Below are 72,089 nucleotides of genomic sequence, written 5' to 3' on the forward strand. Positions count from 1 at the left end.
ACAGACTATCAGATAATGCCAATGTGTATATAGGCAGAGAAATAACCTACCTCAATTAAGTTCTCAGCATTCATTCTCCTCCAGATCTGATGTGATATTTCTCAGGAGTCAGGCAGTTGGAAGCTATGTAGTATCTAGGAGAGGGGTACTGGCACCATATTCTGCAGCTCCACTTTTATTTGTCAGAGAACCCTGACTGGTAACCTCTTTAAATGCCCAGAGGCCCATTTCACAGAGCTCAAGTGGAGGGAATGGCCCTAGTTGAGTCTTTTGGATGATGATCCAGCCATAGAGGAAATACCTTGGTCACCCAATTCTCTATAGTTCCAGAGGGTGCTGTGTTTCTACCTGTTGCATCCTAACTCCTGGTTTATTTCAGACTTCCCTACCGTGAGCTCCTTCTGAGCTGTAAATCACTTGCAACTACTGAGTAGGCGCTCAGTAAAAACTCATGACATACTGGTCATATCTGTCAGTTCGCCGCACACAGGCTCGACTGCATGGCCAGTGATCACATGGAAGGCCTCCTCCCACCAGCTGACTGGATGGGTACTTAGCCTGAAAAGGTGACTTGTGAGGCTTGTCTTAAAAGGATGTTCAGGACCAAATGGGTTTCTTTCATGGAATTTTAGAATTAGGACAAAGACACTTGGGTGTTAGATGATGAAAGTTCACTAGATATGAGAGTTGATGCTGACATCTTGGGTCATGTGCGAATTTAGTTGTAAGCAAAAGAATCCAACCACCAGTGAGGGGATGGACAAAGCAGTAACAGAACCCATGTGGTGGTGGTAGCAGTGGCGAGGGGTGGGAGATGAAGACAGAGGGAGAGAGCAGGCACACGTGCTTGGCTGCTGGTGGTTCCCAGGTGCCACAAGGCCTGGCTGTACTGCACTTTAAGTTACCAAAAAATCCTTATATATTACTGAAACTTCAGTTCTGCCTGAGAACGGACACTGAAATGAAGGGCTTGGGCTTAACAGGATATGGTAACCAGGGTCCTCCCTCCCAGACCCTTATACTCCCAGAACTCCTCCCAGTTGGTTGGATTCTTCTGCTTACGATTAAATTTGCATATGACCCAAGATGTCAGCATCAGCTGTGCTTTCATCTTCTAACACCCAGATGCCTCTGTCCTAATTCTAACATTCCATGAAAGAAACCCAATCGGTCCAGATTATTATTGTTTCACAAATAAACAGCACCCTTCCCCTCATTCCAAGTTTGGAGGCTGGAGGAGGATGGGGCAAATAATTGACACTGAGATTCTCCACTCTTCTGCCCCCACCTCCTTCCACACACACACTTCTCAACTCAGCATGAAGATCCTGGGTCTCCTTGCCTATATTCAAATACAAACCATTGGAGTTAGAACAGGAAAGGGAGAATAAAACATCAAACTAGCCATATCCTCGGGAACTTAAGATTTTTAATAACCTCTCTCTTCTATAGGATCTCCTCCTTTCTCTTCAGATTTTTTTTCTTTATTTTTTTCTTGTTCCCCACATGATCTCAAGAGAGAGAACTAGAGGGGAAGAAAGGAGGTAGACAAAAGAAATGGGTAGAAAACAGATGGAAAAGATAAAGACAGCAGCAAAATAAAGCTCAAAAGGCAGGCACAGGACAAGAGAGAAAGGGAAAAATGAAAGATTTTGAAGCCTAGGATGGAGGCAATGACTCAAAATTGGCAAAATATTAACTCTGAGAGGTCACATAGCCCAGAGACTGGATGCTGAAGGTTCAAACAGTTAAGAGTTCACAGGAACTTCCTCCATTGCCACCCACAAACATCTTCTGTACCCATCGTTTGTGGATGCCCGTCTCTCCCAGTGGAAAGTTTCCCTCCTCCTGTTGAGAGAGATCCCTACAGCCTCCACCTGTGTTCCAGACCGTATTTTCCCACTTTGAGCTGCATGTCCCCTCCTTTCTGTACCTTCACTCTTCCACACCTCTTTTTTCAGTTTTGAACATGCTCAATCCTACCTTAAATCATACAAACACTTCCTGGCAGATTGTTGGCTGGCTAAATCAACACCATTCTCAACCCCCCTTTTTTTGTGCCTGCCTCCTCTATAGAGGCTGGAAAGGTTAAATACTTCTTTCCACAGCCTTCCTTGTGCTAGGAGGTGGCCATGCAATACAGCTGTGGTCAATGAGCTGTAAGCAGGAGTCTACTGAGTGGCCTCGGGGAAAAACTTTCCTCATCAAAGGCACTGATGTTGCTGGTGCTCCCCTCCTCCTCCCTCCTGCCTTGAATGAAGACACTTTACTTGATGCTATGGCCATCATGATGTAACCATGATGGAAACCCCATTAAACTTAAGACACTGAATTGTTTTATCTGTGAACAAGTGACAGCCACCTCCAGATTTGTTATGTGAGAAAAATAAATCTCTACTTTCTTACACCATCATGGACTGGGCTTTCCATTGTTTGCAGCCCACAGCTCTTCTGATATGCTCCAAGCCCCAGCCTCCCTCTAGTTGTCTTTCTGAGTCTCTCCCACCTCAGTAAAGCTGCTAAGTTCTTTTTAACACTTAACCACTCTTCAACCAACTCAAACAGAGGTTTTAAGCCATCTGTCTTAAATTGATAGCCCAAACAAAAGGACATAGTTCTACTTTTTGTTTTTTTGAGACAGAGTCTTGCTCTGTTGCCCAGGCTGGAGTGTAGTGGCGCAATCTCAGTTCACTGCGAGCTCCACCTCCCGGGTTTACGCCATTCTCCTGCTTCAGCCTCCCAAGTAGCTGGGACGACAGGTGTATGCCACCATGCCCAGCTAATTTTTTTGCATTTTTAGTAGAGATGGGGTTTCAGCATGTTAGCCAGGATGGTCTTGATCTCCTGGCCTCGTTATCTGCCTGCCTTGGCCTCTCAAAGTGCTGGGATTACAGGCGTTGAGCCACTGCAATTGGCCGACATAGTTCTATTTTTATCTTACTTTGCCCTCCATAGCATTTTACAGTATTAACTCTTCCTAACCCTGTGTAAAAAACTATCTTTTTACCTTTGTGGCATCAACTTCTGATTTTTGTTTTTCTTTTTGCTGCTTTTCCACTTAGCGTCTACTGCTTCTTTTTTTTACCACCTACCCCATCAATGACAGTCCTGCAAGTGTCTCCTTTATCACTTTCTGCTGGCTATCAGGACCCTTCCCTCAGATGTCCCACAGACTCATGGAAATGTACCCAAAGTGAACTCATCATTGCCTCACAAAATTGGGCAACTATAGGTGTTTTTAATTATGGCAACCTTATCTACTAAAGTAAGAACTCCAAGTCATCCTAGACTCTTCCTTCTCATTCAAGCAGCACATTTAGTCAGTTACTAAATTTCCTAAATTCTGCTTTGTAATTGCTTGTATTCTTCCTCTCCTCTCCTATCATACTGACACTTTTTTAGTTTAACCCTTATAAACCAAAGAATATATCTTACTCATTTTGATTTTCTAATCATGTCTAACATATATTTAGGACTTGGTAAATGTGTGAAATAAACAAAGCTATCTTAACTACCGTAATAACTATAGATCTATAAAATCTCCCTATATTGTTTTGAGTATGTTTTTGAGTTGCAACGTTATTTTTGTTTTGAAACAAAGTTCTTATTCTGTTGCCTAGGCTGGAGTGCAGAGACAATGTCTCACTATGTTGCCCAGGCTGGTCTTGAGCTCCTGAAATCAAACAATCATCCTGCCTCAGCCTCCCCAAGTGCAAGGATTACAGGCATGAGCCACTTTGTCCAGTCTCAACATTTTGTTAATAGGTCAGATGGCTATGTCTGTTAGTGTTCAGCCCCTCTATCTTTTCTTTTCCACTTTGATAGCCAGAATATGACACAAAGATTTGTATGTGATTCCTTTGTACTTAGAGGACTATGTTATTTTCTAAATGATCATTTAATGACAGTTTAAGAACTATTAACTGAGAACTCAAAACAGCATGCTATTGCATTAAGATTTGCATACTTATTCCATTAATTTATGGAAACCAGACTGTAGTTAGGGGACAAAGTAACAATGCAAGGGAAGATTAGGGGCATGGAAGGGTACTAGGAATTGGTAAAGGTAAATAATTTTGATCAAAAACATCCAAGGAAACCAGACTGTGGAACAAGAGCATCTAGACAGCATACAGACAGCATAAGATTGTAAAAGAACAAAGATTTCCCAGCATTCATTATATTTATAGGGTTGTAACATTTTAGAGCTAACAGAGATCCTACAAGATTTCTAACTCCAAAATCATTCATTTACCAAATAAAGAACCATAACCTGGTGGAAGTAGGTGACTTGTCCAAGGCAGTGGCAGATTAGGACTACATACCAGGTCTCTGGGCTGTCCAGTTAAACATGCTCACATTTTTCTCTCCAGTATGAAGTCTCTGATGGCCAAAGGAGAATGTGCAGTATGATATAATAGAACTTATCTTCAGCATGAGTCGTCATTGTTTATATTAGCTACTTAAACCTTCTGATATAAACTAAGTTATAATTTCTGAATCAAGATTTCTCTACTTTTAGATGACTTCTCTGCAGTGGTATTATCTGATATACTTCAACTGGAAAATTCCCACAATCATCACGTTTATTAGGTTTCTACATTGTATGTCTTATATGATTATTACTGAAGAGTTAAACATGATGTAGGGGCCAGTGGAAACATTCCTCATGTATGAGTTCTTTGATGTCGAGTCAGGTTTGTACTCCGGCTGAAGGCTTTTCCGCATTCATTACACTGATAGGGTTTCTCTCCTGTATGAGTTCTCTGATGCACTGTAAGGGATGAATTCTTAATGAAGGCTTTTCCACACTGATCACATTCGTAGGGTTTCTCACCAGTATGAATTCTTTGATGTTCAATAAGGTAAGCACTCTGGCTGAATGCCTTTCCACATTCATTGCACTCATAAGGTTTCTCTCCAGTGTGAATAACCTGATGCACGGTAAGGGATGATCGTCCAGTGAAATGTTTTCCACATACCACACACTCATAAGGTTTCTCTCCAGTGTGAATTCTCCGATGTTGAGCTAGAGATGAATTCTTACTGAAAGCTTTTCCACACTGATTACATTCAAAAGGTTTTACTCCAGAATGAAGCCTCTGATGTTCTATAAGATACGTACTTTGGCTAAAGGATTTCCCGCATTTGTTACATTTGTAGGGTTTTTCTCCAGTGTGATTTCGCTGATGTAGGGTAAGAGTTGAGCTCTTACTAAAGGCTTTTCCACACTGACTACACTCATAGGGTTTTTCTCCAGTATGGCTTCTCTGATGGACAATAAGATGCATGCTTTGACTGAAGGCTTTTCCACATTCATTACATTCATAGGGTTTTTCTCCTGTATGAGTTCTCTGATGGACTGTCAAATTCATGCTTTGGGTAAAAGCTTTCCCACATTCATTACATTTGTAGGGTTTCTCTCCAGTATGAATCCTTTCATGTTGAATAAGAGAGGAATTCTTATGGAAGGCTTTGCCACACTCTTTACACTGATAAGGTTTCTCTCCAGTGTGAGTTCGTTGATGGACAGTAAGATTCATGCTCTGACTAAAGGCTTTCCCACATTCATTACATTTATAGGGTTTCTCTCCAGTATGAATTCTTTGATGTACATTAAGGGAGGAGCGTTCAATGAAGTGTTTCCCACATACATTACACTTAAAGGGTTTCTCCCCAGTATGAATCCTCTGGTGCTTAAGAAGGGATGAGCTCTGGCTGAAGGTTTTGCTGCACTGATTACATTCATAGATCTTCTTTCCTACAAACATTCTTTGAGTTTTAACTAACTCAGAATTTTGCGTGGCATCTTCTCCATGTGAATTACAGTTATGGGGCCTTTTTACCATAGGAATGCTTTGTTGTGTATCAAGGATTGAATCCTGACTGGAACATCTTTCAAATTCATTACCTCCACATACTCTCCTCTCCGTGAAGGTTTCCTTACGGGTAACTGCCACTTGGCTCAGATGACTATCCTGTTGTCCCTCTAACCAGTTATTAGGTTCCCAGGTTTCCCCTACAGTAGAATGCCAGACACCTTCCCTTTCCATTAGTACCCCATGGCATAAATCTTCAGTAATACTGGGCTTCAGAGTTGGCGCTTTGGTTTCAAGTCGTCTCCCAGTCTGAAAAAAAAAAAAAAAATTCAAACGCACATTGGTTTCTGTGCTGGGAGACTGGAAACTGCATAAGGTGGGAATGAGAGAATTAAACTAGCTCTCAAACTAAAATAACTGTTGAGCATGTTTGAGAGCTTTCAAAGATGCACCTAAAATTAGGTAGAGAAATAGGGAGAGAGAGAAAGAACACCGAACTGGTCCAAAGATAACAGGGGAACTGAAAGCAGGGGATGGCAGATATACTGGGTAAGCAGAGAAAAGAGTGAGCCCTTTCAGGAGGGAGGCACAGTGAAGGCACTGGCCACTGGAGTAGGTGCTACATAAAGAAGATGGAATGAAGGAAACAGATGCAGAAGAGCTGGGCTTGGGAAAGGCAGATCAGGAGACCCTGCACACTGTACCTGGTATTCCTAGCAGCAGTTTCTTTCCTCCTACAAGGCCACCTAGGAATCCTACACCAAATTAATCTTCCTAAAATGTCACAGTGTGACATAGTGTAAAGATTGCTGACCCAAAGTCAAACTTGGATTCAAACCCTGGCTCTTAACACCATCTTAACTAGTTACTTGTCTCACTGGATCTGAGGGTCACAGATATAAAATGAGGATTAAGAAATATGGTCAAGGCTGGGCGTGGTGGCTCACAGCTGTAATCTCAGCACTTTGAGAGGCCAAGGCAGGCGGATCACTTGAGGTCAGAAGTTCAAGACCCGCCTGGCCAAAATGGTGGAATCCCATGTCTACTAAAAATACAAAAATTAGCTGGGCATGGTGGCAGGTGCCTGTAGTCTTAGCTTCTTATGAGGCTGAGATGGGAGGGTTGCTTGAACCCAGGAGGTAGAGTTTGCAGTGAGCTGAGGTAGTACCACCGCACTCCAGCCTGGGTGACAGAGTGAGACTCTGTCTCAAAAAAAAAAAAAAAAGGAAAAAGAAAGAAAGAAATCTGATACAGGAAGTAAATAAAATATGATAGGAAGTAAATAACAATCTATGTGGTATAGTTTGAATGTGTGTCCCCACCCACATTTCATATTGAAATGTAATCCCCGGTGTTGGAGGCGGGGCCTTATGGGAGGTGATTGGATCATGAGAGTGGTTTCTTATGAAAGGTTCAGCACCATCCCCCTTGATACTGTCCTCTCTATCATGAATGAGTTCTTGTGAGATCTGGTTATTTACAAGAATGTAGCACCTCCCTCCTCACTCTTGCTCTTGCTTTTGCCATTTGATGTGCCTGCTTCCCCTCACCTACTGCCATGATTGTAAGCCTCCTGAGGCCTCCCCAAAAGCAGATGCTGGCACTATGCTTCTTGTACAGGAACTGTGAGCCAATTAAGCCTTTTTTTCTTATAAATTACCCAGTCTGAGGTATTTCTTCATAACAATGTGAGAATTGACTAATACAGAAAATTGGTACTGGGAAGTGGAGAATTTCTATAAAGATACCTGAAAATGTGGAGGTGACTTTGGAATAATTGGGTAACAGACAAAGGTTGGAAGGGTTTGGAAGACCCAGAAGAAGACAGGAAGATAAGGGAGAGTTTGGAACATCTTAGAAACTGGTTAAATGGTTGTGACCAAAATGCTGATAGTGATATGGACAGCGAAGTCTTGGTTAAGGTCTCAGATGGAAATGAGGAACTTACTGGGAATTAGAGGAAAGGTCACTTTTGCTGTGCCTTAGCAAAGAACTCGGCTGCACTGTGCCCCTTCCCTAGGGATCTGTGGAACTTTGAACTTGAGAGTGGTGATTTAGGGTATCTGGTGGACGAAATTTCTAAGCAGCAAAGCACACAAGAGGTGGGTTGGCTGCTAACAATCTATGCTCAGATGTGAGAACAAAGAAATGACTTAAAACTGGAACTGATATTTAAAAGGGAATAAGTGGAAAATTTGCAGCCCGGCCATGTGGTAGAAAAGAAAAGCCCATTTTCAGGGAAGGAATTCAAGCAGGCTGCAGAAATTTACATGAGTAAAAAGGACCCCAGCACTAATAAGCCAAGACAATGGGGAAAAGACCTCAAAGGCATTTCAGAGAACTTCACAGCAGCCCCTCCCACCAGAGGCCTAGGATGACTGAATGGTTTCCTGGGCCAGGCCCAGGGCCCAGTGCCCAGCACAGCCTTGGGACACTGCTCCCTGAATCCCAGCCACTCCAGATTCACCCATGGCTGAAAGGGGCCAGGTTACAGCTCAGGCTGCTGCTTCAGAGGGTACAAGCTGTAAGCCTTGGCAGCTTTGATATGGTATTAAAGCCTGTGGGTATACACAGTTCAACAGTTAAGGCTTGGGAACCTCTATCTAGATTTCAGAGGATGTATAGAAAAGCCTAGGTGTCCAGGTAGAAGCCTGCTGCAGGGGCAGAGGCCACACAGAGAACCGATACTAGGGCAATGCAGAGAAGAAATGTGGCATTGGAGCCCACGTAGAATCTCCACTGGGGCACTGCCTAGTAGACCTGTGAGAAGAGGACTACACACTTACAAGTGTATAGCACCTCCCCTGCCACTCTCTCTTGCTCCTGATTTTATTCATTTGATGTGCCTGCTCCCGTTTGCCCTCCACTATGATTATACTAAGCCTCCTGAGGCTTCCCTAGAAGCAGATACTGGCACTAATGCTTCCTATACAGCCTGCAGAACCATAAGCCAATTAAACTTTTCTTATAAATTACCCAGTCTCAGCTGGGCGTGGTGGCTCATGGCTATAATCCCTGCACTTTGGGAGGCTGAGGTGGGTAGATCACCTGAGGTCAGGAGTTCAAGACCAGACTGGCCGACATAGCACAACTCCATCTCTATTAAAAAAAGAAAATACAAAAAAAAAAAAAAAAATTAGCCGGGTGTGATGGTGTGCACCTGTAATCCCAGCTACTGAGGAGGCTGAGGCAGGAGAATCACTTGAACCCAGGAGGTGGAGGTTGCAGCGAGCCAAAATTGCGCCATCGCACTCCAGCCTGGGTGACAAGAGCGAAACTACATCTCAAATAAGTAAATAAACAAACAAATAAATAAATAAATGAATAAATTACCCAGTCTCAGGTGTTTCTTTATAGCAATGTGAGGACAGACTAATACAGTAGGTGAACTACCCTTTGGGAATATACTCCTCTGGAACATAAAGTACCAGGACATACGTGAAACTTAAAGGGAGGATGACACAATCTAGAGGTTTCTTCCCCTTAAACTTTAAGCAGGCTGTAACTTATTCACAGAGGTAAGACAGTCCTAAAGGATCCTACTACTTCCTAAATATCCATTCCTTAGAGATGAGAACTTGTGGTAGGGACAGGCAAGGGCATCTGCTGTACTGTTTGAGAGGAGGCTGGAAAAGGACCTTGTAGCTACTCAGACTAACATTTTCTTGGATCCTATTTCTTATCCCAGACAAAATAAGGGGTAGAGGGCTGGAACTGCAACCTGAGAATCAGCTTTTTGACTGCTGATCAAAGTCAACAGAGAGAGATCAACATTGAACAAACAAACCTAAAGGCCTATGGGCACAAGCTTTCCTGTGAAGCAAGAAATATGCATTAACCAGGCCTCTTTCTTCCAACCTGATCTGCTTACATGAAAAGAGAGAAAAAGTGGGAAGTCAAGCAGGCTCTACCTCCAAAACACATACCACCAAGTGACCCCAAACAGAGGACCTGTCAAACTCAGTATGAAAATACCAGCAGGTGGCCGGGCACGGTGGCTCACGCCTGGAATCCCAGCACTTTGGGAGGCCGAGGTGGGCAGATCACGAGGTCAGGAGATTGAGACCATCCTGGCTAACACAGTGAAACCCCGTCTCTACTAAAAATACAAAAAATTAGCCAGGCGTGGTGGCACACGCCTACAGTCCCAGCTACTAGGAGGCTGAGGCAGGAGAATGGTGTGAACCTGGGAGGCGGAGCTTGCAGTGAGTCGAGATGGTGCCACTGCATTCTAGCCTGGGTGACAGAGCAAGATCCTGTCTCAAAATTAAAAATAAAAGCTAAAAAAATAGAAACTACCTACTGGGAGAAAATATTTGCAACATATGACCCACAAAAAACTAGAATGGAGACTTGGAAAATAACGCTTATGAAACACCAAGCCCACTAGAAAAATGGGCAAAAGACTTGAATAAGCACTTAAGAAAAGGAAACCTCAATGGTCTGCAAACGTAACCAAAGATGCCCAATCTCAACAGTAACCAAGGGAAAGCCGATTAAAGCTGCAACAAGATACCATTACCACATCCGCCCAAGTAACAAAACCTAAAAATTCAAACTGACAGCTTCAGATTTTGGAAAGATGCAGTAATGGGAACTTCCACATACTCCTGGTGGAAATGCAATCTGATTCATTTGAAAAATAGTTTAGTACAACCTAGAGCAAGCACATTGGCTGATTTAGCAAGTCTACTACTAGGTACATATACTTAGGTAACTCTACCTTGCAACAGTATGAGAATTCATGATTCTTCACATAGCATTGTGTACAACAGCAAAAATTGGAAACAACACAAATGCCTGTCATCAAAAAATACGTAACAAGATTGTCAGGTGTTTATACAATGTAATAACTGACAACAGCGAACATTAATAAACTAAAGCTACAAATATCAATATGAATGAATAAGCAAAGGCACATTTTATATATATATGTATATATATATGTATATGTGTGTGCGGGTATATATATAAGATTCAATTTAAAGTTTTAAAACAGACCAAAACCAAATATATTGTTTAGAGATTCAATGATAAATGGCAATACTATAAGGAGAGGAAAAGGAAGTATCACAAAAGTCAGAATAATGGTTATATTTTGGATAGAGAGAGGTAAAAGGATGTGAATGAGGAGATGCACACCAAGCATTTCCATGGCACTAGCAATGTTCTGTTTCTTCACCTGGGCTCTGGTAACTGGATATCCGCTTTATTATTATTACTATTTGTTATTATTGTTGTTGTTATTATTATTATTATTTTGAGATGGAGTTTCGCTCTTGTCACCCAGGCTGGAGTGCAATGGCTCTATCTTGGCTCACTGCAACCTCCGCCTCCTGGGTTCAGGTGATTCTCCTGCCTCAGCCTCCCAAGTAGCTGGGACTACAGGTACTACAGGCATGCACCACCATGCCTAATTTTGTCTTTTTAGTAGAGATGGGGTTTCACCATGTTGGCCAGGCTGATCTTGAACTCCTGACCTCAGGTGATCTGCCCACCTTGGCCTCCCAAAGTGCTGAGATTACAGGTGCGAGCCCCTGTGCCTGGCCTGCTTTCTTTTTTCTTCATTTGTCTTTATTGTTATTAACTAAAAAGAGAAGCAGAGAAACAGAAGGGTACAGTGGTTACGATAACAATAAGATGAAACTTTGGACTTTTGAGTTGAACTCAAAATGAACTCTGGAGCTCTACCACTATTAGCTGTGTGACTTTGGGCAGGTTTTTTTTTTTTTTTTAAGACAGAGTTTTGCTCTGTTGCCCAGACTGGAGTGCAGTTGCATGATCTTGGCTCACCACAAGCTCTGCTTCCCGGGTTCACGCCCTTCTCCTGCCTCAGCCTCCCGAGTAGCTGGGACTATAGGCACCCGCCACCATGCCGGCTAATTTTTTGTATTTTTAGTAGAGACGGGGTTTCACCATAGTAGCCAAGATGGTCTTGAGCTCCTGACCTCGTGATCCACCCACCTTGGCCTCCCAAAGTGCTGGGATTACAGGTGCAAGCCACCACCTTGGGCAGGTTTCTTAACCTGTGCTCTACTGTCCAAATCTGTTAAATGGTACCTATCTTATAGTGCTGATATAAGAACAAAAGTTAGTTAATATTTATAAAGGGCTTAGAAGAGTATGTAGGTTTTTGTTGAACAGTACAGATTTTACACATTCTTCTGTGTATTTCAAAAATCAAATTAGAAAAAGAGCAAAGTATTTGCTATTCTGGAAAATATTAATCATTTTAAGTTCAAATATATTTTTGTACTGCAGAAAACTTAATAGTAAGATTCAGTATACCTTCATGGAATTTAGACTTAAAAGTTCTGAGGAGTTGATGCTTATGAAAAAAAAAAAAAAAAAGGTTAACTACAAATTTTTTAAAAAGTGGCAGAAGAGATTTTCTCAGGAACACAGGATGCCAAAAGACAATGGGGCCATGCCTGCAAGAACTGAGGGCAGACTGACGTGACTCAAGAACTCCACATGGTCAGCACTCCATACATGTGCAGAGAAATGCAAAACACAGTCTTAATTATGAAAGATTCAGTAATAACGGTACTCCTAAACCATTTTTGCTATTATTTAGATATTCAATTTGAACAAAAAATAAACATGAGTGAGGAAGTTAGTTTAAGTATATAAAAACTGGCAGTGAAATGCTGAATCCACTTCAAGGATGAACCTTGAAGACATTATGCTAAGTGAAATAAACCAGTCACATAAAGACAAATAGTGCATGATTCCACTTATGTGAGGTATCCAGAGTAGTCAAATTCATAGAGGAGGAAAGCAGAGGTTACCAGGGGCTGGAGGAAGTGGGGAATGGGATGCTACTGCTTAAAGAGTATAGAGTTTTCATTAGGAAAGATGAAAAAGTTCTGGAGATGGATGGTGGTGCTGGTTCCACAACAATGTGAATGTATTTAAATGCCTCCAAAAAATTATACACTAAAAATGGCTAAAATGGCAAATTTTATGTTACGTATGTGGTACACACACACACAAACACAAAACATTACAATAAAAAAAAAAAGACACCTAAAGAATTACATTTCAACTATTTGGGAAATCCTTATGTCTGAAAATTAAGTAGTGAATTTGTAAATTCTGACACGTCAAAGAAGAAATCACAATGGAATGAGGTAATATTTTGTGTGTTATAGCCAAAGCAATGCTTAGAGGAAATTTTATAGCTTTAAATGTTTTTACAGTAGATAAGAACGGCCCATAATCTGTGACCTTTGTTTCCACCTTAAGAAGTTAGACAAAGAAGATCAAATTAAAACCAAAGTGGCGGATCCTCTTCCTGATAAGGTGGAGTAGGCCTGTTCCACCATGTCTCTTTCACTGATAAACCTGAACAGAAAGCATGAAGCAATTATTTGAGGGCCCTGAAAAGTCAACAGTAGCAGGTGAACTGGGGAGGAAGACCAAAATCCATAGTACCACTGAACCAGTGGTGAGCTTACCTTTTTTACCTCAGCTGTCTTCCGTATTAAACTTATACAGCAATCTGAAAACAGGCACTGAGGCGGGAAAAGGCAGAGGAGGTTCTCCAGGAAAAGCTCTAGGGCCAGTTCATGGAGCAGGAAAAGGACTTCTAATGTTTAGAGAGAGCAGGGGGAATTGCCTATTTTCTTCCCTTTCTTCGTTCTGTTGCACCCCAGCACCTAAGCAATCCTCTGGTGGCTGCCTCAACAGTAGTGCCGCTGCGAGCTGACAGGAGCCCAAAACCATGAGGAGAGGGTCCTTCTTCCCCAAGCAAGGGAGCTGTGGTCCCAAGAAGGGTAGTGAGAAGCCCCACTTCACCTTCTCTTTCTTTGTCCTCCTGCCACTTGGCTCTGCATAAGGACAGTCACTGTCAGTCACAGCAAAGTAGGGCAACTACAGGCCCCTGCATTGTAGTCAGAAGAGTAAAAAGGAGAGCCACAGGGAACCTGAAACTACTGCGGACATAGACAGGGAAGAATTTGGGAAAATCACCCTGGAAGTTATTTAAGAACTCCTGGGCTCACCTGTGAGATACGTATGCATGAATCTGACCCCCTAAGCAGCATACATGGACTTTGAGAATAAGAGGGTCTGCTGCTTAAATTCCATATTGGCCACAGAGTGACACACATGTGAGCAAGATTCAAGCAACAATGTGAAGTCTCTGACAACTAAACTGACATAGAAACCACAACCCACAGAAAGCTGTTTGGACTTGGTAGTCTGAGCTCAACCAGGTTGACTGCCTGCTAAAACAGAAATATCAACATTTTCTTTTGGATTTCAATAAGTCATAGAGTTTTATAACATTACATTCTAAATGCCCATGATGCCTTTTGAAGTCACTGAGAATATAAAGACCCAGGAACATTTCAACTTACATGGGTAAAGATAACCAACAGACATCAAGTGAGATGATACCATGATCTTACAAGGACTTGAAAGCAGCTGCCTTACTTGTTCCAACAAGTAGAGTGAACACACTCTAAAGAAATGGAAATAATATCTCAGCAAAGAAAATGAGCATATAAAAAAGAACTAAGTGGAAATTCTGGAAGTGAAAAATACACAGGTTTTTTTTTTTTGAGACAAAGTCTCACTCTGTTGCCCAAGCTGCTGGAGTGCATTGGTGCGATCTCAGCTCACAGCAACCTCCACCTCCCAGGTTCAAGCGATTCTCCTGCCTCAGCCTCCCGAGTAGCTGGGACTACAGGTGTGCACCACCATGCCCAGCTAAGTTTTGTATTTTTAGTAAAGACGGTGTTTCACTAGGTTGGTCAAGCTGGTCTTGATATCCCAACCTCGTGACCCACCAGCCTCAGCCTCCCAAAGTGCTGGGATTACAGGCGTGAGCCACTGCGCCTGGCCCTACAGTATTTTTAATATATAAACATTTATTTATTGATATGGAAAATAGAAATCTTGCTAAATAGGTTCAACAGCAGAAGGGTGAAAACAGGAAAGAATTAACTTGAAGACAGATTAAAAGAAATTATTCAATCTGAACAACCCAGAAAAGATCGAGAAAAAATAAAGATGAAGCACACCTCAGGGATAGATGGGGCAACAACAAAAGATCTAATATTTGTCTCACTGGAGTCCCACAGAAGGAGAAAATGTTTGGTGCTGAAAAAGTATTTGAAGAAATCATGGCTAAAAACTTATATTTGACAAAAGACTTCAACCTATAGGTACAGGGTCAACCCAAAGACATCCATGCCCAAATGCATCAAAATCAATTTTTTTTTTTTTTTTTTGAGATAAGAGTCCACTCTGTCGCCCAGGCTGAAGTGCAGTGGTACAACCTTGGCTCACCACAACCTTCACCTCCTGGGTTCAAGGGATTCCCGTGCTTCAGCCTCCTAAGTAGCTGGGACTACAGGTATACACTACCACACCCAAGTAGTTTTGTATTTTTCGCAAAGGGTTTCGCCGTGTTTTGCCCAGGCTGGTCTCAAACTCCTGGCCTCAAGTGATCCGCCTGCCTTCACCTCCCAAAGTGCTGAGATTACAGGCGTGAACTACCATGCCCAGCCATAAATTCTAAAAATGGAAGTACAAAACAATCTTGAAAGCAACCAAGGAAAATTGATACACTACTTGGTGGTGGGGCAAAAATATGAAAAGCTGAATTTCTCATCAGAAACCATGCCAGAAGGAAGTGGACTAATTATTTCAAAGTGCTGAAAGAAAATAACCACAAACCTAGAGTTCTATATTAGCAAAAATCTTTCAGGAATGAAGGTGAAATAGAGACATTCTCATATGGAAGAAAACTAAGAGAATTTGTCACCAGCAGACCCACCCTGTTAAGTCATTGTAATATCAGAGCCAGAACTCTTAGTGTTTTTAAACAATGCTGGTTGCTTAGATATCAAGAGTATAACTAGGATGAAGAAGGATTTATCCAGAAAATAAAGAATGGTTCACTGTTCAGAATCTATTACTATCATATTAATAGGTCATAGGTCATATGATCAACCTGACAGATGCTTCAGAAGTATTCAATTGGTATCCTTCATCCATTCCTGATTCAAAAACAAAAATATAAGCATTGCACCAAGAATAAAAATAAAACCCTAGAAGAATTCTCTCTAGTAACAGAACCAAGGAAAAGGTGCTTACTATTACTACTACTATTTAATGTTATTCCAAAAGTGTGACCAATATGGCAACTGAGATGGGAGAAAACTTTAATTTTTCCCAAATTATATAACTGTCTACCTACAAAATGAAAATCATTAGGGCGGCTTTACTCAGCACTGATGGAGTGGTGTGGGCTTGGTTAGGGCGGCTTTACTCAGAAGTGATGGGAGTATTGTGGGCTTGGAACCTGAGCATTATAGGTCAGAAACTGTAGCTCTTCCAGGATTAAACAGTGTTTCAGATCCTTGACATTTTACTATCTCATTGATAAAGCACATAGCATTATGCTTGGATGTAATAAGGATCCAGTGATTATTAGCTGTTATTACCATTATTAATATTTTACATTAAGCAACATACAGTTCTCTCTGCCTTTCCTTTTTGCCTAAACAAGACTTTTGAGTAATAATACTGGAAATACTCAATACTCCCTTAATGGCTTGGAATGTTTTTTCTGCCTTCCCTCATTAACTTATAGGATTTATATAACTTTGATACTCATCAAGACACGAACAAGCGTCTCCAGACCAAGGTGTCTGGTCTGTCACAGACCCCTTAGTACATATGGCTGGCACAAGCCATAGCAGAGGCTGGGAGCTTGCACAGTATTGGTGTGTGGGATGGGACTGGGCAGCAAGCAGGTCCCATGCTTCCTGAAAAGGGCAAGTTGATTTATTTCTTTTCTCCTTTTATATTTCTTCCATCCTCTGGGTAACAGTTAAGCTACTCGTAACACCCAACTAGACTATTTCTATACCCATCTGTCTGGATTTTCTATTTAAACTCTTGCTACCCTACAATGCATTCTCTCCATATAGCAGTCAAACTGATTTTTTGAACATGATAAATCGTTCATTCAATAAATACTTATCAAGCCAGGTACTGTTCTAGGTGCTCAGGATATAGCAATAAACAGAAAAAATGTCTGCCCTTATGAAACATATTTTAGCAAGAGAAAGGAAGACAATAAGAAAATCCTTAGTATTTTAAGTGGTATACCTTATAGAAAAACAATAAAAGCATTTAAATGGATATAGGGAACATGATGGGTGAGAGGAAAGGTCTGCAATTTTAAACTGGGTCATAAGGAAAGGCCTCACTGAAAAGGTGACATTTAGACCAAGACTTCGGGGGACTAAGAGAGGAAGTCATAGGACTATGTAAGGGAGAGCTTCCCAGACAGGGTAACAGCCAGTGCTAAGGCCCTGGGGCAGCAATGGGCCTGTCTTATTTAAGGAAGACCTTTTTGAATACTTCTACACTCATTATAGTATTTTAGATCAGTTTTCCTAGTAATGGAAGCAAAGATATGTGTATGTATTAAACATCAGTGAGGCTCATGTGAGCATGCAGGTAGAGACTCTAACTATATAAATTCTCTGTGTGTGTTTCTATACATATATACACATATATTTACATGGACACACATACATATACACAGAGAAGTAGTTACCCAGTACATCTCTGAAATGTTGCCCGGGCTGGAGTGCAGTGGTGTGATCTCGGCTTACCGCAACCTCCGCCTCCTGGGTTCAAGTGATTCTTGTGCCTCAGCCTCCCAAGTAGCCGGAATTATAGATGCGTGCTACCATGCCTGGCAAATTTTTGTATTTTTAGCAGAGACGGGGTTTTACCATGTTAGCCAGACAGGTCTCGAACTCTTGACCTCAAGAGATCTGCCCGCCTCAGCCTCCTGAAGTGCTGGGATTACAGGTATGAGCCACCACATCTGGCTGAATTTTTTTTTTTTTTTTTTGAGACGGAGTCTCACTCTGTCACCATGCTAGAGTGCAACGGCACGATCTGGGCTCACTGCAACCTCCACCTCCTGGGTTCAAGCAATTCTCCTGCCTCAGCCTCCCGAGTAGCTGGGACTACAAGTGCACAACACCATGCCCGGCTAATTTTTTGTATTTCAGTAAAGGTGGGGTTTCACCATGTTGGTCAGGATGGTCTTGATCTTCTGACCTCATGATTCGCCCATCTAGGCCTCCCAAAGTGCCGAAATTACAGGTGTGAGCCACCACACCTGCCCACATTTTTCAAAATCATGTGCGAAACAGACAGCAGGCTCCCATGTTTAGGGATGGTTAGGGTGGCTTCCTGGAGAGCTAAAAAGATTCTAGAATCCCCAACTGTATTTTTACACATAATCTTTGATAGTAGGTTTCTAATACTTTATGCATGTTCTTAATTTTTGTTTCATTCATAACCGAACATCATTACATGATTTAGATCTAATTACCACTAATGAGAGGCTAAAAGTCACTGCTTTCCACATTACTAATAATTTCTATCTTTTCTCAACATTAGCTAGTTTACAATGATAATAATGGCACCAGGGACAGCACTTCTGGATTTCCAGTTTCTATTCATCTTTTGTAAAACAGGAGCAAAAATCTAACAGAGCTTTCAACTGTAAAAAACTTTAGTACAAAAAGAAGAAATTATGCTGAAAAGAAAATTAGGCCAGGATACAGAAGTTTCTAGTTTTACTAAATATAGTAGGAAATAAGAATTCACAGCAGGGCAAGGGAAGAAAGCAAGAATTACCATTAAACTCAAAGTAAAAAACCAACAAAACAAAAGATATGTGTTCAAATTCTGACATGCTATTTCACCTTTCAGAGCCAATTTCTTCCACCATAAGAGGAGTAACAGTACTTACCCACAGACGTTTTGTGTCAAGCGAGTGAGACGCTGGCTGTGGAAGAGCTGGGCACGGCACTCAGTCAATACTTTCTCCTCTTGACTTGGACAGGATGAGAAGACTAAATGGCAGATTAATCTGGCAGCAATATCCAAGAAAATCTGGAAAGAACAAGATCTGGAGTTTGCGAATTATTGCGTTCTACGGGCTCCTTTCCATTCAACTTTTGCCTCTCTTTAGTTTCTCCCACTGCGGTAGACACCCCTCTGCTCTTTTAGATACACTCAAGTCTTTTCCTTGTTAAACCACAGGCTTCTGCTGAGTTCTTATTCTTTCTTCCTTTTCCTTTGAAGCTGACCTTGTTGAAATGACAGTCTGTACTTAAAAGTCTTCACTTGCTTGCTTCTCCTTCACTTTTCTGCCCACAGCATATTTCTCTCAGCACTAAATGGGCTCTTCCCTGGGTCACTCCCTCATCACCAAGTCCAACAGGCATTTTCATTCCCTGCTTGGCACTGGCATACTCTGCCTTGGCTCTCCTCTTTCCCTTTGACCCTGTTCTCTCCTCCTCCTTGGACCCCTCACCTTTGCCAGAGCACCCTTAGGCCCCCTCAATATGTTATTGTACTGAGGGTTCCCTCTTTGCTGTTTTGCCCTGCCCACTCATTCACTCATCCCAATAATTACCCAATCTGTATTGATATGAATTTCACAAATTCAAATTTATATTTTCATGAGATTTATGAAAATTCTACTTGATGTCATTCAATATTCACTCAACAAATATTTAACTACTTAGATTTATGAAAATTCTACTTGATGTCATTCAATATTCACTCAACCAATATTTAACTACTTAGTCCGGCAGGCAATGTCGTAGGCAGGGAATATGAAGAAAAACATGTTCAATAACAATTCAGTGAACCTACATATTAGTGGGTATTGCTCTGTTACCCAGGCTGGAGTGCGGTGGCACAATCTCAGCTTAACGCAACCTCCGCCTCCTGGGTTCAAGTGATTCTCGTGCCTCAGCCTCCTGAGTAACTCAGCTGGGATTACAGGTGCAAGCCACCATGCCCGGCTAAAAAGGCAGACATTCAAAATGATGAGTAAAATACAGTGTGACATGCAATAAAAAAAACAAATGGGGCAGGTGCGGTGTGGCTCACGCTGTTGTGGGAAGTCAGTGATCCCGAACAGAGGGACCTGCAGAAGCCATGATAGAAGAACATAAATTGTGACGATTTCATGGACATTTATTAGTTCCCCAGATTAATACTTTTATAATTCCTTACGCCTGTCTTTACTGCAATCTCTAAACATAAATTGTGTGAAGATTTCATGGACATTTATCACTTCCCCAGTCAATACTCTTATCATTTCCTATGCCTGTCTTTATTTTAATCTCTTAATCCCGTCATCTTTGTAAGCTGAGAATGTATGTCAACTCAGGACCCTGTGATGATTGCATTAATTGCACAAATTGTTCGTGAAGCATGTGTGTTTGAACAATATGAAATCTGGGCACCTTGAAAAAAGAACAGGATAACAGCCATGTTCAGGGAACAAGAGAGGTAACCATTAGGTCTGACTGCCTGGGAGCCGGGCAGGACAGAGTCATGTTTCTCTTATTGCCGAAAACAGGTAAGAGAAATATTGCTGAATTCTTTCCCCAGTAAGGAATATTAATAATTAACAGCCCTGGGAAAAGAATGCATTCCCAAGGGGAGGCCTCTAAAATGGCCACTCTCAGAGTGTCTGCCTTATGCAGTTGTAGATAGGGATGAAACATGCCCTAGTCTCCTGCAGCACCCCCAGGCTTGCTAGGATTAGGAAATTCCAGCCTGGCGAATTCTAGTCAGACTGGTTCTCTGCTCTTGAACCCTGTTTCCTGTTAAGATGTTTATCAATGACAATGCGTGCACAGTGGGACATGAAACTTCATCAGCAATTCTAGTTTCATCCTGGCCTTGTGACCTTGCCCTGGCATTTGTCTTGTGATATTTTATTGCCTTTGAAGCATGTGATCTCTGTGACTCATACCCTATTCGTACGCTCCCTCCCCTTTGAAAATCACTAATAAAAACTTGCTGGTTTTGCGGCTCAGGGGGCACCACGGAACCTGCCAACGTGTGATGTCACTCCCGGACACCTGGCTTTAAAATTTTTCACTTTTGTACTCTTTCCCTTTATATCTCAGACCGGCCGATACTTAGGCAAAATAGAAAAGAACCTATGTTGAAATATTGGGGACTGGTTTCCCCGCTATCATGCCTATAATCCTAGCACTTTTGGAGGCCGAAGCAGGCAGACTGCCTGAGCTCAGACTAGTCTGGACGACACAGTGAAACCCTGCTCTACTAAAATGCAAAAAATTAGCCAGGCGTGGCAGTGTGCACCTGTAGTTCCAGCTACTTGGGAGGTTGAGGCAGGAGATTTGCTTGAACCTGGGAGGTGGAGGTTGCAGTGAGCCAAGATTGTGCCACTGCACTCCAGCCTGACTGCATCTTCCAAAAAAAAAAAAAAAGTGAAAAACCTTTAGGTTCTAACCTGGTGGGGAAGCACAAAGAGGGTAAAGAAGTGGGAGATGAAAACACAGTATCAAAACATATGTGTTTGTTTCTGCTGCTTCCAGAAAACCCACCAGAATGACAATAAGCAATGAAAATGGCATAAATAAAATAATCTAGGGAACACGGAAAAAACTGCTGCACATACATACCAGAAAACCAGAAACAAGAAAAACGAAGTATTCTCAAACAGATGAGTGAAGTTAGTGCATGCATTAGAAAGACTGCTATTTAAGAAGAACACTGAGAGAATAAGAAAGTGGCTCACAGAAATTTAAAAAACGATAGTACAAACAGATCTTTTTACAGAAGGACTGAAAGATAAGATTTACAGAAATCTTTGTATCTCTTAGTACTCTCCCCTTCAAACAATGCCACGCAATCTCCTACCTCAGGGCCTTCGCACCTGCTGTTCCCTAGGTCCTCAATGTTGTCCTACCTGGCCCATCACTTTGAGTATTGTTCAAAAGTCACATTAAAGGAGAGGCCCTCCCTGACCAACCTGTAAAACCACACTCCTTTTAACTAATGTAGTTTCCTTATGCTGCTTTATTTTTCCACACCACACCTATCACTGTGTTATATTCATTTCCTCCCTTCCTGCCTCTTTTCCTTTCCCTTCTGTCCCTCCCTCCCTTCCTTCTTCCTTTATTAGTTTATTGTCTCCTCTATGAGCATATACGTTCTTCAAAAACACTTTGCCTGCTGTGCTTATTGCTGTAGTCCCAGTGCTAAGAATAGTACTCAGTAGATACATGAATACATAGGTTATTTACATAAGGATAAATACAAATATCAATAGTAATAAAATCCATAGAAATCTGTAATAAAAAATATACCTTACATTTTATAATAAAGAAATTATCATTCAACACAAAATAGTGTAGTGTAGTAAAGACAAGGATTGTATTCAGAGTGCAGAGGAAGACAGAAGAGGACATAGTGGTTGCTAACATTTACCAAATGCTCAGTATGTTCCAGGCAGTAGGTAAGTGCCATCAATGTAACAACTCATTTACTCCTCATAATCCACCACCTCCCTGCAAGATGACATAAGGGAGCCCTAGAGAAATGAGGCCCATCACGTAATGCGGAGGTGTCATCTGAGAACACATATCCAGTAGCTCTAGTCTCTCCAGAGACCCAACAATCTCTGAAGTGATTTTCCTCCAAGAGACATACTCATGTAACAAGTCTGTGCAGCCTGGTACTTACCTGGAAAGCCACCCTCAGGCAGTTTTGTTTTCATCAGGCTCAGTTCTTCTCGTTCCAGCTGGGAAGTCACATTGGGTTTGGAAAGGTCATTTCCTGCTTGAGAGGAAAGACATTAACTTTGGGTTCTGAACTGAGTCTAAAAACCAATCCTAGCACAGTTCTGATCCTTTCTCCTTCACAGCTTCTGAAACAAGGAAGGTGTGGCTTATGAAGTTCCCCATTTTCCATTCTCTACAGAAAATTTCAATCTTCCACCTTGAAAGACAGGACACCAAGCAAACACCCTAAAACAATGCCTTATGATCAGGGATTTCGAGTCCAAATTCATAAATTTCAGAGGTCACACAGTATTGAGGGGGAAAGGTGTGAAGAGGTGGGTTTTGAGTTATAAGAGGTCCTTACCCGGTGAGAACAGGTTCCTGTAGTTCTCCAGCATCACCTCCCCATACATGGTCATCCTGTGAGCAGAATCTGCTTGAATCCACTCTTCCCAAGAGAAATTTATAGACACATCCTTGAAGGTCACTGACTCCTGAAACTAAAAATTCCTCCTCAATGAGCAATTATGCCAACAAAACCCGCTGAGGGAAGCGAAAAGCCCAGCAGCACTAAAAGGACAGGGCACAAAGATCTGTGTGAGAAAACATGCTGCCCTCCAAATGGAAGAAAATGTCTGCAACGAATCATGAAATAACCAGAGACAGAATATAAAAAGTGTTTTGGGAGGTAAGGACAGGAAAAGTAGGTATAAGTGAGAAAAAGGGAAAGGCACGAAAGGCTGCTCTAGATTCCCGTGGGAGAGGAGGGAGTGGTGCTGTGATAACCTCCTATTCACCCCACTGGTGAAGGAGGGAATCCCTGCCCTAAATGGTACATGATGACCAAACACAGGACACTTGACATGGAACAGATGAGGTCGATAGCAGTTTATCAGCCACGTACAGTCACAGTCCAGCCCTCGTTCTTTTTGTTTCTTTCCTTTCTCTCTTATTTTTTTGAGACTGAGTCTTCTCTGTCACCCAGGCTGGATGGAGTGCAGTGGCACATTCTCGGCTCACTGTAACCTCCCCTTCCTGGTTTCAAGAAATTCTTCTGCCTCAGCCTCTTGAGTAGCTGGGATTACAAACACCCACCACGCCTGGCTAATTTTTGTATTTTTGGTAGAGATGGAGTTTCACCATGTTGGCCAGGCTGGTCTCAAACTCCTGACCTCAAGTGATCTGCCCGCCTCTGCCTCCCAAAGAGCTGGGATTACAGGAGTGAGCCACTGTGTCTGGCCAGATAAATTACTTAAAACTTTTTGTAAAGAAGATAAGAGACTATGGAAATAAGAATAGGTAATAGAAATAAAGCAACAGAAAAGGTTTTCATCATTTAAGGACAGAGAACATTCTGATATGTAAATAAGGGAAAGGGAGAAAGTACAACTGACCCTTGAATACATGGGGGTTAGGGACACCAACCTCCCTCACAGTCTAAAATCCACGTATAACTTTTGACTCCCCCAAAACTTAACTCCTAATAGCCTGCTGTTGACTGGAAGCCTTACTAATAATGTAACAGTTATTTCACGTATACTCATTAAATAGAAGTGGATCATCACAAAGGTCTTTCTCTTCACATACAGAGGGCAGAGGAGGAGGCAGGAAAGGAGAGGTTGGTCTTGCTGTCTTGGGTAGCAAAGGTACAGCAGGTGGCAGGAGAAGCAGGCACACTCAGTGTAACTTTTATTGGAAAAAATCCACATCAACATGGGCCTATGCAGTTCAAACTTGTGTTATTTAAGGGTCAACTGTAGTGGAGAGAGGAGGACTGAATAAGAGAGAGAGGGCAAATCGATTTCCAAGAAATTAGTGTACTTCATATCCAAGACTAGGAACTCCAGAAAAAGTGTCAACACTCAGGCATAGAGTTCACTGTCCTTCCTTCCTTCCTTTCTTATTATTTTCTCCCTAATTTGTATTTAATCAATATTTCAAAGTCACAAAAATATATAAAAAATCACTGACAAGTATTTTCAGTTAAAGTGCAGAATTTTCATTTTATCCATGGAGAAAGGGAACTAAGAAAATCATCAGATGTTCAACAAATGTAAAGAAAGGAGAATAAAGGAAATAAGACCACATAATAAGCATAAATAACCAGAAAAATACTTAACACACGTACAGTGACAAACATCAGTGGTTCACTTTCCCTGTTAAAAGGCAAAAACTTGGCAGATGAAGAGGAGGTGGTGGCAGTGGTAGAAGGAAAGGCAGCAGCGGCGGGGGTAAGGAGCCTGGAAACCCCAGTGGGAATGGTAGGTGGTTTGGACCCACCAGGCCACTGTTGTTTCCAGAAAGGGTTCGACTGGAGGAACCTCTGGAGCAGCTGTTGGTTGGCTCCTCTGACTGATGGCATGTTGAGGTACATGGGCCAGCGGAAGCGAGGGTATCCGATCCAGAGGGGGCCACTCTAAAGGCCAGGCCGCCAGCACCATAAGCCAGTGTGTAACCAAGCTTAAGAATCCCTCATCCACCCTGGGCAGCAAGGATGCAGACCATGACCCCAGCAACGAGTCACACGGTAGGTGGGTGCAGGCCACTGTGAGGAGCAAGTACCACTCTGTGGCAAGCCAAGTGGAGACAGCCTTGTCAACACGACCAAGAAGGCCGAGGCTGCCACTGAGGACTGCCAGCTGCTGATGTCCCGGGAGTCCTCGGGAGATGCTGGGAGGGAGTCCAAGTCCAATGTTGAGGAGTCTTCCTTGCAGGGGTTGGAAGAACTGTTCAGGTGCTACAAGGATGAGTGGGAAGATGCAATTTTGGAGGAAGGCATGGAGCGCTTTTGCAATGACCTATGTGTCAACCCCACAGAATTTCGAGTGCTGCTCTTGGCTTGGAAGTTCCAGGCTGCAACTATGTGCAAATTCACCAGAAAGGAGTTTTTTGACGGCTGCAAAGCATTAAGTGCAGACAGCAGTGACAGAATCTGTGCACAGTTCCCTAGCCTCTTAACAGAAGCCAAACTAGAGGATAAAGTCAAGGATCTCTACCAGTTCACATTTCAGTTTGGCCTGGACTCTGAAGAAGGGCAGTGGTCACTGCATCGGCAAATAACCATTGTCCTGTGGAAACTAGTCTCTACCCAGAACAATTCTCTGGTATTCGACCAATGGCTAAACTTCCTAACAGAGAACCCCTTGAGGATCAAGGCCATCTCCTGGGACAGTTGGAACATGTTCCTTAACTTCACTCAAGTGATTGGCCCTGACCTCAGCAACAACCACAGTGAAGATGAGGCCTGGTCAAGTCTCTTTGACACCCTTGTGAAGTGGGAAATGGAGCAAAGGAAAAGAGAGGAGGAAGGGAGAGGTGCACTCAGCTCAGGGCCCAAGGGCTTGTGTCCTGAGGAGCAGACTTAGTGGCTCTGTCCCAGGCACAGCAGCAAGGATCTGCCCACCGCCCTGTGGCTGAGGAATTGAACCTTTTGGGAAACTACTGAAGATCTGGATATTTTCTACTTTACACCTCTATCAGAGTGATCAGACTCAACCCCAGGCTGTGGGAGCTACGAAGTCCGGCGAAGTCAAAGGAATGAGAAAAGACAAGAGTGAAAGTGGGACCAGGGGGCCAACACTAGTATGGAGGCTGCAAAGGCCCTGAGCTCTGGAAGCTGGCACTATTCACTGGAGATCAAACAAGCAGGTGGTGAGGATGTAGGGGTTGGAAGAAAGTCGTTTATCAAGTACATGATCTTTGAAGCATATGGAACATGTTCTGCTACTTGAGATAATGGGAAACATGTTCTTCTAGTTTAAGATACCTTCAATCTATGAGCTGGGAGTGCTAGAAGCAAGGAGCCAGCAAGTCTAGACACATTCCAGAGGCCACAAGGGGTTTTACGCCAAGCCCTGGATTCCATCCAAGCCACGAGGGCTTTTATGCCCTGGGCTTAGATTATGGTGCTGCAGTGCAGCCTTCCACCCTTTAGCACAGAGCTTGGTGTTCCAAAGGCCACAAGGGGTTTTAGACCCTGGACCCAGGACATGTTCCAAGACTCTTTTACACTGTGTCAGACATGCAAGCCCTGCCTCAGCGTTTTTTCCCAATAGTCAGCTTTTCTCCCAACACACCTTTCTCTGCCTTGTATCTGAAAGGGCTCTGAAATGCTGTATCATGTTTTAGGCACTTTCTTCATTTTTTGGTTATTTTGATTATTTCTTTTTTGGGGGGAATCTCCCAAAGTATTTGAACCTGCCTACATGTTATCTTTTTTTGAAGACTTCAGATAGAGTAAGCCTGCCATTTTTGCACAAATTAGATTTTTTTTTTTTTGGTAGGGGAGGGCATACAGCAGGGAGAGGGGATGGGACCGTTAGGGTGAATTAACATTATAAAATGATACAGTGCCAGATCTCAGTTTTGCATATTGTTTTTCAGGGCAGGTCTGTACTGTGTGTAGTGCTATTTACATGGTTGAAATTAGGTTGTAACAAAATTTTTTTTTTTTTTTGAGATAGAGTCTTGCTCTGTTGCCCAGGCTGGAGTGCAGTGGCGTTATCTTGGCTCACTGCAAGCTCTGCCTCCCGGGTTCATGCCATCCTTCTGCCTCAGCCTCCCGAGTAGCTGGGACTACAGGCGCCCGCCACCACGCCTAGGTAATTTTTTGTATTTTTAGTAGAGATGGGGTGTCACCGTGTTAGTCATGATGGTCTCCATCTCCTGATCTCGTGATCCACCAGCCTCAGCCTCCCAAAGTGCTGGGATTACAGGCGTGAGCCACCACCCCCAGCCAGTAATAATTATTTTTAAATATCTACACAGATTTGAATAGGAGTGTTAACTGTCAGTCCCATTGTATTAATTTCCAGGCGATTTAGAGCTCTTGGAGAGCCAAGGCCAGCCACGAGCATTTGTAGTCTGGTGACAACCCCCTTTTAAGCTAATTTATGCAGAACTCCGATTTCCCTTACTTCTTGCTCATTCCTTCTTTGACTGATTGCATTTCATGTTGACTTTATCCATCAACATGCTGCACCTGTCAGTCAACGGAGCATTTTTTTAAGCACATACTCAAGAACCACTCAAGCACTGAATGCAGAGAAAGCAGTGCTACCTCAGTTTTGCTGGAAGTAGACTTCTTTGATAGTTTTGTTTCTTTGATGAAGTTTCTGTATTTTCATGTTGTAAGTGGAAATACTTTTTTTTGTGTATTTCATTTGCCTTGGAGCCAAAGTTTCTGTTCCTGGTGGTCGGAAACTGTGGTATGGAGCTCTGCTTGAATTTGTATTTATTTATTTTTTTCTTTGAATATCATCAGCTTACTTGTCTGGCAAGGACAGAAGCCTGGGGTTGGCCTGAACTCTGCCAAACACATATCACAGTATATTTAAGAGTTAAATTTGTGCCCTTTCCCTTCTTGCTGTACCCATGTTGTCACTTAACCCCCAGGAGTTACTGATTATCTCTTTGTTAAAGTCAGGCTCATTTGGGGTAATGTGATGACTGTTTAGGTTTACATGACCCTCATCTCCCCTCCCTACCCCCAAATATGTATATATATGTATATACATATATAAAATATGTATATGTTTTAACTGTATAAAATATATATGTACACATATATGTATCTATATTACTTTGTTTCTTTGCCTGCTTATACTGGCCATAAAAGAGGGAGCTGCCTTCAATGTATAAAATATAAGAAGAGTGCCAGGGAACGCCATAATGGAGGCTTTTGGATGTGAATTTGGACCACTTTCACTAAAGAGAACATGAGCTTGCTCAGTCCTTTCCTCACAAGATGGCCCAGTTCCCCAGACTTCTCCACATGCTCGCTCCATAAGGCCAGCTTTGGCCAGACTGCCCCAGGGGCTTGAGGAGCTGACTCTGGTCCTACCTGGTTTCAGTTAGAGGGTCCTCCTGTTATTTTTCCATTTAAAAAGTATGTCCTCAGAAAACTTTACTGGAAGGATGAGTGGCAGGAACTTGTATAGTTCAGCTTCCAACGCTTTGGAACAGATTAAAAAGGGAATCTTTTACATAAAGACTTAAAAAAAAAAAAAGACAGAAACTCAGCTGGGCATGGTGGCTCATGCCTGTAATCCCAGCACTTGGGAAGCTGAGGTGGGCAGATTGCTTGAGGTCGGGAGTTCAAGACCAGCATGGCCAACATAATGAAACCCTGTCTCTACTAAAAATACAAAAAAATTAGGCAGACATGGTGGCACGCACCTGTAGTCCCCAGCTACTTGGGAGGCTGAGACTGGAAAATCGCTTGAACCTGGGAGGCAGAGGTTGCAGTGAGCTGAGATTGTGCCACTGCACTCCAGCCTAGGCGACAGAGCAAGACTCTGTCTCAAAAAAAAAAAAAAAAAAAAGACAAAAACTCTAAATATTGATTTAAAATCCAGCTGTATGGTACCTACAAAAGATACATGTAAAACAGAAACCAAAAATCTTAAAATTTCAAAAGAGGAGGGCAGAGACAGGATATGGCAGACAAATGCAAATATAAATAAAGCAGCGAGAATAACATATAGCAGATAAGGGAGAATATACGTGAAAACAAGAATAAGCCTCTTTTTGGTGAAAGAAGGCATCAAATCAGAAATACAAGATTCCCCTTCCAAAAATACTCCACTTTTTTTCTATAAATTACCTTGTTAGCTGAATACAGTAGGCAAAATAAAAGTCCAAATCCAGGTTGTTATGTGCAGATCTTCCTTGCTTCCCTAAACTCTCACCACCTTAAGTGCTGGCTCTGTGCCCAGCATGCAGAGCTTCTACTGTGAAATGCACTGCAGATCCCTGTGCCAGCTGTGGGCTGGTAAAGTGCCGATTTAGGTAACTACAAAAGGCACCTTGAAAGGTGAACATGGCCGGATGTGGTGGCTCACACCTGTAATACCAGCACTTTGGGAGACCAAGGCAGGTGGTGGATGGCTTGAGTTCAGGAGTTCGAGACCAGCCTGGGTAACATGACAAAAGCCTGTCTCTATAAAAAAGAGAAAAATTAGCTGGGCGTGGCAGCGTGCACCTGTGGTCCCAGCTATTTGAGAGGCTGAGGTGGGAACATGACTTGAGCTCAGGAGGCGGAGGTTGCAGTGGGCTGAGATCACACCACTGTAGTCCAGTCTGGGCAATAGAGCCAGGCCTTGTCTCCAAAAAAAAAGTGAACATGAAACTTAGTAGTACCATACATTTGTCATCAATCCCTTAAGATGTTTTGTTCCTTTCCTCTTTTCTAGTTAGTATGAGTCATTTTCCCCCTAGCACTACATTCAGTACAGGATAACTCATGGTGTTTAAGGAGCTTCGTGGGTTTATCTTACTCATACAGAGGTTTTCCTAAACCTAAAGACAAAGGCCTTTTGATATTGTTATTGTTTGAAAAAACTGCATATCAAATAGAGTAAGGACATTATAAATGATGAAAGTATAATTTATAAAGAAAATATGATAGTGATGAAGCTTTAGGCACCAAAATGTTTTAGGCAGCAAAATGTCTTCAGATACAATACTTAGCAATCCAAATTTTTTTCTTTACAAAATCACAATCATATTTAAACCCCAATTACAACAGCAACTAAAAATGAAACACCTAAGAATACATTTAAGAGAAATATGCAAGACCTTCATGATCGGTCTGTAGAGTGAACAAAGGCCATAATGAAAGATCTGAATAGAATAAAGTATCATCTTTTTTTTTAAACTTAATATGAAGAATAAACATTGTAAAGATGGCAATCTTCCTCAGATTGACTTACACACTTTGAAATTCAAATCAGAACTGCCTAATTTTACTTTTTTACTATTACTGTTGGAACTTGATAATAAAATTTTACTAGAAGGATAAATATTATGAGAACAGTAACGAAACTTTTGAAAAGAAAAATGAGGCGAGTTGCTTTACAAAATAACAAAATGGGCCGGGCGCGGTGGCTCACGCCTGTAATCCCAGCACTTTGGGAGGCTGAGGCAGGCACATCACGAGGTCAGGAGTTCGAGACCAGCCTGGCCAGCATGGTGAAACCCCATCTCTACTAAAATACAAAAACTTAGCCAGTCGTGGTGGCGCATGCCTATAGTCCCAGCTACTCAGGAGGCTGAGGCAAGAGGATTCCTTGAACCCGGCAGGTGGAGGTTGCAGTGAGCCAAGATCGCTCCATTGCACTCCAGCCTGGTGACAGCTCAAAAAAAAAAAAAAAAAAAAAAAGAATTCTGAGACAACAAATAAAATAGTGTGGTATTACAACAGAAATAGAATGGAATAGAATCCAGAAAAACAAACTTATAAATTTTTAAAATAAACTCATATACAAGTAAACTATATATAATATAAACTCTCATATAAATTTCGTATATATGTGACAATTTGGCATATTTTAAAGGTTCCATTTCAAGTCCATGGAGAGTGAGCAGATTATTTCAGTAGATAACATCAGCTCCAGTGCCATCTCCTGAGAGGGGCCACTCCTCTGCTGAGCTAAAACAGCCCCGAGTGACACTCTACCATGTTGTCCTGCTGTCCTCATCACAGCACCTAACACTATCCTCAACAATATTTCCTCTTTATTGTCTGCATCCCCTATGGAAAATACGAGCTCAGAGAAGAAGACTTTGCCTCTCTTATTCACTGCAATATTCCCAGTATCCAGAACACAGCGCACCACATGGCACAGTGGCGCTAAATATGTTTAACGAGTGGATGGATGGATGAAATGCTTCACTACATCATATTAAATGAAGTTAGATCCCTACTTCACCTCACAGACAATACATTCCAAATAGCTCAAGGATGTAAATTTAAAATTATAAAACTAATAGGAAACACTGAAAAATATGTATATTACCTTGGGGTACAGAAATCTTTTCTTTCTTTCTTTCTTTCTTTTTTGAGACGGAGTCTCACTCTATTGCCAGGCTGGAGTGCAGTGGCACAATCTTGGCTCACAACAACTTCCACCTCCTGGGTTCAACTGATTCTCCTGCCTCAGCCTCCCGAGTAGCTGGGATTACAGGTACGTGCCACCACGCCCAGCTAATTTTTGTGTTTTTGTAATTTTGTATTTTTAGTAGAGATGGGGTTTCACCATGCTGGCCAGGATGGTCTCGATCTCAAGTCTTGACCTCATGATTCACCCACCTTGGCCTCCCAGAGTGTTGGGATTACAGGCGTGAGCCACCGCGCCCGGCTCCTTTTCATAGCATGATCCCAAAGCCAAACAAAGAGAAAGGAAATTTAACTGCATAAAACTTCAAAACTTATTTTAACAAAAGATATTATAAACAAATTTAAAAGAAAAATGATGGAGAATATGGGCAACATATAGCAAAGGAATACTATCCACTTTATAGAAAAGACCTCTTTTACATGTAAATAACCCATATTAAAAATGGGCAAAGGGTGTAGAAAGGTATTTTAAAAGGCTGGAATAATGTACATCATAGTTGTTTCTGAGGATTGGAAACCTGGAATTCTCTCTCATAGCCTTTAAATTTTTAAAAAGGGATAGTAAATATGATTAGTCCATATGCCCAATATTTATATTCAAAAAAAGATTAAATTTAAAGGCAAATAAAAGTAATACCTGGACAATTCACACTCACATCACTGGCCAATATGGGAAAGATGAAACTATGGAGAAAGATGAAAAAAGGAAAACGACTCTAATGTTGCACTGATGTGTCCCAAACCTATTACTGAACTTCATAATTGCATTTCATTTACCGATTATAAACACATCTACACTTTTTTACACTTTATTTCTCAACATCTGAGTTACTCATTTCTCATTATCTGCTGTACAGTTCCAAGTGACTGATCAGTAATTCAGAGAAACAGCAACAAAAGTGAAGAAATGCCTGTCATCAGCTGCTATCAAGTGTCTAGACTAATGTCCCTTAAGGCAGACTGGTTAACTATGATATACCCACATAATCAAAGAAAGAAGCCTCCGATGTACTGATATGGACAGGTCTCCAAGATATATTGTGAAATGCAAAATAGCTAAAAATAGAACAGGTGGCCAGGCGCAGTGGCTCACGCCTGTAATCCCAGCACTTTGGGAGGCCAAGGCGGGCAGATCACGAGGTCAGGAGATCGAGACCATCCTGGCTAACACAGTGAAACCCCGTCTCTACTAAAAATACAAAAAATTAGCCGGGCGTGGTGGCAGGCGCCTGTAGTCCCAGCTACTTGGAGGCTGAGGCAGGAGAATGGCGTGAACCTGGGAGGCGGAGCAAGACTCCATCTCAAAAAAAAAAAAAAAAAAAAAAGAACAGGTGCAGACTTCTGAGTAAATATTATCTGTTACCAACTGGATTAAAAATTGGGGAAAATATATATATTCATGGGCTTTTGTAGTCATCTCTGGAAGGCTACCTAAGAAATGAGAATCACTACCTTTTTATGGGGAGAGATAATAGGGAGCTTGGAGACAAGGGTAGGAAGAAGACTTATTTTAAGTGAATGCTTATTTTTGAATTCTGAACACTGTGACTATATCAGCCATTCAAATTTTAATTAATCACAATCTGAATCAGATTAACAGCAAACATCAAACAAACCCACATTGAGGAGCATTCTATGAAATAATTGACCTGTACTCTTCAAAAGTATCCAAGTCATTGAAAATCAATCCTGAACTATTCTAGATGAAAGGAGACCAAGGAGATACGACAGCTAAATACAATGTGTCATCTGGATTGGATTCTGCACCAGATAAAGGACACCTGGAGGACAGGTGGCAAAATCCAAGTAAGGTTTGTAGATTGGCTAATAGTATTGTATTGATGTAAGTTTTCTCATTTTGATAACTGTATTTTTATCATGTATGGTAACAGAAAGCACACACAGACACTTAAGAGTGAAATGGGCATGTCTGTAATTTATTCTCCAATGGTTCAGAAATATATTACATAAACATGTGTGTGTATACAGGAAGAGAAAAATGGCAAAATGTTAATTCAGATGAAGACTATCCAGAAATTGTTTTATTTTTGCAGCATTTGTTGTTGTTGTTTTAGATGGAGTCTCACTCTGTCTCCCAGGCTAGAGTGCAGTGGAGTGATCTCAGCTCACTGCGACCTCTGCCTCCTGGGTTCCAATGATTCTCCCACCTCAGCCTCCTGAATAGCTGGGATTATAGGTGTGTGCCACCACACCTGGCTCATTTTTTTGTATTTTTAGTAGAGACGGGGTTTCACCATGTTGGCCAGGTTGGTCTCAAACTCTTGACCTCAAATGATCGACCTGCCACGGCCTCCCCAAGTGCTGGGATTACAGGTGTGAGCCACCGTGCCCAGCCCTGCAGCAGTTTTTAAAGTCTGAAATTATTTCATAATAAAAGTTAAAAAAAAAAAAAAAAGACACACATACACACACACAAGATACCATTTTCCACCCTTGAAAATAACTAAAATTTAAAAAGCTTATAATACCTAATGTTATGAACTGTGTCCCCCAAAAAAGATATGTTGAAGTCCCAACTTCTAGTACCTTGCAATATGACCTTATCTGAAAATAGGGTTGTCTCAAATTTAACCGTTAAGATTAGGTCACAATAGAGTAGGGTGGGCCCCTATCCTTGTAAGAAAAATGGCTATTTGAAGACATCAACCCATAAGGATAACATCAGGTGACACAGGAGATAGGGACTAGAGTGATGCAGCCATGCACCAAGGAACACCAAAGAGTTCCAGCAAACCACCAGAAGCTAGAAGCTAGGAAGAGGCGAGGAAGGATCCCCCACAAGTTTCAGAGAGCACGGCCCTGGAAATGCCTTTATTTCTGACTTCTGGCCTCCAAAACTGTGAGACAATAAATTTCTATTGTTTCGAGCAACTCAATTTGTGGCACTTTATTACAGCAGCTCTTGGAAACAGATAGACCAAGTATGGAAGAGCATGTGGAGCAACTGGAATTCTCAGATACTGCAGGAGGAAATGTACAATGGTACATATACTTTGGAAAACAGTTTAGCTGTTCGTTACAAAGTCAAATGTACACTTCACCTAGCAATTTCACTCCTAGGTATTTACCCAAGAGAAATGAAAGTATATATCCACAAACAGACTCATACATGAATGTTCAGAGCAGTTTTATTCCTAATAGCTAAAAACAGGAAACAAGTTGAACATGTCTGTCACAAGTGAATGAACAAAAGGTGGTATATTCAACTGTGTGCTACTTAAGACATAAAAAGGAATAAACTATCACTACACACAATATCATGGATAGATCTGACAAACACTACGCTGAGCAAAAAATGCCAGGCACAAAAGCATATACACTGTTTGATTTCATTTACATGAAGTTCTAGAAAGGGCAAGACTATACAGACAGAACTCAAACCAATGACTTCCTGGGGTGGGGGACGTGGACTAGAAGTGGCATGAGGACATTGTCTGGGGGTGATGCAAACATTCTGTACCTTGACTGGGGGTGGCTATGTTGGTGCATAAATTTGTCAAAACTCAATGCTTAAAATGGGTTATTTTATTAAACTGTGCCTCAGAAAAAGCTGATTTAAAAATTAACACTATTTTGACTACACGAATTAAAAGTAAGTTCCTGACAACCAAACCACACCTGTCATCAACCAAAATCTTCTGCATGCTTCCCCTTTCAACCTTTTCCTCTTCCAGAAACTCCCTTTCTGCAATATCCCCATTTTAAAAGTTATTTTGCCTTTTATAACTGAGTGTGATAATACTGAAGAAAGTAGTACAAATGTAAATCACAACAGTTTATACTTGCCTCCACGAAGCTTTCTTTAAACTGGTCTCTAATAAATAAACAAGTGATCCTAATAAATCAACGACCCCTAATATATAATTTTATGAAAAGAGAAAATGCCGTTAAGTCTTCAATATTCCAGACAACAAGGCTAAGTTAGTTTAACCTTTAAAAGAAAGAAGTTAGGGTCAAGTCTTCTGATGCCTTATTTTCTTTTTCAGACAAGCCTAGAATCCTCACCTACTATCCCAGCTCCACGCTTCCCTCCATCTCGTGGACACTACTTTTTCCTAGAAAAGCTTTGATCATGCCAACTCCCTTATCAAAATTCCTCAGACTGACCTCCAACCCCATGGCCACCACCCTGCCAAACACACACACTCCTCCTTCCTGACACTTGGTCCTAAAATTTTAATCCTATTTCTTCTACTCCAGCCAAGCACGCCTCACTATGAGTCACTGTCCCCTTCATTCCACCTCTAGAAGTCTATACACCAGGCTCTTGGCTGGGATGATACTAAGAATGCCTACAACTTGCTGAATAACTTCAACACTCCAGGAACCATGCCAGGCATTTTTTACTTTCATTATTTTATTTGAACGTTCAACAGACCTATGAAGTAGCTATTATTATTAAATGAAATGAGCCATGTGAAATTCTTAACAATTGCATCGGCTGGGCATGGTGGCTCAAGCCTGTTATCCCAGCACTTTGGGAGGCCGAGACGGGCGGATCACGAGGTCAGGAGATCGAGACCATCCCGGCTAAGACAGTGAAACCCCATCTCTACTAAAAACACAAAAAACTAGCCGGGCGAGGTGGCGGGCGCCTGTAGTCCCAGCTACTCGGGAGGCTGACGCAGGAGAATGGCGTAAACCTGGGAGGCGGAGCTTGCAGTGAGCTGAGATCCGGCCACTGCACTCCAGCCTGGGCGACAGAGCAAGACTTCCCTCTCAAAAAACAAACAAACAAACAAACAAACAAAAAACCAATTCCATCTATATGGCAGACACTTAGTTAACACTGTAATTCCTATTACAACCATGAGGAAATAACGTTTCAGGAAAGTCAAGCCTCTTGCCAAGACGCTGTAGCTATGAAATGGTAGAGTCGGGATTTAAACTCTGGACACACCGACTCCATTACAGCAAATCCTCTCCAGTTATCCCTTCCCAGTCCCTGAGATGGGCGAACACTACCTACTACTCCTGGCCACCACCCTGATCCTCCCCTTCACTCAAGCTTGGAATACTGATCATGTGGGTCCCTAATGACACTTGTTCTTATTACCATATTCAGGTGCAATTATGACTGTATCCCATGCAGATGTGCCTTCTTTTATGATCCCTGAGAGCCCATAAGCCCTAAGCACCAGGACCAGCTTGCATGTAATTTTTTTCCCTTTCTGACCCTTGAACAGCACCAAAAGCACAGCAGGCCAGGGTATTCAGCTGAATAAGTGGCAGCTGGGAACAGAGGTCAGGAACACAGAGGGGGCTTTGTGAAAAATATCCAGCATTCTGCCATTTCAATAACCCTGTCCTCAGCAGTGAGGCCCACATGCAGTACAGGAGTAAGGGGGAGGTTTGAGAGAGAAAAATGAGCTCACCCCAGCTCCCAATGGCAGAAGCCAAGCAGCCATTGCTTTCTCCTTCCTTCCTGTGTTTCTTCCTTGGGGAGGGACAAAACCAGAGGAGGTAGAGCTGAGGGAAGGGAAAGAAGCCATGAGAAACAAGACTCCTCCAACAGCAACAAAGAAAATACCTATAAATAAACTAAATAAGATCTGAATAGTAGCTACATAAATAAAATGATTTTCATGTATTAAGTACGCTTCATTATACCTATTTAGCTATATAAACATGAACAACAGAAGAGACATGACACGTTCTTACACAAGATGTCTCAATATACAGGATGTCATTTCTTTAATTCATAAACTTAAAACATTCCCAACCAAGTTATGCCTAAGTAACAGTATTTTAAAGTTAATATGGGCCAAGCGCGGTGGCTCACACCTGTAATCCCAGCACTTTGGGAGGCCAAGGTGGGTGGATCACTAGAGGCCAGGAGTTCGAGACCAGCCTGGCCAACATGGCGAAACCCTGTCTCTACTAAAAATACAGAAATTAGGGAGTGGTGGTGGGCACCTGTAATCCCAACTACTCAGGAGGCTGAGGCAGGAGAATCACTTGAACTGGGGAGGTGGAGGTTGCAGTGTTGAGATCACACCACTGCACTCCAGCCTGGGTGAGAGAGCAAGACTCCATCTCAAAAAAAAAAAAGTTCATTAATTATGGAAAAAATATTTAAGTTGTGCATTACAATAGCTAAGATTTTTTTAAAAAAAGAATACTGATGAGAGACAACTTGCCCACCAGTACTCATAAAGCTACAAGAATTGGAACACAGTATCACTGACTTATTCACCAGATATACTGTCGACCACCTACTGCATACCAGGCACCATTGCATGGGGTACGGGTGGATACAGCTGTCAATAAAACAGATAAACTCTCTGCCATAGCCAAACAGGGAAAAGGATCAATGGAACAAATTAAAATTCTACCAACCTAAATGGTTCAAATACACATGTATGTATATATATGTGTGCGTGTGTGTGTATATATTTCATTCAAGATATGAAATAAGTGACATTTCATATCACCAAAGAAAAAAATTACTAAGTAACTTGTAACAAAGGCTTACCATTTGGGAAAAAAATATAAATGTACACAAAACATGAAAGTACTAAGAGAAACTACAAACATTTTTGTGATCTCATGGGACAGACAGCTTCTCTGCCAATGATGTCAAACACCCAACAGTGAAGAAAAGGTTTTCATGTCTGACCATAGGAACCTGTAACATTTCTGCATAGTCAGGAAAGAAGCTTATTTATGTATCAGACACAAAATTAAAATACAAAATGCAAACTGCATGAAAATATTCATTAGTGTTCAAAATGCAAATGTAAACAATCCTATCTTTTGCACCTCTCAGAAGTTCAAGAGAATACTAACATTCACAGTTGGTGTGGGTAAATCTGGCACTCTTACACTGCAAGTGTTTATATAAACTGGAACTTTTCTGGAGGGAATAAGACAGGAAGTATCAAAATCCTTACTGCACCCTTGACCTAGAAATTTCACTTTAAGAGATTTATAGAATAAGACAAAATGCAAGGATGTATGTAGCCAGATGGCCTATATTGTTTATAATACTGGAAAAAAAGGAAAACCCTAAGGAGAGGATTAACTACGACACATCCATACTTTCCCTCACACTCATTAAAATGACAACGTATTTAAAATCTGGTATAAGTAGATGGCGTCAACATCTTAAAATGCTTTTTTTTTCAGGTGTATTCTCTATCTTCATTGGGTGTTTAGGCCAGTAAAAACCTATGAGGCTTAAGATTTGTGCACTTCAAACCCCTTACCAAACGCATCTCATGACTCAATTTTAAAAGATAGATGGTGAAAAAGTTACTAATATTCATATTTGTTTAAAAACAAAGTGCAAAGTGTTTCTATACTTATACACATATTCACGCTGCCATGTAGATTGGGATATATTTTGAATGATTGTTTTAATCTGAATTTTCTAGTTGTGCTACAGTGAAATGGCTTAAGGAAAAAGAAAAAGATTCCCTGAGACAGAAACCTGCACCAGGTTGGCCTCCCAGTTCTTATGGAGAGATGGGAGGTGAACCCACGCCAGCGCCCTCCGAATGAGATCCAGAGGGCGGGTCCCGAGACACGGTTTACACAAAGGGCAGATGCTGCGCAGGGAGACCTGGCCTCTCGCCCAGAATCCCCAGGATGTCCGCGGGGCAGGTTCGCTCCACGTTCGCAGCCATCTGCCCTGTCCCAGGAGAAAACCGCGCACGGCTGGAGAAAGCCAAGGAGGAACTCGGCTCTGAGCGACTCCTGGAACCTTGGGCCCCTCCCTGACCCGTGGTCCCGGTGTGGCCCTTGTTCGAGCCCCCATCCCCGCTGCTCCCGGGCTGCGATTCCACCTGGGCGCCTGCCCAGGACCGCGCTGTAGGTCAGCTGCCCGTGTGCTCCTGCCGCCAGCTCCTGGGGAAGAAGGAGCGCACCTGGAACTGGAGGCCGGGCGCTCCACAGGCGCAGTGAGGCCGCGCCCCCGGTCCATCTGCGGCGGGCCCGCCCCTCAGCCCTCAGGAAGCAGGGGTCTCGCCCCGCAATCCGGAGTTCCTCCTGCGGGGGCCTACGAGGAGGCTGGCACGCACCCCCGCCACCGGCCCCGCACTCACCCTCTCCCAGCAGGAGCGCAGGAGCGGGAGCAGCAGCGACCGACGCAGCCGCGCCCGGCGCTTACGGCCCGGAACGCCGGACTACATTTCCCACAAGGCAGCGGGGCTGCAGCGCGGCCAGGCCGTCGGAGTGCGCAGGCACGGGGGCCCAGAGGGCAAGGCTGTGCCAGTGGCCAGGAGCGGTGGCCCACTGTGTGGCCGCTGCAGGTCATCGGTGTGTCCAGGCGGGACGCGGGGTTCCCAGGCGGCCCCTTACCCCGCCTAAAGAACTCTGGCCAGGTGTGGTGGCTCATGCCTGTAATCCCAGCACTTTGGTAGGTGGTGGATCACCTGAGGTCAGGAATTCGAGACCAGCCTGACCAACATGGAGAAACCTTGTTTTTACTAAATATGCTTAAAACAAAACAAAAAAAGGCCAGGCATGGTGACGCATGCCTGTAATCCCAGCTACTTGGGAGACTGAGGCAGAACTGCTTGAACCCGGGAGGTGGAGTTTGCGCTGAGCTGAGATTGTGCATTGCATTCCAGCCTGGGCAACTAAGAGTGAAACTCTGTCTCAAAACAGACAAGCAAGCAAAAAATTAGCCGGGCACGGTGATGTGCGCCTGTAATCCCAGCTACTCTGGAGGCTGAGGCAGGAGAATCGCTTGAACCCGGAAGGCAGAAGTTGCATTGAGCTGAGATCGTACCATTACACTCTAGCCTGGGCAACAGAGCAAGACTCCGTCTCCAAAAAAAAAAACAAAAAAACAAAAAGAAAAGAAAAGTCTCTCTTAGGAGTCTGTCAGCATCCACCCCATGGGGAGGGGAGGCGGCCTTGGCTAAGCGTCACTGTCCTCTGAAAGGATGGAACCCAGAGGTCCTCCTCACCAAGGAATAATGAAGAGCATGAGGCTGCACAGTGATGCACGTGTTGCGGGCCTCTCACGAGTCACTACCACACCCCGTCCCCCAGCTCACTCACTGTCAGGCGCTGCTCGGAGTGCTTCAGAATTATCAATGTACAGAATGTAGACAAAATCTCCATCAGTTAAATGTGTGGCCTATGATTGGGTAATTTCAAATGGATCTGCCACTTTGGAACTTGGAGAAGTGCAGATCAATGTAGTAGCTTATATGGTAACACTTAGTTTTCTAAAGGTAGCTGCTAATTTCCTCTGCTTCTTTCACTGTAACAAAGACACTCTCCTTACCCAAACTTTAGGCCTCTAAGCCCCTCTTTTTAACCAGGCCTTGTCCTGAGCCTGCAAGTCCCTAGAATCCCGCTAGAGAGCCAATCCTCAATAATTAGTCAAATTTCTCATATGCCACCTTGAAGTCTTAAGTCCTTGACCTGCCTTTAGTGACAATCCCCATACCCCTGATGTCTGCTTTTAGACATTTTCCACCCACTGACCCCTCACTGTGCTTGTACGCTTTATAAATCCCAGGCTGGCTTTGCTGTATTCAGAGTTGAGCTCAGCTTTACTGAAGCTGCTTTCCTCCACTGCAATACTTAATAAAATCTGTTTTTACTGTCTTTAATACTTTTTCTTTCACAACTGTCTGAACTATTTCAAAATACTGAAAAATACGAAAAACTTAACTATTCATATAGTCAACCTAAGGTAACCCAGATAGCCCCAAACATTATTAACTAAAAAATCTACTGCTGCACTGAGACATACGGCTTGAACAAGTTGTCTCCAGAATCACAACAACACTGTAACATGGAAACCTCCTAAATATCTCCATCACAGTTGTCCTGGTAGAGAAATGGTCCTTCATAAACCTCCACAACATAGAGTGTGCAATTTCAAAAAGTAGGTAAAGAGGTTGGGGTGGAAGAGAGAAAATCAGAAAACCTGAAACAAACAGTAAACAAGAAAATGATAGCAATAAATCCAAATCTATCAATAATCACTACACAGACACATGGAATGAGCTTTCAAATGAAAAAAAAAAAGCCAGGTGTGGTGGCTCACGCCTGTAATCCCAGCACTTTGGGAGGCTGAGGCAAGCAGATCACCTGAGGTTGGGAGTTCAGGACGAGCCTGACCAACATAGAGAAACCCCTTCTCTACTAAAAATACAAAATTGGTCGGGCATGGTGGAGCATGCCTGTAATCCCAGGTACTTGGGAGGCTGAGGCAGGAGAACTGCTTGAAGCAGAGAGGCAGGCAAAGGTTGCGGTGAGCTGGGATTGCGTCATTTCATTCCAGACTGGACAACAGGAGTGAAACTCTGTCTCCAAAAAAAAAAAAAACTGTCAGAATAGATTTGTAAAAATCTAGCTATTAAAACATGAGGATAAACAAAGCTTGGAAGTCAAAGGTGGAAAAAGATAAAACAGGCAAACACTAAACATAGAAAGTTTATGTAGCTACATTTAGATCAAACAAAAACTTTAAGGTAAAAAATATTGCTACAGGTAGAGAAGGTAATTACATAATGATAAAAGGATTAATTTAGGCTAGGCACAGTGGCTCACACCTATAATATTCTAGCACTTTGGGAGGCCGAGGCAGGTCAATCACCTGAGGTCAAGAATTCCAGACGAGCCTGGCCAACATGGTGAAACCCCGTCTCTACTAAAATACAAAAAAAATTACCCGGTGCGGTGGCAGGCACCTGTAGTCCCAGCTACTAGGGAGGCTGAGGCAGGAGAATCACTTGAACCCGAGAAGTGGAGATTGCAGTGAGCTGGTATCAGGCCACCGCACTCCAGCCTGGGCAACAAGAGCATGACTCTTGTCTTTTTTTTAAAAAAAAAAAAGGCATTAATTTATCAGGAAAGAAAATATTTTAAACTTTTATATATTTAATAACATAAGATACAAAATACGTAAAGCAAACATGGGCAGAACCACCAAGAGTTCTGAGAAATCCACCACAGCAGGGAGTCAGTTTTAGTTTTGTTTTCTTTCTTTTTTGTAGGGATGGGATCTTACTCTGTTGCCCAGGCTGGTCTCAAGCAATCCTCTTGCCTTAGCCTCCCAAAATGCTGGGATTATAGGCGTCAGACACCACCCTGGCCTCAAGAGTTTTTAACCTACCTTCTCACTAACTAATAGAAAAGCTGACAAAAAGGTCACTCTAGATATGAAATATATGAAAAGCAAAATTAGTTTTATATTAATGAATGGACATGTAGGCTACTCCATCCCAAAACTGAAGAAAACACATGTAAAAGCATATATTTATTTAAGAAAAGATCTCATACTAGTCTGTAAAGTAGCCTCAACACATTTCAAAGAATTGGTATCACACGAGACCATATTCTTTGACAATGTAATTAAGCTAGACATTTTTTAAAAGACTAGAAACTTTTTAGAAAAGATTTAGGTAAAGGGAATGTTGAGAGGAAATTCTGCAGCCTTCAAAGCATACAGTAAAGAAGAAAAGAAGGCAGATTGGGTAGAACACATCTAATTTTGTTCCCTCCCCATATGTATTGATGGAGTTCAGGACACACACACTGCCAAATTATGGCACCTCATCATTTGAGAAAACAGCAGAGACAGGAAGGACTTTTCCACACATCTCCCACAAAGCAGGCTGTAAAACCTAGTAAGAATTTACTAAACTTCCCCTGAAGCAGGTCGTAAGATTCTCATGTGAGATTTGCCCTCCCTATACCTGGAGGAAAGTAACATCTTTACTGCTGAAGGCACACAGTCACAGAGAAAACTCTGAACAAACAGGCCTTGCTAAGTTGCCCCCAGTATATGACCATTAGATCATATCCTCTTTGTCCATTTATATTTCTTTGTGACTCTTCATCAAAGTTAGCATAAAAACACACAACTGTTTCTCTGGGACTTCATTTCCTTATGCAGGCTGCTGCATCACGTAAAACTTCCATTAAAGAAACTTGTATGTTTTGCTCTTGTTCATCTGTCTTTTGTCTCAGGGGTCTCAGCCACGAACATAGATGGCCAAGGAAAATGTATTTTGCCTCCTCTGTACCACTAAAAGCAAATGTAAAGGATTGTTCGAAAGCTTGTTAATTCACAAGGTCAGGAAGAACAAGGAAGGACACGCCAGCAACATTTTAAATCTTGGAAGCAGATGGATGTTATTTTCTTGGCAAACCTGAAATATTGCCAAATTCGACAGCTGTAAGAAAGGTAAAAGCCAGGCTGGGTACAGTGGCTCATGCCTGTAATCCCAGCACCCTGGGAGGCCGAAGTCGGGGCATCACTTGAGACCGCAAGTTCCAGGGCAGCCTGGGCAACATGGCAAGATGCTGTCTTTACAAAAAATAAAGGCAGGAAGGAATAGAGTATCTTTACTGTTTTGTGCAAAAGTAGTCAGGTTTATGATCAGAACTGCTGTTATGTATAATGCTGCTAACCTCCAAGCCTTGGAGGAAAAACGTTAAGTACGAACTTTTTCTGGACTGGTTCCACTGATGCTTTTGTCCATGAAATCAGGAAGTACCTTGCCAGTAAGGGACTGCTCTTGAATTTTCATTGGACAATGACCCTGGTCACCCAGAATCCTATGAGTTCAATGTTAAAGGCACTAAAGTGGCCTACTGTGTTAATATTAAATAATGTGGACTTTGTAGACAAAGAAAATTGAGACAGAGAGGAAAATTACGTAATGATAAAGGGCTAATCTACCAAAAAGGTATAGCAATCAGTTTTTAATATTTTAAAATGTTTTGTAGAGACAGGATCTACCTATGTTGGCCAGACTGGTATCGAACTCCTGGCCTCAAGTGATCCTCCCACCTCAGCCTCCCAAAGTGCTAGGATTACAGGCACATGCCACCATGCCCAGCTTTGGTCCGTCCCTCCCTTTTTTTTTTGTTTTTTTGAGACAGTCTCGCTTGTTGTCCAGGCTGGAGTGCAGTGCCGCAATCTCGGCTCACTGCAACCTCTGCCTCCCAAGTTTAAGCAATTCTCCTACTTCACCCAAGTAGCTGGGATTACAGGCACCCGCCACTATGCTCAGTAATTTTTGTATTTTTAGTAGATACGGGGTTTCACCATGTTGGTCAGGCTGGTCTCAAACTCCTGACCTCAAGTGATCCACTTGCCTCAGCCTCCGAACGTGTTGGGATTATAGGTGTGAACCACTGCACCCAACCTAGTTTTGCTTTTTTCTTTCAAATTTTACAGCATGCTTAAAAATGGTTTATGTTTCAACATTACAATACTAAGGGATTCTGTATTTATGTATTTACCTTTATCAGAGCTTTATATTTTCATAGTTTCATGTTGTTATTACCTTTTATTTAAAGAATTCTCTTTAGCATCTTTTTGAGACAAGAGTCTCTGTCACCCAGGCTATACAGTGCAGTGATGCGATCTTAGCTCACTGCAATCTCCACTTCCAAGGTTCAAGGGATTCTTGTGCCTCAGCCTCCTATCTAACTGGGACTACACACACACGCCACTGCACGTGAATAATTTATGTATTTTTAGTAGAGATGGTTTCCACCATGTTGGCTAGGCTGGTCTCAAACTCCTGACCTCAAGTGATCCCCCTGCCTTGGCCTTCCAAAGTGCTGGGATTATAGGCATGAGCCACCTTGCCTGGGCAGATCGCCATTTCTTTAGGGTTGGTTTCTGGAGGTTAGTTTCTTTTTATTGGGACATGTTTCACTCTTTCTTTATAGCCTTGTGATCTTTTGTTCAGATTTGGCCATTTGAAAAAACAGTCCCCTCCAGGAGTCTTTAAGGATTGGCTTTGTATAAAAGATCTTCATCATTTAGCATAACTAGAGATTCTGGGATTGTCTCAAACATTTTCTGGGGATGCTACTTTCTCTGGGCTTGTGCATAGAGCGAGGTTTTCGCCTGCTTCTTCTTTAGAGATTGCAACCTGTTGTTCCTCTTACTGTTTGCAGTATTAGTCTCTCTGGTGATGTAACAAGCTCCAGTGCTCACCTTTGTCCTCAGCAGCCCCCAGTCTAGCATCCAAACTACTAATTCCAGTCAGTACTCTGAGTCTCATGAGACAGAAACCATGCCCTTGGAAAGCACCATGAAAAGCTAAAACATTGGATGCACAGCCCATTCTTCTTCCCTCCTGAGGGAAAACCTGAGAGCTGAGTGTTTTTCTCCTCATCACACCTTGCCATGCGAGGCAGTGGGAGTGGCTAGGGTGGGTAAAATGTCAAAAATTTTCTACCACTCTGATGTGTCTCTTCTTTGCACTCACTTGGGGTGCTACAACCTCTTAAATAGCATCTGCAATTCTCACAAAAGCAATTTGGTTTGTAATCTGATGTTTAGTTGATTTCTCTGTGGGAGAACAAGAGACTAGGGCTTCCTATTCTGCCGATGTCATTTCCCTGGGTTAAAAATTATTTTATTTCAATACGTGAAAAACATTGTGCCTCTGTGGTTTCTGGTGAAGAATCTGTTTTCATTTGATTGTTAGCCCTATAGGTAAGGTGTGATTTTTCTCTCCAGCCTCCAGATTTTGAGTTTTCCGAAGTTGAACTGTGATTATTTTGGTGTGGATTCCTTGGTTTCATGCTTTTGGGGGTCTGCTCAGCTTGTTGAATGTATAGGTTCATACTTATTGCTAAACTTGCAAATTTTCAGCCATTAATACTTCAAAGATTTTCCAGGCCCACTCTTTCTTCTCTCTCTCCTGAACTGATTATATTGTTAGATCTTTTATTTCAGTTCTACAGATTTCCTGAGTCTCTGCTTTCCTTCCAGTCTGTTTTCGCTCTGTATTTAGGACTGAGTAAATTCTATTATATCTTTAAATCCACTGATACTTTCCTCTGTTCTCTCAGTTCTGCTGTTGTGCCTATGAGGTTTTTAAATTTTTGGTTACTGTATTTTAGTTCTAAAATTTCCTTTTTTTTTTTTTTTTTTTTTTTGAGACAGAGTCTCACTCTTGTTGCCCAGGCCGGAGTACAGTGGCATGATCTTGGCTCACTGCAGCCTCCGCCTCCCGGGTTCAAGCGATTCTTCTGCATCAGCCTCCCAAGTAGCTGGGACTATAGGTACCCACCACCACACCCAACTAATTTTTGTATTTTTAGTAGTGACAGTGTTTCACCATATTGGCCAGGCTGGTCTTGAACTCCTGACCTCATGATCTGCCCGCCTTGGCCTCCCAAAGTGCTGGGATTACAGGCATGAGCCACCGCGCTCAGCCTAAAATTTCCATTTTTTCTTTATCTCACTTCTTTGCTTAGTCTTTTTATTTCAAACATTTTCATAATTGCTCATTGAAACGTTTATGATGGCTACTTAAAAATCTTTGACACATAATTCTAACATGTCTATCATTAATTTGTTAGTGTCTACTGATTGTCATTTTTCATTCAAGGGATCTTCCTGGCTCTTGACATGACTTTTTGTTGAAACTTGACCATTTTTGCTATTATGTGATAAAACTCTTGAATCTTATTTGACCAGGTGGACTAGAAGTTCAGGTTCCTCATTTGACATCTCTAGATACCACATGATATTAAGGGTCTCCATTTTACTTCGTGTGGGTGAAATTTCTGGCAGCTCACTAGGCCTACACTGATATAACTATGGTTGGGAGGTATAAGTGTGCCTTATTCCTGTTCCCTATTTAGCTTCCAACAACACTGTGGGGTTGGAATGTGGTCTGATTACTGCTGGGCAGGGGCAAATAGTCTTACTTTGCACTAGGCCTACATTACACCAACCTAGCAGAAATGAGAAATTATGCCTTCTTCCCACTGGGTGGGGATGGAAGCCCTTCTGCACAGTGTCCCCACTATTATTGCTGAGATGGGGCAGGTGCTCACTACCAGCCAGTGTGGAGGAATAACCTAGCTCTTGGCCTCTGACACCACCCAGCAGGGGTTTTATGAGCCTTCTTTACATTCTTATAAGGGCAGAAGTTTAGACTTCCCACTTGGGTTTTGCTGGTGTGCATAGTCATGGGTGCAGCTTTATCTGGTTGTCTGAATAAAGTAGAGTGGCTGTCTAAAGTTTTCTGTCTTCCTAGACTGCCAAATTCCTGGTCCTTTGGGTAGAGACTTTTCTTGGCTTTTCTTAGAGCTTCTTTTTTTGGTGGGTCTCTGTCGGTGTTTCTGGGTTTCTACCTTCTTCAGCTCCAAGTCTCGGATATATGAGGTAAAAAGAATCACCACCAGCCAAGCATGGTGGCTCACACCTGTATCCCAGCACTTTGGGAGGCCAAGGTGGAAGGATCACTTGAGCCCAGGAGTTGGAGCCTGGGAAACATAGGGAAACCCATCCCTACAAAAAAAATAGCCAGGCACAGTGATGCATGGTACAGGACTGTGGTCCCAGCTATTTTGGAGGCTGGGGTAGGAGGATCACTTGGGCCTGGAAGGTCAAGACTGCAGTAAGCCGTGATCACATCATTGCATTCCATCCTGGGAACAGAACAAGACCCTGTCTTGAAGGAAAAAAAAAAAAAAGAAAGAAAGAAAAGAATCACCAGAATCTTATGTTTGTTTATAATATACAAGGTTTCAGATGTATGGGATAAATAAGGAAAGGTACATCTGTCTATTCCATCTTCCTGGAACAATCTGATTTCTAGGTTGAAAATTTAATTCGTAATACATAATTATTTTATTGAATGATATATACCAATATATTGTTTTATTGAACAAAATATACCAACATGAAAACAGTAAAATTTCTTTGTAGTTCTTTTTGTCCTCAGGTCAACTCATCTTGAAATCTCTACACAAAAATTCCTATGATGAAAATTTAAAATTTTGAGTTGATCTATACCATATACCACTAAGAATCATAAAGCAGGATATTACATAATAATGTGGAATTTCCTTTTCGGAAATTCATTCCGAAAAGGCTAGACACTATGTAACTTGAAGCGGAATGGGGACTGGAAAACATACAAGTTTCTTGACTATTCAATGCTCTCAAAGAAAGTTATGTAAGAAAATAAAATATTTTCATTTTTTATAGATCTTAGAAATTATATTACTGAAATAAGTGACTTCACAGCCTGGAACAGACTGAACTATGTAACTCATGAAATATCTTCTGATCTTGAAAGACTAATTGCACCTTAATTTTTGAAAAATATAACCATGTCACCTTTAATTAAGAATTTTAACATCTGTAGTATCTGGCAAAATACCAGAACAGTTTCGGACACCAAGAACAGAAATAACCTTTTTGGTTCTCCCTAAGAACTCTTCTTACAGACTCGCCCAAAGCCCTACTCCCAAGAATCAGTCCTTCAGTTTCTCTAGCCAGAAATGACTAAATAATCTTTGAGTCATCTATTCTATCAGATAATTCTTCCTAAAATAGTCTTCAAATTGGTCATTTGCTCCTCAGAAATATACAGTGAATTAATATGTCCATCATCATATCTAAACTCCTGCAGTCTTAGACAGCATTCAAAGTCTCTGACAGGGTAACTGTATCTTTCATTTCAAATAGTTTTATTTTATCCCATCAGGAGCCCTCTACACCAGGTCCCTGCAAATACCAGAATTACTCTTCCTCTGAGCCTTTTGCTCCTGCATTACTCTTGGCCTTGCCTTCCAAGAGTACTTCATTTCCACGTATTATTACATCTCTCCTTGAGACTTGGACAATTTCTTTTTGCTCTAAGTTCTTAGAACACAACGTTGGGCACTTCATCTGGCTTCTGTTTACTAAGGAAGAAACCTGATCTTATATATACATACACATACATCATGATATATCATGACTAAGTAGAATTTATTTCAGGAATGAAACATTGGGTAACAGCAAAATTCAGACAATTATCTATTAAAAAAATGAAGAGAAAAACAAAATGATCATTTCAACCAATGTAGAAAATGGATATGACAAAATATTACTCTCTTTTATAATAAAAACTCACATCACACTAGGAATATGAGGGAATGTCCTTATTCTGGTAACAGGGATCCACAAACAATTTTTTTGGTGGGGGTGGGGGGCGCGCACAGGGGAGGCAGAGTCTTGCTCTTTCCCCAAGCTGGAGTGCAGTGGTGGGATCACAGCTCACTGCAGCTTCAACCTCCTGAGCTCAAGCAATTCTCTTACCTCAGCATCCCAAGTAGCTGGGACTACCGATGTGCACCACTATGCCTGGCTAATTTTGTTGCTGCTGTTGTTGCTCAGGCTGGTCTCAAACTCCTGGGCTCAAGCAATCTTCTTATCTTGGACTCCCAAAGTGCTGGGATTACAGGTGTGAGCCACCATGCCCAGCCTGGAAAGAAAGCTAACATAATATTAAATACAGAAATATACTTATCGTTTCTATTCAACAATGTACTGGCCTGTGCTAGTGCTATAACGTAAGAAAAATAAATAAAATGTATTTTGATTGGAAAGGAGAAATAGAACGGAAATTATTTAGATGATCGTATGTGCAGAATATCCAAAAGAGTCTATAAGCAAGCTATTAGAAATAAGTGAATTTAGCTAGGTTGCTGAATATGAGGTCAATATACAAAAACCAATTGTACTTCTATATACTAGCAACAAACAGGAATGAAGTTTTAAAATACAATTTGCAATAATACCGTGAACACATCATGCCTCCTTGCCATTGAACAAGCTTTTCCCCAATTTGTAATGCCTTGCCATCTACCCCCACATGCCTGTTGAACTGACATTTCTTTCCAGTCTCTTCAGATTTACCACTTTTTAAAAAGCATTTTCTTTCCCTCCCTAAGTTTTCAAACTTTAATTCACGAGCAAATTTTTTCCTTATAATTAAAAATAACTACCAAATACATGAAACTGACAAATATGGTGATTTCTTATTGAAATAAGGGTAGGAAATAAAACTCAAGAGCCTTGACTTCCCAAAAAACCTCCAGGGCAAGGACTGAAACTCATTAATTTAATATCATTAAGCACCCAAATATTCAAATTGCGACTCTTAGCAACAACTCAAAAAATGAAGTCTTTCTCCTATCTTAGAAAAAATGAGTCAGCAGGCAGAAAATTCCTTCACCTCCAAATCACTTATCTGTATTCCCATCTTTATGTGGGCTTTTCCCTCCCTAAAGTTAAGGTTAATTCCTCCACCTATGCTATGACTCGAATTTATTTCAGAAAAGTTGTTCCTCCCAGTGATGTCTTCTTTAATCCACCCTCAACATGTGTATACATTAAATCATTAAAATAGAAATGCTCCCTAAGTCATTCTTCCCTTCAATTATATTTGAAATACAGTCTTCAACAGCCTACTTGTTCACCCTCCTTCAATGAAATTTCTCTTGCCAAAGTCTACAATTATCTCCTTATTTACCAGTTTACTCTCCTTATTACTTCATTTATAGCACCTGACACTACTGCCCATCTGAGATTCATTTATCCCTTGGGCTCACTGACATCACTCTTCTGCCTTTTCTCCTACATAAAGGGCCATTCCTTTTCATCTTTGCACAATTCCTTCATCTACTTCTTGTATATTGATGTTTTCCTGGGTTGTATCCATGATCCCTTTCTCATTCTAATCTACACATTCTCATGGTCAATTTACATGTGCCAAGCTTTTCACTACTAACTGTATCTTAAGTACTCCTAACTCAAGCCATCCAGCTCAAATTGACCTTTTGGGTTTGGATGACTAATTTAACATGTATAAAATCAAACCGTTTACCCCTATATTGCCTACAAGGCGTATCACACCACCGTCCATCCAGGTAACTAAGGCAGAAATCTAGCAGTTAATCTACCCTGTGTGTCAATCACCTTCCCCAATTATTTGATTTCAAAAACTATGCCCTATCTATTCTTACTACATTAGCATGTTCAACATATTCTTCACTGACTATCCTTGCTTGAGCTTAGAGCCTCCTTCACCCATCACTGGAGGCTGAATTCTAGGCTTCAGTCTGTTCAGCAATCTTCAGTCTCCTAAATTCATCTTCTACACATTCGTGCAATACAGGTTCCATTACTTAAAATCGATACTTGGTACCCTAAATTTCAGAATAAAATTCAAATTCCTTAGTTTGGCAAGTAAGAACTTTTGTTACCTAGCCACTGCCTTCTTCTCAAGCTTCAGTATCTTTTTTCATTACTTCCTACAGATTCTCTACAAATGTAATATGCTGTTACCCACCCACCCTATACCTTTGCATATGTGGTTCTCTCTATTTAGAATCTCACTTTATGAAGAATACCTACTATTCTTCCAAAACTGGGCTCAGACATCATGGTCTCTGGGGCACTATTGCTGGTCTCTCCTGGTTTGCTTGGTTAGTCTTCCGTATTTCTGCATCCCATGCAAATCTCTCCATTTGTATTCTGCAACACAGTATCACAGCTTAACTATTTACCTGTGAAAACCCCTTTAACACATTATAATTTGCTTACTCCCTTTAACCTCTTCTCCATCCACTCAATTCGTGACTTCTTTAAGGTCTGTTTCTTTCTTCCATACAATTTCTAGAGCTTAGGATAATATCTGGCCCAAACTCGGGCTTACACCAACATTACTAAGTAAATCAGTTTTCAAATTTATAATTATTTCTAAAGAATTTCCTTTGCAGTCTGAAACCTTAAAAACCCTATGAGGAAAACAAACTTTTATTTCATAAACTGATTCCTTTTGAAAACTGTCGCAAGTGATAGGCTCTTTAAACAATTAAGATTTCATCTGCAGCCAACTAAAAAAATATTAATAGCTTTAATCTTGAAGTGATTGCCTAAACAAACAAAATGCTTCAACCTAAACTATCTAACATCACTGTTCAGAGCATAGCAAATATGGTTTCATAATAAATATGACTTCAAGACAATAAAGAAAAACTTCTGAAAACTAGGAAATGTGTAGCAAATATGGGAGGCTATTAGATGTTGTTTGGAAATGACTAGAACAAAGAAGATAACAGATTTTTTTTCTTTTTTTAATAAAAGCCATGCATGAAGTTTGACAATAGGTCAGGAAAAGGTAAATTCCAGACACTAAGAGGTAGTTCAGTTAGTTGGTCCTTTGCTCTAATACTCTTATTTGGTCCTTTGCTCTAATACTGCGTGTGTGTGTGTGCGTGTGTGTGTGTATTAGGAGAAAGCACGAATGTAGTCTCCCACTACCATAAATTATATATATTTCAGGAGAGCGCGAATGTAGTCCCCCACTACCATAAATTATGCAGTTGAGTTTTCCACATTTTGGGAAACTGAAGGGGTCAGCACATCCAGAGTACAATGGATAAGCCTCGCTCTGGGAAAACCACCTTCGTGATCAAGGTGTCTCCCCTGCCAGGTTAGTATATGTTGCATATATTTTTAAGACCAATTGTTTTGTTTGCTATTAAAATGTCTGCTGTAATAAATATGCTTATATTTATATAATAGTAGCTTATAAAATTGTTTTTCTAATGAAAAATTCAGCACCTCCACACCCAGACTGTTCTCATTTTTGCATGTCATATATAGCATATATTATATAAAGAGAGATTTTATAAACATACCTTTTATCATACAAATGGCCAATTTCAATGTCTGCAACAGTGAACTGTCTTGGGCTATTTTAAAAAGTGACAAGCATAAAAGCTTTCCTGATAGTTATTATATAGCTAAAGTTTATTTTTAAAACTTAGTATCTGGTGAGAACTACACGTTTTCTCATAGTCATTATATTTAATAAATCACTCTCAAGCATGTATTCTCTGATGAATTTTGGTTTAAGGCTTTCACACATGCATATCGGCTTTCAAGGAGTCCTCTTCAGTATGAATTTTATAATGATTCATGAGGGATGATCTCTGGCTAAAGAGTTTCCCACATGCATTACATTCATAGGGTTTCTCTCCAGTATGAATTCTTTGATGTGCAATAAGTGATGAGCTTTGTCTAAAAGTTTTTCCACATGTATTACACTTAAAGGGTTTTTCTCCTGTATGAATCCTCTGATGTTGTATAAGAGCTGCACTTTGGCCAAAAGACATCCCACATTCTACACATCGATATGGTTTCTCTCCAGTATGAATTCTCTGGTGATTACTAAGTGATGAGTTACACCTGAAAGTTTTCCCACACTCATTACATTTATAGGGTCTTTCTCCAGTATGCATTCTCTGATGTTGAATGAGAGCTGAACTCTGTCTGAAGGCTTTTCCACATACTTTACATTTACAGGGTTTCTCTCCGGTATGAATTCGCTCATGAATAATAAGTGTTGAGTGGGAACTTAAGGCTTTACCACATTCATTACAAGTATACAATTTCTCTCCAGTATGAATTATTCGGTGTCTATTAAGTCGTGAAATAGAAGTAAAGCCTTTCCCACATTCATTGCATCTATAGGGCTTTTCTCCAGTGTGAATTCTTTCATGTTGAATAAGAGATGCACTCTGGCTGAAGGCTCTCCCACATTCACTACATTTGAAAGGTTTCTCTCCAGTGTGAATTCTCTGATGATAACGAAGGGATGAGCTAGACTTAAAGGTGTTGCCACATTCATTACATAAGTAGGACTTCTTTCTGAGATGAATTTTCTGACTTCCAGAAAGGGATGTGCTGCAACTAGATGCCTTCCTACCTGGATTATATTTATTAGGATTTCCTTGAGCATGGATTTTTTGATGTATAAAAAGCCCAGACCTTTGGCTGAAGGATTTACCACATTCTTTACATCGATAGCATTTCTCCACAGTATGGGTTCTTAGATGCTTACAAAGGGATGCACTATGGCTGAAGGCTTTCCCACATTCTTTACATATATAGGGTTTCTCTCCTGTGTGAGTTCTTTGATGCTGAATAAGAGCAGAACTTTGGCTGAAAGCTTTTAAACATTCTTTACATTTAAATAATTTTTCTCCAGTGTGGTTTTTCTGATGTTTACGAAGGGATGAATTGTGAATGAAGGATTTTTCACATGTACTGCATTTATAGCGTTTCTCTGCTGTTTTGATTTTTGATTGGTTAAGTAAATTTGAATTCTGCTTGTAACCATTTCTTTGTATTTCACATTTTGATGGAGTTTTTTCTCTAGCAAATCTCTGTTGCTTAATGAAGACTGATTTCAGGTAGAAGTTCTGGCCAAATTCAACATTTTTATGGCTTCTATCTACAGTAAGGATTTTTGTATGGGCAACTGAAAATATTTGTAAATTTTCATTTTTGTCCTGCTGTTTCTTTAATTTCTCTTCATATATGCAAGGTCTTTCTGGTATGAAGTTCCAGGGTTCAACCCTTTTCAGTCTCCTCCTCATCTGCTCCTGAAATGAATCCTGAGTTTGAGTTGACTTTGTCATTTTAGGCACGCTCTTACATCCTGAAAAAAGAAAAAAAGAAAGCAACAGCCCATGATTCATGTGATAGACTGAGACTAAATGTGTAGAAGGGATTAATGATATCTCAGTAAGGGTTTGCTATATGACTAAAAGAGGACAAAATTTTAAAACACACTATATAAAACAATGGATGACAGCTAAACTGCTAAGTGAACAAATGAGTAAGGCAAACTCATTTAAGACAGGTGAGTATGTAAGAGTGACCAAGAGAATGGAGCAGAGGGATTAGAGAAGGAGCAGGCATATGAATTTAGGAAATATAATCTGGTACCCACAGCTTATGATGGGCTCATAAATTACCCCATTCCTGTAATTATTTATACTCCTGAATGTCTTCCCTCCTTTTCCTACATTCCAAACTCCTTTGTATCCCTCAGATTCAGTTCAAATGTTAACTCCTCTGTGTACCTTTTCCTAAGTTTGAGTTTCAACAACTCACTCCCCCTATTATAGCACTTATTATAGTACATTAAATGCATATAAGTGAGGAATAATATACATCTAGAGATACTGAGAAAATGTTCAACAAAATTCAGCACCACAGACAATAAAAACACTCAAGCAAAAATGAACTGAAGGATACTTCCTCACCATGATAAAATACACAGACCTTTGTCCTAAAGCTAGTACCTACTAAATACACTAGAGATATTTCCGCTATGCTCAAAAGCAAAGATACCCATTATTTTCCCTACAATTTAACACTGTACTAGACATATTAACCAATGCAATCAGGCAATATAAATCAATTAGATGAGTAAAGAGAAAGTAAAACTACCTCTATTTGCAGATAATATAATACTAAAAAGTCCAGAGAATGGATCAAGACCATCCTGGGCAACATAGTGAAACCCCATCTCTACTAAAAATACAAAAATTATCTGGGCATTGTGGCGCACACCTGTAATCCTAGCTACTTGGGAGGCAGAGGCAGAATTGCTTGAACCTGGGAGGTGGAGGCTGCATTGAGCCGAGATCGTGCCTGGGTGATAGAGCCAGACTCCATCTCAAAAAAACAGTCCAGAGAATGAATGATAAAACTCACCCAGTGAAGTAGTTGGATATAAAATTGACATATTAAAATCAATAGCCTTAACTTGTACTAAGAATCAGAGTAGTAAATTTATAAGTAATATGAAAAACCTATACAAGGGAAATTTTATACCAGTCTTGAATGACATATCTGATGAATGACATTATCTGAACAAATAATCACCTCTCCTATTCTTGGATGTAATAACATTATAAAAATGTCAGTGCATTAAGACAAGATATAGATAAGGATTTCTCAACCTCAGATGATATTCTGGGCTAATTTTTTAGTTGTGTGGATAGTGTGGGCTGCCCTGTGCATTGTGGAATGTTTAGCAACATACTTGATCTCCACCCAACAGAAATCAGTAGCACCTGCCCCTCACAATTCCTCCCTCCAGGACTGCGACAAGCAAAAATCTTTCAAGACACTGACAAATGACAAAATCAGTCCTGGTAGATAATCATTGGAACAGATGAAACAGAAATGATCATGAATTGGCACCTGGTAGATAGTCATTAGAACAGATGAAACAGAAATGATAATGAATTGGCCAGGTATGGTGGCTCACACCTGTAATCCCAGCACTTTGGGAGGCTGAGGCAGGTGGATCACCTGAGGTCAGGAGTTGGAGACCTGCCTGAACAACATGGCGAAACCCCATCTGTACTAAAAATAACAAAAATTAGCTGGGCGTGGTAACGGGGGCCTGTAATGCTAACGACATGGGAGGCTGAGGCAGGAAAATCACTTGAACCTAGTGGGCAGAGGTTGCAGTGAGCCAAGATCATGCCATTGCACTCCAGCCTGGGCAACAAGAGCAAAACTCCATCTCAAAAAAAAAAAAAAAAATTGACCATGAGTTGACAACTGCTGAAACTGGGTGATGGGCTGGGTACAGTGGCTTCTCCCTGTAATCCCAGCAATTTGGGAGGCCAAGGAGAGCCCAGGAGTTTGAGATCAGCCTGGGCAATACAGCAATATCCCATCTCTAAAACAAACAAACAAACAAAATAAATTAGCTGGGCATAGTGGCACTCGTCTGCAGTCCTAGCTACATAAAAGGCTGACGCAGGAGGATCACTTGAGCCCTGGAGGCTACAATAAGCCATGATTATGTAATTCCACTCCAGCCCGGGTGACAAAGTAAGAGACCCTATCTTTAAAAAAAGAAAAAGAAAAAGAAAAAGAGGCCGGGTGCAGTGGCTCACACCTGTAATCCCAAAACTTTGGGAGGCCGAGGCAGGCAGATCATGAGGTCAAGAGATCGACACCATCCTGGCCAACATAGTGAAACCCCGTCTCTACTGAAAATACAAAAATTAGCTGGGTGTGGTGGCATGCCCCTGTAGTCCCAGCTATTCAAGAGGCTGAGGCAGGAGAATCACTTGAACCCAAGAGGCAGAGGTTGCAGTGAGCCAAGATTGCTCCACTGCACTCAAGCCTGGCAACAGAGTGAGACTCTAAAAAAGAAAAAAAAAAAGAAAAAAAGAAAAGAAAAAAAAGAAAAGAAAGAAATTGGATGATGAATACATGGGAAGTCATATTATATTATTCTACGTTATTTATTTATTTATTTAGAGACGGAGTCTCGCTCTGTCGCCCAGGCTGGAGTCAGTGGTGTGATCTCATCTAACTGCAACCTCCACCTCCCAGGTTCACGCCATCCTCCCACCTCAGCCTCCCTAGTAGCTGGGACTACAGGCACCCACCACTATGCCGGGCTAATTTTGTTTTTGTGTTTTTAGTAGAGATGGGGTTTCACCGTGTTAGCCAGGATGGTCTCAATCTCCTGACCTCGTGATCCACCCACCTTGGCCTCCCAAAGTACTGGGATTACAGGCATGAGCCACCATGCCCAGCCTATTCTCTCTACTTTCATATATGCTCGAACTTTTCTACAACAAAACTAAAAATGAAGTTTTCTTCCACTTTCTGTCCTTCCTTGTAACAGGAGTGAGTGGGTTAATCTTTTTCCTTTTACAGCCCATACCTACTAAGAAAGTAATTTTAAAACTCTGGTTTCTGGGCTGGGCATGGCAGCTCATGCCTGTAATCCTAGCACTTTGGGAGGCCGATGCAGGCGGATCATGGGAGGTCAGGAGTTCAAGACCATCCTGATCAACATGTTGAAACCCTGTCTCTTCTAAAACACAAAAATTAGCCGGGTATGATGGCGGATGCCTGTAATCCCAGCTACTCGGGAGGCTGAGACGGGAGAATGGCTTGAACCTGGGAAATGGTGATTGCAATGAGCCAAGATTGGGCCACTGCACTCCAGCCTGGGCAGCTGAGCAAGACTCTGTCTCAAAAAAAAAAAAAGCACAAAAACCACAACAACAACAACAACAACAACAAAAAAAAACCTCTCGTTTCTGCAAAGAAATCAGCACACAGGCTGGGCACAGCGGCTCCCATCTGTAATCCTCGCACTTTGGGAGGCTGAGGCAGGCAGATCTCTTAAGGTCAGAAGTTTGAGACCAGCCTAGCCAATATGGTGAAACCCCATCTCTACTAAACACAAAAAGTAGTTGTGTGTGGTGGCACATGCCTATAATCCCAGCTACTCGAGAGGCTGAGAGGAAGAATCGCTTGAACCCGGGAGGCAGAGGCTGAACTGAGCCGAGATGGCACCACTGCACTCCAGCCTGGGCAACAGAGCGAGACTCCAGCTCAAAAAAAAAAAAAAAAAAAAAAGCAGCACACACAGACAACAAGGTCACTTAAAAAACACACTTTCAGCTGGGTGTGGTGGCTCACACCCGTAATCTCAGCACTTTGGGAGGCCGAGGCAAGTGCATCATTTGAGGTCAGGAGTTCGAGACCAGCCTGACCAATATGGTGAAACCCCATCTCTACTAAAAATACAAAATTAGCCAGGTGTGGTAGTGCATGCCTGTAATCTCAGCTACTTGGGAGGCTAAGGCAGGAGAATCGCTTGAACCCAAGAAGCAGAGGTTGCAGTGAGCCAAGATTGTGCCTCCCGCCTGGGTAACAAGAGCAAAGCTCCATCTCAAAAACAAACAAACAACAAAAAAAAAAACTTCCAAGTGGAAAATTTAAATACGTATCAAATGACAAAATGTATGTTTATTTCTTTCTTTCCAGAGCAGGAGTGGAAGTTTACTTTAAAAGGCTTTAGAACAGAAAAGAAAGGCAAGTATGCTTGGAAGAGACCTAAATGGGCACTGAGGTTAAGTGCCATAAAATGTACATTTAAAGAGTAAATATCAAAGCCTTCTGGGTAGCTGAAGATAAAGATGGATGTGTGACAAGCAACCTATCAAAATCTCTTCCCCAAATGATAAGAATTAACTTCATAACTGTGACTTTCATGCAAGACCTCATCCTCAGTATGCTACCCAGTAGACATCAGTAGCACTCCCCATCAAAACTCCAGATGGTGGCATACAACATACATACTTGAAGACAGAAAATGCCAAAAGGGCAAAATAAATGTAAGGTAAAAGAAAAAGTGGATGTCAGGGAAGATGGTAGAGTAGGAAGCACCAAGGTTCTATCTATCCATCTAGACAACTAAGCTGTCAGAATCTGTCTGATACAACTATTTTGAAACTCTGGAAACTATTTGAAGGCTTGTAAGCTTCTAGGGGAAGGCCTGGCCAGTTGAGTGAAATTAATTTCAGTTGGCAGCAGCTACCCATCTCCAATCTCCTAATCTCCTGGCTTCAAGCCGTACTAGCATCCTTAGATTGGCCTTTGGTGGCCAAAGTGGCAATAAAGACCTTGTTCTCCAATAATGGCGATCTGGGTTCTGACTGCAAATTACTGCTTTGAATCACGGAGGTGCAGACACAAATGCAGGCTGCCATTTTTGCAATCCCCACTGACCTGATGTGGCTTCCAGAGGATTTAAGGAACAGTGCCAACTTTTTTCCTCTTCTGTTCCCCTTTTTCTGCTTTGGAGAATCAGACATTTAAGGATAAGGACATTTGGCATGGTGGCTCACACCTGTAATCCCAGCACTTTGGAAGGCCGAGGTGGGCGGATCACTTGAGGTCAGGAGTTCCGAGACCAGCCTGGCCAACATGCGGAAATCTTGTCTCTACTAAAAACATAAAAATTAGCCAGGTGTGGTGGCAAGTCCCTGTAATCCCAGCTACTCAGGAGGCTGAGGCAGAAGAGTCGCTTAAACCCAAAAGGTGGAGGTTGCAGTGAGCCGAGATCACGCCCCTGCACTCCAGCCTGGGCAACAGAGCAAGACTCCATCTCAAAAACAAAACAAAACAAAAAGCAACTGCACACATGGGGAATTTAGAAAGTCACTGCACAAGGCCAGGGAAGACGTGGGCTCAGAAAAAAATGTGAGAAGACCTACAGTTTATACTTCAGGCCAATTCCTGGACTAGTGCCACCCGATAGCAATAAGAAAACAAAAACCAAACCAAAACAAAACCCAGCAAATCTTACAGAAGTAGGAAGATCTGATCCTGAGTTACAACACTGTAAGACAAAAAAAAAAAAAAAAAAAAAGGCATAAAAAAAGGAAAGTATGGTTCAGTCAATGGAACAAAATAAACAGAAAACATCTGTGGAGAAGACCAGATGGTGGCATGCGACACAAAGGCAACTATCACAAAGATGCTCAGAGCTAGAGGGAAACATGAATGATTCATGGAAATGATGAACAAATCCAACTATCAATAGAAAGAAAACAAAAAGAAACCAAGAGGAAATTCTAGGATTTGAAAGTATAATAACTGAAATGAAACTTTCACTAGGGAAATTCAAAAGGTTTAAGCAGACCATAGGAAAAATCAACAAACTTTAAGATAGGACAATTAAAATTACTTGAGTCTAAGGAAGAAAAAGAAGAAAATATTTGAAAAGTGAATAGAACTTAAGGGCCATGTAGGATGCCATCAAGCAGACCGAAATATGCATCGTCCTAGGACCCTAGCATGATCACAGCAGCCCTGCCTAGGCTCCGGGCCAGCAGCACTCTGCACCTTCCCTAGGTCAGAGCTCCCAAAGGGAGAGGCAGGCTACTACTTTTGCTGTGCCACAGCCCTCACTGCTGTTGCCCTCAGGCTCTGGAGGGTGCACAGTGATTAGGGACTGGAACAGAACTCCAGGAAGAACACAGCTGCCCCACAAAAAGTGGCCAGACTGCTTCCCACACGGGTCCCCATTTCCACTTCTCCTCACTGGACAGGGCCCTCCTGACCTGGGACTCCAGCACAACCATCAAGCCTACCTGAATGCTTCAGTTGGAGGTGGCTCTGCATTTCTCTGAGGAGGGAAATGTGAGAGAGAACCCATAGCCCCTCCACCACTGTAGCTGAAATGGTACCACTATCCACCCTTGGCTTGGGGAAGGAACCCAGGGCCTGGTCACTACGCTGGTACCTCTGGTACACCACAGTCACCATATGGAGATAAGCCCAGTCTCTCTACCTTGTGAGTTCCCATACCCAACTCCTCACCAGGCAGGGACCCTGACTTTAGACAGCAGAACAGCCGTCCCTCCCCTGGCTGAGTATTCTCACTGGTAGTGGCTCTGAGCTTCCCTGAGGAAGGGCTCCCAGAGGCAACTGATAGCCCCTATACCACTGCCACAGCAGTAGTCCTGTACCTGCTGCCCTCGGTCTGGGGAAGAAACAGTGAAGCCTTCACTTGCGCTTCCAGCATGCCACAGTCACCAGTCACCATATGGACAGGAGCTCAGTCTCTTCTCCCTGAGAGCACTAATCCCTGACTCTTCACCAGGCAGATCCCCCACCTCAGGCCGGCAGTGTAGCCACCTCACCCCTCGGCTGAAGATTCCCAGTAGCAGTGGCTCCATGTTTCTGAGGTGGAACTGACAGAGGCAATCGAAAGTCCCTCTGTCGCTGCCACTGCAGTGATATTGCCCTTGCTACCCTTGGACTGGGGAAGGAACAAAAACCCTGAGTACTTTAGCTGTACCTCCAGGAAGCTGCAGTTGCCATAAGCAGCCGTCAGTCTGTCTTGCTGGTGACCTCCCTTCCCCTGCCAGCTCCTCCTGCTCCTCACCAGGCAGGGCCTCCCTTCCCCATCTTGGGCACAGGGCAGCCACCCACCCTGGGCCAACTGCACTGATTGACAGTAGTTCTACATCTCTTTAGGGTAGAGAGGCCCACAGACAAGTGAAAGGCTCTCTGTCACAACCACTACCAACCAAGTCCCTTCCCCTGTTGCCTCCAAGCTAGGGAGGGAACATAAACCGAGATCACCCCAGAGCTGTGGTGGGCAGCCTGGCAGTGCCAAGCTGAGATGTGCAGCCAGCACTCAAGTGGGAGAGGAGCCCACATTTTTAGAGCACTGAGGGGCCTATAATCCCAGCATTTTGGGAGGCTGACGTGGGAGGATTGCTTGAGGCCAAGAGTTCAAAAACAGCCTGGTCAGCATAGCAAGACCTCCATCTCTACAAACACAAGTAAAATGAAATAGGGCTACAGAGCATAGTGGCCACACTTCCATCTTGTAAGCAGTCACTTTTTAAAACCATTCCAGGCCATGTCATAAGGGCTGCTGCTAAGCCCCACAGCATTCTGTGCAAGTGAGGAAAAGACAACCCTCCCTGCGCGTGCAGTCGCAGCTCCAGCAAACCTTGCTGAGCAACCCCTCCGCTCACCACCCTGCACAATTCAGCCTACCCAAGATGGCTTCTCCCAATAAGGAAACAAAGCAGGCCGGGCGCGGTGGCTCACACCTGTAATCCTAGCCCTTTGGGAGGCTGAGGCGGACAGATCACTTCGGGTCAGTTTGAGACCAGCCTGACCAACATGGCAAAACCCGGTCTCTACTAAAAACATGCCAAAAATTAGCCCGGCATGGTGGTGTGCGGCTCTAATCCCAGCTACTTGAGAGGCTGAAGCACAAGAATCGCTTGAACCTGGGAGGAGGGCACTGCAGTGAGCTGAGATCACGCCAATGCACTCCAGCCTGGGCCACAGAGCAAGAGTCCAGCTCAAAAGAAAGTAACTTTGTGCAAGTACATTTTGAGGCCACTGGAGGTTCCAGAGAATCCTATCCCTGGGAGCACAAGTTTTTCCATCACTGGCTGTTCAAAGGGTAGGTTTTTGTCTAAAATATTTTTTTTCTATTTTAAAGTTACATAAAGACAGACAGGGTCTATGTTACCGAGGTTGGTCTCGAAACTCCTGGGCTCAAGTGATCCTCCCACCTCGGCCTCCCAAAGTGCTGGAATTGCAGGCATGAGCCACCACACCCAGCCTACAGGTTGAGTTTTTGGTATGAGCTAGAGTTAATAATCTGAGGTAATTCCAGGAACATCCCAGTCCTTCAACCACACTCAATGAAGTGAGCTGTCATGGGAAAAGGAAGCTGTCCTGAGGCAATCTTAGTCCAGGCATACAGGAGCCCCACCAGGGGTGCAGCAGAGACGCAAGCACATGTCAGCACCCTAGGAATGCCATCTGACTTCCATCTGACAAGAGGAAGAAGGTGGTCATCCCACCAAGAGGAACCGGGCAGAAAACAGCTCTGACGTCCTTCCTTACTCAATAAACTGCTCACGGTTTTCGCGCAAGGCCATCCTCCCAAATCTGAAAAGGGACTGACTGACAACACTACCAGGTGCCCGGCGTCCCTCTGGACAGCTCTGGACCCCAGTCATATTTTCAGCCTGTTAATACTTCTCTCTAGAGGGAAGACTTACTCACCCATCAGATGCTCCCCAGTTAAGGGGGAAAGGAACAATTCTTTCTTCTCTTCCTCATCTTCCACACCAGATTCAGCCCACATATAATGGCCAGACTGACACCCCTCTTAAATCTTACCTGGTTCCCTGCTGCTTGCGTTCCGCTTACTTTGTGGTGGCCTCTGGCAGTTCATTAAATTTTAATTTAATAAAAAATTAAATAATAAATTAATTTAATAAAAATTAATTAATTTAATAAAAAATTAGTGTATTTCTATAAAAGGAGATTAAAAACACAAGTGTGGTTCCCCTATAAAAAAAAAAAGTTCAAGCTATCATCACGAGAAAGCTCTCCCCAGCACAGGACCATGGGGACCAAGGCTGCCTGCCCTGCAGCTCCTCACTGCAACTTGTTTTTTTCACAATTGCCCCAAACTGGAAACAAATGTCACACAACACAAATGTCCTTCCATGAGTGCATAAACTGTGGTACATCCGTGCAACGGAATTCTAGTCAAGAGCAAAAAAGAATGAAATTTTGATATTTGTAACAATTAGGGAAAATCTTTTTATTATCATTATTATTATTATTATTATTATTATGAGACGGAGTCTCGCTCTGTCGCCCAGGCTGGAGTGCAGTGGCCGGATCTCAGCTCACTGCAAGCTCCGCCTCCCGGGTTCACGCCATTCTCCTGCCTCAGTCTCCCGAGTAGCTAGGACTACAGGCGCCCACCACCATGCCTGGCTAATTTTTTTTGTATTTTTAGTAGAGACGGGGTTTCACCATGTTAGCCAGGATGGTCTTGATCTCCTGATCTTGTGATCCAATCGCCTCAGCCTCCCAAAGTGCTAGGATCACAGGCATGAGCCACCATGCCCGGCCACGAACCCCATTCTTTAGGCCTGGGGCAATTCTTCAGTCCTTTGATCCCAGGTCCTTCCTCAGGGAAACCTTTGCTGGCGCCAGCTGCCTGCTCTGCACTTTCTCTGCACCCAGTGTCTTTCCCACGTGGGCCTCACTGGAATGTGTCCTTCTGTGCCTTGTGTGCAATGTGTGTTCACCTTGTCCCCCACTAGATCGTGCACTCCAGAAGCATGAGACCTGCTCCCTTTCTGCCCAGTGCTAAACAAGGGACAACAAAGCTGTGGGCGAGGGTTCAACCTCGATCCCCCAGAGCCAGAGCCCCCCCGGCTCAACCGCTCTCAGTCCCCCAACCGCGCTCAGTCCCCCACTGCCACAATGGCCCCTCCCCATTTCTCTCCTCTGATTACTTCTCGGGCTCTGTCAGATTCCTCCTGCTTAAGCACCTCCCAAATGCTGTTTCCTGAATTTCGGGCCTGCACTCAGCCCCTCACCCGGCCAGCTCCAGGTTTCTAACGCCCCTGTCATTCTGATGGCTCCCTGACCTCCCTTGAGTCTCGGCCCTGTCACTTATACACCTGCCCACCAGCGATCTCCCCCTGACTACTTCACTCACATCTCAAGCGAGATTCATCACACACACACCTGCTCCTGTGCCCTGATCACGCGGGCGCCTCCTCCTCACCTCTCACAAACTCACCGCAAGTGCCTTCATACAGGCCCTCCCACCTCCTGCCTCCCTCCATGACTGCAATGACTCTGTAAGGCTTCCCGCCTCTAGTTTTGCCTCACTTTCAATCACAATACTCCCAAAATGACCATCTGTATTAAGTTCGAATCACATAGCAACGTCATGAATATGTTCTTTGTGAAAATTTAAAACATTACATGTAAATAACATCTCCTTTCATGGACCCATTCTCAATCCTATTCCAAGTGTCACTAATGTCACCAGCTAAGGTGTGTCCTCCTAACCTTTCTCTCTGGGCTTACGTGCACATGACACATACACATAATTTTCATTAAACATAGATGGTGGCGTCCTAACAATGCTCTGTAACTTGCTGGGAGCTCTGTCCACATCCCTGGACTCTTGTTTTCAGGGTGGTGATGCTCGCCAGAGTAAGGACACGCCGCAGGTCCCTTAGCTGTTCTTACACTGATGGAGACTCAACTGTTTCTGATTCAGACCAACTTTTCTAAGATACCAAGAACCATACGATTCCCTGCCCAAATCCTTCAATTATTTCCAGTGCTCCATGGGACAGTTTCCACCTCTTAGAACTGTGCCAAAGCTCTTATCACGCGGCCCTTTCCCAGCTTTCTATTTCCTTCCTCACCTCCTCCTTTCCCAAATACACACTGAGCTTCAGCCAGAGTGATTATTTGAAATTCCTTAAATATACTATGTTTGCTGACTGAATACATGAAAATACAGCCCTATTCTAAAACAACAGGAAAGAATAAGAGATTCTGAGAGAGTCATGGGGAAGTGATTACAAGAGAGTAATCGTAGTGGGCTTCCCCTTCCCCACCCCTTCTTGAGGTCTGAGAATCCTCAAAGGAGTTTCCCAACCAACATTCCTACCTCCTCTCATTAACCAGACCGCTGTCTGCGGCGATTCCCGAGCACCTTGGGCCACCCCCTTACCCAGAGAGGAGTTGCCAGAACTGTCTTTCTCCACCTTCCAGGGATCTTCTCCTTGCTGCAACAGGGAGATCACTTTTGGTTTGGTAAATGGGAGTCCTGTACGTAGACCAAAAAAAAAAAAAGTCTTGGTCTTAGTTTTGACACAACAAAGCATGCCCTGATTACTAGGGTACCGCGGCTTTTCTATAGAAGGGATGTTGCATATATAGATGTAATTAAAACTTATAAACTGGTATCTACAGAATGATGTATCAAGTAATTTTTATAATGAGAAAACATCGTATGATTCCCTTTTGAAGATGAATTTTACAAGATTTATCTGACTGGAAAAGAGAAGTGGGAAAGGTAATGGTAGGTGGATGAGGTAAGCCCTCTGCTGAGATGAGCAAACAAACCACAGAACAATCAAAGCAGGAAAATGCTGCCTGAACTATGAGAGAATTTCTAATGTGAAATTGTGTAGCAGGAAGGGGATAATTATCAATACCCATCTGCCAATACATAGAACAATTCCATACTTATTAGGAGAAAGAAAGTTTTCAATGTTTATTTATAGAGATTTGATTTGTATAATCCTCAAACTCAGCTCAAGTTTTTCAGTGACCAACTATTTTTATTCAGGGAAGGAGGTGCTGAAATATCCCAATTTTCGAATTCTGTTTCTACAGGGGAAAATTCCTTACCCAGTGAGACCAGGTTCCTATAGTTCTCCAGCATCACATCGCGGTACAAGTTTCTCTGAGAAGGAGCCAGCTTTCTCCACTCATCCCGGGTGAAGAGCACAGCCACGTCCTCGAACGTCAGTGACACCTGTAAGGACAAGTCGTTCCAGCTCACCCAGGACCCCCCTCACAGAGTGGACGGGATGGCAGTGGGGAAGACAGGCTACCCGTGATAACAGTTCTGATACTATTCAAGCTTCTGAAGGTTCCAGGTCATTTCTTTAATGAACAATTTGCCAGTAACAAATATATACTGAGCAGCACACAGTGAGATTCAGGCCTTGTGCAGCCACTGTAAGAGATGGGTAGAGGGATTACAGCCATTAGTGGGAGCCTTAATTAGAATAATCTTTTGTTGGCAATTTGATAATACATAAAAACGTAGAACTGTGTATAATCTTTAACTCATCAATTACTTTTAGAAACAGTGCACAAAAATACCAGCACAAGGATACTTATCATGGTGTTAGTAGCAAAAAAAACTGGAAACCTAAATACTCACTGATGGAGGCTGGGTTAAATAACTTATGGCACTACCTGTGTGCTGATTCAAGCTTGAAGATAATGATGAAAATCAGACCTCTCTTTTAGTGAATGCTTTACATGGGCCAGACACTATATTTAGAGCTTTATATTAATTATTAGCATATACCTTATCTAACCTTCACAATTACCTTATGAAAAAGATAGTTATTGTTCCATTTTACATCAAAGAAAGCAAAGTCACTGAGAAGCTAAGAAATTTGTTTTAAGTTGGCTGGGTGTGGTGGCTCACGCCTGTAATCCAGCACTTTGGGAGGCAGAGGTGGGTGGATCACGAGGTCAAGAGATCTAGACCATCCTGGCCAACATGGTGAAACCCCATCTCTACTAAAAATAAAAACATTAGCCAGGCATTGTGGTGTGCACCTGTAGTCCCAGCTACAAGGGAGGCTGAGGCAGGAGAATCACTTGAACCCGGGAGGCAGAGGTTGCAGTGATCCAAGATCATGCCACTGTACTCCAGCCTGGAAACAGAAAGAGGCTCCATCTCAAAAAAAGAAAAAAAAATTTGTTTAAAGTCACACAGCTATTCAGTGGTATAGCTGGGATTCCAATCCAGGCAGATGTCTTAGGCTCCATTCAAAAGTAGTCTAAAACTGCCTCTCAAAATCTACCACATAGTAATAAATAAATAAGATAATCTGCACAATGTACTTAAAATCATATCGGGCTCACATTAAAGGTTCAAATGTTAGCTATTATCACATTAATACAAATAGTAGGCAATCATTAGAGCTGATGGTATAAATTGCTATTTGTTGACATAAAAAGACACCCACAAAAATGTTAAGTACAAAGTACCTTATGTATCACCATTTCAAGTTTGTCCTCATTCAAAAAAATGTTTCTGGCCAGGTGTGGTAGCTCATGCCTATAATCCTAGCACTTTGGGAGGCCGAAGCGGGTGGACTGCCTGAGCTCAGGAGTTCGAGACCAGCCTGGGCAACACGGTGAAACCCTGTCTCTACTAAAATACAAAAAATCAGCTGGGTGTGGTGGCAGGCGCCTGTAATCCCAGCTACTCAGGAGGTTGAGGCAGGAGAATTGCTTGAACCCAGGAGACAGAACTTGCAGTGAGCCTAGATTGCGCCACTGCACTCCAGCCTGGGTGACAAAGTGAGACTCCCTCTCCAAAAAAAAAAAAAAAAAATTCTATATACATAGAAAATTATTGAGACATGCAATAAACTGAATGACAGTGATTATCTCCAGATGGTGGGGTTAAGGGTGATTTTATTTTCTGTTGTATATATGAAATATGTAGAGCATACAGTCATGTGTCGCATTCGTGATGGAGGTACATTCTGAGAAACGCATTGTGAAGCCACTTCATCACTGTGGGAATATAAGAGACAAACCGGGATGGAACGGCCTCCTACACACCCAGGCTATGTGGTACAGCCTATTGCTCCTAGGCTGCAAACCTGTGCAGCAGGTTACCAAACTGAACACTGTAGGGAACGGTAAGACAATGCTAAGTATCTGTGCATGTAAATACACTTAAACATAGACAAGGCATGGTAAACTACAGTATAAAAGAGAAGAAATGGTACACCTGTACAGGGCACTTGCCATGAATGGAGCGTGCAGGACTGGAAGTTGCCTGGCTGAGTGAGTGGTGAGTGAATGTGCAACTTAGGACACTACTGTGCAAGACTGTAGACATTTTAAACACTGCATGCTTAGGCTACACTACATTTATTGTAGACATTTTAAACACTGTACACTTAGGCTACACTACATTTATTTTTCAAAAGTTTTCTTTAACAACAAATTATCCTTAGCTTACTGTAACTTTTACTTTCTCAACTTTTTAATTTTTTCAAACTTTGACTCTTTGGTAGTAACACTTATGTTAAACACATTGTCTAGCTGTACAAAAATATTTTCTTTCTTTATGTCCTTATTCTACAAGCTTTCTCCTATTTTAAAAGCTTTTATTTTTACTTTAAAAAGTTTTTTGTTAAAAACTAGGACATAAATATGCACATCGGTCTAGGACTACAGAGGATCAGCATCATCAACACCACTGACTTCCACCTCTACATCCTGTCCCACTGGAAGGGCTTCAGGGGCAATGACACACATGCAGCTGTCACCTCCTAGGAGAACAAAGCTTTCTTCTGGATACCTCTTGAAGAACCTGCCTGAGGCTGTTACACTTAACTTTTTAAAAACAAGCAAAAGGAAGACACTGTAAAATAACAAGAATAGTACAATAGATACATAAACCAGCAACACAGTCAGATATTATCAAGTATTACAAACTGTACAGTTGCATATGTTGTATACTTTTATAGGACTGGCAGGCTGCACCGTAGGTCTGTTTATACCAGCGTCACCACAAAACAGGAGCAAAGCCTTGCATTATAATGTTACAACGGCTACTAAGTCAATAGGAGACAGGAATCTTTCAGCTATGTTTTAAACTTAGGGGACTACTGTCACATTTATGGTCTTTCATTGACCAAAACATCATTACCAACACACGACTATATAAACATACACATACATATATACACATGTATTCATAAACATATATACACATCTACAAATGTATATATATAAAGGTATTACTCTCTAAAGTTTAGACCATGACCCTGCAATATTTTTATGGTGAGAAAGAGCATCAAATTATTTGCATATTGGGGAAGAGTACAAGAAATGATCTTTGTTTTCAAAGAATGTATAATCTGACTGGCAGACTAGAAAATGCGTGAAATAATTTGAACAATGAAAAACTGTGTAGCTGGATAGGGCCCTGAGACAAGAACACAAGGTCCAGGGCAGCCAAGATCCCAGGCCATGTGCTTTGCTAGAGGTAGTAGCAGGATCATAACTCTACTTTTCTAATTGTGAACTCTGTACTCTCTCTGGTCTTAAAATTCCCTTCACTGATTTTTCCACACAGGTCTACACATTACCGACACCTGGGCGGCAAGAACAGACAAGAAGGATGCCACAGAGACTCACTCAAACACAGGGATGGAGAAGATTCTGGTCAGGAGAGCAGCTTGTCTCTGTGGGAACGGAATGCCTTGAAGGACAAAGAGCAGCTCAAATGCACAACAGCCTGTTCTGGCCACACCCTCAGATCACACTCCACTGTGCTGGCTAGTCTAAAAGATAATGCTGCCAGGCGTGGTGGCTCACACCTTTAATCCCAGCACTCTGGGAGGTGGAGGCTGGTGGATCACGAGGTGAGGAGATTGAGGCCATCCTGGTCAACACAGCGAAACCCTGTCTCTACTAAAATACAAAAAAAATGAGCCAGGCATGGTGGCATGTGCCTGTAGTCCTAGCTACTCAGGGGGCTGAGGCAGGGGAATCGCTTGAACCCAGAAGGTAGAGGTTGGAGTGAGCCGAGGTCGTGACTGCACTCCACTCCAGCCAAGCGACAGAGCAAGACTGCCTCTCAAAAAAAGAGAATGCCAGGCCGCAGAAGAACCCTGGTATCACGTGGCTGGATCTGCCCATACTCGAAAAGACATACCACAGGAACGATTCACTGGGTGGTCCGAGGGAACTCAGAGCCAGACGCACTTGGACTGTGCTCAGGTTACTTAACTTTTCTGAGCCTGTTTCCTCACATGTAAAACAAGAATTGTAATTGTCGTGTTACTCTGAGAGTGAAGGAACAAATGTAAAGCCCTCAGCCCACTCCCTGGTATGCTAGACACTCAGTGGACATTATTATTGTTAGACAAAAAAATGAATAAAGAATAACATCTTCTGGGTCCTAAACACATTGTACAGCAGTTTCTATCAACATTAACATGAATATGAATATATTAATACAATAATGTCACTCTGTCTCCATGACCACCACATACTGAGCAGTAACTACTCAGAGACCAGCCCTGATCCAAACATTTTCCGTACACCAACTCATGTGATCCCCTCATCTATGCTAGGAGGTGGGCACAGTTGTTATCCCATTTTATAGGTGAGAAAACTGAGGCACAGAGAGGTGAAGCCCAAGGCCCACAAACAGCAACAGAGGAGATGGGTTAAAACGCTGCCACCTGGCTTGACAGCCCTACTTCCTAACTAGCACATACACTACCTCTGCACTACTGATATCCCACGAAACCCTTCCTGCGGCTACCTGAGGGGTCTTCTCTCTGTCCTGGAGTCAAGCGACCTCTCCAACTCTGTTCACTCTTGTCTCACCTAGAAAGGGTGGCCTCCTCATTCCCACTACACAAAAATGAAAACGGTCTACATCAGTTTTCGAGAGAGTGATACAAACAAAGAATATGATTCACAAAGTGAAGAGAGAAAAAACTAAAAACTATGCGTTGGAGAAGCCTGGGGAAAGGGTGATGTTATGAGGATTCTCAGGGGTGAAAAGAAAAAGTATTCCTGCAAAGGATAGGAAAGGAGACAAGGCTGAGTGAAGGAGGCAGGGATTTTTCCCAGGTGTGCACGTCGGTTCTGTCCCTAGTGACACACAGACTTGTGGTATCTTGTCAAATTAGTCACGCAATGTATTGAGATTTAATGAACAAAGGGTGTTCATTAAAACAGAACCACTAGACATGGATGGGGAGGGCAGGAGGTCCTCCCTACAGAATCCACCACTCATGAGGGTGGACCAGCTCCTCCAAGGGAAAAGTACTGGGCTCCATCCTGGCTGAAGATGGTCCCGGTGAAGAACCTCAGTTAGTGGGGAAAATCCACCCACTAGGATCTGGAAGGGCAGTGAGCTCACCTGGGGCCTCGCTTCCCGTCGCCCAGCAGCCATGTCCTCTCCGGGCTCTCCCCTGAGGACGGTGCAGTCTCCAGCAGGCAGATCTGAGAAGGAAAAGGGAGCCAGGAAGGAGCCCCTTATGCTTTCCAGCCCTGGAATGCGCAGCTCTGAAACCCCGACCCCCGCTGAGAAAGACCCCGGGCGCCCTCACAGGGAGTCGGGAGGAGCCAGGAGCCCGCGGACCGGAGCAGCGCTGGGCCGCCGTCCAGGCCCGGGTCTCCCAGGCTTGGGGCCTACGGAGGGGAGGCCGGACCCGCAGCTGCTGCAGCGACCCGCCGAGCCCGCC

The 72,089-nt window shown here is 42.5% G+C and overlaps 2 protein-coding genes, 1 non-coding gene and 1 pseudogene across 6 annotated transcripts in view; 1 reads left to right on the top strand and 3 right to left on the bottom strand.

Moving 5' to 3' along the window:
- Positions 1 to 4,164: 4,164 nt before the first annotated feature.
- ZFP2 (ZFP2 zinc finger protein) lies at positions 4,165 to 39,474 on the bottom strand. 4 transcript variants are annotated; one of them, XM_023193708.1, is made up of 6 exons: positions 39,386 to 39,453; positions 36,716 to 36,809; positions 22,785 to 22,920; positions 22,383 to 22,475; positions 18,616 to 18,758; positions 4,165 to 6,128 (listed from the first exon to the last, which is right to left on the bottom strand). In XM_023193708.1, exon 6 carries the CDS (start codon positions 6,051 to 6,053, stop codon positions 4,668 to 4,670), a length of 1,386 nt encoding a protein of 461 aa, XP_023049476.1. In that variant the 5' UTR covers positions 6,054 to 6,128; positions 18,616 to 18,758; positions 22,383 to 22,475; positions 22,785 to 22,920; positions 36,716 to 36,809; positions 39,386 to 39,453; the 3' UTR covers positions 4,165 to 4,667. The 4 variants fall into 4 exon arrangements, with proteins under 4 accessions (XP_023049476.1, XP_023049477.1, XP_023049475.1 ...); XM_023193709.1 differs by having other exon boundaries at positions 22,383 to 22,478; XM_023193707.1 differs by lacking the exon at positions 36,716 to 36,809 and having other exon boundaries at positions 39,386 to 39,474.
- LOC111527453 lies at positions 24,679 to 25,785 on the top strand (annotated as a pseudogene).
- A 12,928-nt stretch (positions 39,475 to 52,402) lies between the features above and the next one.
- LOC111527464 lies at positions 52,403 to 52,566 on the bottom strand. Its single transcript, XR_002726669.1, has one exon. It is a non-coding gene; the product is annotated as a U1 spliceosomal RNA (small nuclear RNA).
- A 280-nt stretch (positions 52,567 to 52,846) lies between these two features.
- Positions 52,847 to 72,089, bottom strand: part of ZNF354B (zinc finger protein 354B) — a 20,012-nt gene continuing 769 nt past the window's right edge. The window contains exons 2-5 of the mRNA XM_023193692.1: positions 71,765 to 71,847; positions 66,469 to 66,595; positions 65,786 to 65,881; positions 52,847 to 54,571 (exon numbers count right to left, since the gene is read on the bottom strand). Coding sequence (XP_023049460.1) covers positions 52,989 to 54,571; positions 65,786 to 65,881; positions 66,469 to 66,595; positions 71,765 to 71,797 — 1,839 coding nt within the window. The 5' untranslated portion in view covers positions 71,798 to 71,847 and the 3' untranslated portion in view covers positions 52,847 to 52,988. The remainder of the gene's footprint in view (positions 54,572 to 65,785; positions 65,882 to 66,468; positions 66,596 to 71,764; positions 71,848 to 72,089) is intronic.

The sequence above is a fragment of the Piliocolobus tephrosceles genome, chromosome 4 (genome assembly GCF_002776525.5).
Source record: "Piliocolobus tephrosceles isolate RC106 chromosome 4, ASM277652v3, whole genome shotgun sequence".
In the NCBI taxonomy this organism is placed as follows: Eukaryota; Metazoa; Chordata; class Mammalia; order Primates; family Cercopithecidae; genus Piliocolobus; species Piliocolobus tephrosceles.

Excerpts from the sequence above, each read along its gene's own strand:
- ZFP2 (XM_023193707.1), bottom strand. The coding sequence starts at position 6,053 with ATGGAAAGGGAAGGTGTCTGGCATTCTACTGTAGGGGAAACCTGGGAA.